Raw genomic sequence first — 72,089 nt, 5'->3', positions numbered from 1 at the left:
GTGGCCTACATAAACAGGCAAGGAGGAACTCGCAGTCGGGCGGCTCTTGTAGAGGTCTCTCGGATCCTGGTTTGGGCGGAGCGCAATCTTCCGGCCATATCAGCGGTCTTCATCCCGGGAGTGCTAAATTGGGAGGCGGACTTTCTAAGTCGCCAGGACATTCATCCAGGGGAATGGTCCCTGCACCCGGACGTTTTTCAACTACTGGTGGACAGGTGGGGTCTTCCAGAAATCGACCTCATGGCGTCCCGGCACAACAACAAGTTGCTGGTGTACGGGTCTCGCACAAGAGACGAAGGGGCGTCTCTGGTGGATGCTCTGTCCGTCCGGTGGACGTTCCGGTTCGCATACCTGTTCCCTCCGGTCTCCCTTCTTCCACGGGTAATCCGGAAATTCAAACAGGAAGGAGGGACGCTCCTGTTGATAGCTCCCGCGTGGCCCAGACGGCACTGGTTCTCAGACCTTCAGGGTCTGTCCGTGGACAGTCCTCTGCGGTTGCCGCTACGACCGGACCTTCTGTCTCAGGGTCCTTGCCTTCACCCGGACCTGACTCGGCTGTCTTTGACGGCGTGGCTGTTGAGACGGCCATGCTGAGGTCCCGGGGGTTTTCCAGCTCTGTGGTGCGTACCATGTTACGAGCTCGGAAACCGTCTTCCGCGAGGATATACCATCGCGTGTGGCATACGTTCTTCCAGTGGTGTCGACCGAGAGGTTATGCACCGCGGGAGTTTCGTCTGTCTCGGATTCTCGCCTTCCTGCAAGCAGGACTAGATCATGGGCTTCGCCTTGCTTCTTTGAAGGTACAGGTTTCGGCCCTATCTGTCTGGTTTCACCATAGGATTGCTACATTCCCGGATGTGCGCACCTTTATGCAAGGTGTTCTCCGTATTCAGCCGCCCTTTGTTCCACCTGTGGCGCCTTGGGATTTGGCTGTGGTCCTGAGGGCTCTCCAAGGACCGCCGTTTGAACCACTGGGCTCAGTGGATATTAAATGGCTAACAGCTAAGACTGTTTTCCTTCTGGCCATTGCTTCGGCCAGACGTGTTTCTGAGTTAGGGGCTCTTTCTTGTAGACCCCCTTTCTTGGTTTTTCATGGGAACAGGGCAGTGCTCCGCACTCGGCCCGAGTTTCTTCCCAAAGTTGTTTCCCAGTTTCATGTTAACGAGGAAATAGTTGTTCCGGCCTTTAACTCACCGGGTCTTTCCGTGGGTGAGGCCTCTTTGGATGTTGTGCGGGCCTTAAGGACTTATGTTGACCGCACTTCTTCGTTTAGGAAGTCGGACGCTTTGTTTGTCCTCTATGGCTTCCGTAAAAAGGGTTGGCCTGCTTCAAAGCAAACTTTGGCAGCCTGGATCCGTATGGCTATTTCTGAAGCTTATCTTCATGAAGGCCTACCGGTCCCTCCTTCTCTGAAGGCTCATTCCACTAGGTCTGTGGGTCCTTCGTGGGCAGCTCGACGTGGTGCCTCGGCAGTTCAGATCTGCAAGGCTGCTACGTGGTCTTCTGTCCATACCTTCGTGAGGTATTACAGGTTTGACACCTTCGCCTCTCAGGATGCTTCCTTCGGGCGGCGGATTCTCCTTTCTGCACAGGAGCGTCCCCACCCTTAAAGGATACTGCTTTGGGACATCCCCAAGGTATCCTGTGGATACCCTATGGACCCTGAAGTAGAAAATATGAGATATGGTAAGAACTTACCCTTGTTATCTCTATTTCTACGAAGTCCATAGGGTTCCACAGGACTCCCGCCCTGTCGCACCTGTGCTGCAGATGGGCTTTGCTCTGGTCACCGGTTTTCCGTCTCCCTCTGGTGAGAATGTGATTCTTGTATGTGTCCAGATCTTTGTTCTCTCTCTTCCTTCTCCTCCTCCGGCCTATGGCTTGGTAACTAACTGAGGTGCCTTGGCCCGGGGGCGGGGTATAGGAGGGGGACCTAGTGCATCCTGGGAGGCTGAAAGCTTAACTCTTTGGTGCCCTGCGACTGACGTCACACCTATACCCCAAGGTATCCTGTGGAACCCTATGGACTTCGTAGAAATAGAGATAACAAGGGTAAGTTCTTACCATATCTCATATTATGTAGTGTTATGATAGCTAATGCAGCAATGTTTGTAATCCATGCCCTTGTCCTGCATTGTATTGTACTGCTAATATCTGTTCTCTTGTGTGCTCATTTGTTCATGTACTGTGTAAGGCACTGCAGAACCCTTGTGGTGCCATATAAATAAAGGATAATAATAATACACAATCTACTTTTACTAACAATTACTTTTGATGAATTTGATCTCTCCTTTACTATAGAGGTGCACAGTATGATCTGTTGGTTGTCTTCAATTGATGCCTGGTGATTAAACTAAGCTTCTGTGTGTTTTGTTACAGGCCATTGCGGTGCGTTGTTCTTGTTGCTTTTAGAGACATACACTGTGGAGAAGAGCTATTCTCAAACTATTTTACACTTGTTCAGTAAGACAGTGCGTGATCAGAGGCCACGAGAGCAGGGTCTCAGTGGATTGTAAAATACGGCTCCTTGTTCCAACGACTAAAATATATGCGCGAAGTGCTCTGGTCACTGCTGGCGACACAATTCTACAGAGCGATCAAGAAGTCTTGCGGTGTCTTCATTTACATATTTCTGTACAGTTTGTGACTTATTTAAAGGGTTTATTATTTTTAAGGGACAAAAAATAAAATATTTACATTTTCATACGAAAAAAATAAATTGCCTGTTTTCATTGCAGCATTGTTAAAGAGTCCATGCAATTCCAGAATGTATTGCCAAGCAATCTATGGTGCATATTCAATAGGCTGTGAGAATAGCAAAAAACCCGCACCTGCGAGGTTTTTCCAGCAGGTGCAGATTTTTTGCCATTCTATTAGGTGCATGTTTTGTTTTTAAACACGCGCCGGGAGGTATTTTTTTACGCACTTCCTGAGCAAGCGTGATTTTTTCTCATATCGATGATTTTAGGGAAATCACCGGGACTTGCTGTGACACCCCCACGCCCCCCCCCCCTTCGACTAATGAAACAATTGGAAGTATCCAATTAGCGTAATTAGTCCTTAACTACTTACCTTCGGCAGCGCTGTCTTCTACATCCTGCGTCGGGAGCCGGCTCTTCTGCAGCAGGGGTATGTGAGTGTGTGGTGTTTGTAAGTGTATATGAGTGACTGTGTGTGCATGAATGTGTGTGTGTCTCGGTGTCAGTATGACCCCCCCCCCCCGTAATGAACTACATCTCCCACCAGCCCTGGAGCCTCCCATCAGCCCCCTCTCCGGTAACAAAAGAGAGGGGATACTACCAGTAGATAAGGAGACCTGGGCAGGTAAGTGACTTTTATTTTTTAATTTACGCGGCGCGTGGTTTTCAGTGATGAAAACCCCGCATCCACTGTTTTTTTTAATTGAATCCCGGGATTCCGAAATTGGGCACGAGGGGCGCAAGGATTTAGCCTTCCTAAACCTCGCGCTCAATTGAATATACCCCTATGTATATACTAGCTGATGTACCTGGTTTCAACCAGGTAGACCTTAGATATGTACTGTTTCCATTTCCATCTCACCACTCCAGTAACACATTAATCCTTCACCACTATAGTAATGCATCACTGCTATAGTAAGTAATTACCCTCCCTCACCTCTGTAGTAACACATTTCCCTCCCTCACCCGTGTTGTAGCACATTCGACATTCCTCTCCCTCACCTATGTAGAAATACAATCCCTCCTTCACACCTGTAGTAACACATTACCCTGACTCACCACTGTAATAACTTATTCCCTTCCCTCACCCCTGTAGTAACACATTCCCCTCTCTCGCCTCTGTTGTAACACATTTTTCTCTCTCACCTCTGTAGTAACGCATTCCTTCCCTCACACCTGTATTAACATATTACCCTCCCTCACCTGTGGCCTAAGATCTATTGAGGAATCCGTGAAAATACATTTTACCCCTTTGCAGTGCTGTCTGCCTCATAATGGTGCATATAATGGTGATATCGACCAGGTTAGCCTGTTTACTATAGGGAGTCGCAATCGTTGATCGCTGGCCGTTACGTCGTTTGGGGGTTGGTGCATGTTGCTGGATGTTCGATATCAAACATCCAGCACATGGAGGACGATCAGACAACGATATCTGATCGTCCCGTGTACGGGCCATAAGCCATGTCAGGATCCATACGGCTGGTGGTGGCTCCAGATGTGGTGCTGCAGCACAGTCCAATATTCAAATAGCGGAGCCACACCAACTGCCAGCGATGTTTATCAGCATGTGGGGTGACAGTTGGTGTAGCTCCTCTATTTGAGTATTGAACTGTGCTGCAGCCATGTCAGTCAGTCAGGACATTGCACAGGGGAAGGAAACATTTTAGCCCTTTTCACTCCCTTAAGAGTCGAATTTTGAAAAATCCCTTCTTAGTGGGCACCTATATCATGTAATATATACTCCACGATTTTCATGTTTCTAGGTCCAGAGGTTTGGCCTGGGCGTTGATGACTCAGGACCTGATTCGCTATGGATCGCGGCTGCGATTACGCACACAGTCTCACTGCGATGATATGGTAATCCTTTGCGATCGCTATGCCGTTGCAGCACTGCATAGGGACGCAGAAATGTTTCCATACACTGGACTGTTGTTTGGATTCCAGATCATAATGATGAATCCATGATTCATCATGTCACAATCAATATCAGGAAATCTGGTATCTTCTCCAACATTCGAACAGTTTTCTTGCACAAATCAACTCATCATCGCATCTGTTCTTCTGTGAGATTTCTGGGTACCCACCTGGCACACGCGATGCATTTTCATTTCCTTTGTCACAATATGCTGAACCCATTCGAAAGAAATGCCAAGTGAAGCCGACAGTTCACTTTGCCAAAGCTGCGAAGATGTTGCAAAATGACAATGTTGACATCTGTAAATGCGGTGGATGGTCTCCCAGAACGCGCTTAGTCAGTCACTCGCATATTACCCTCTTTGAAGTACTTCCACCACGAAATACTGCAGCATGGCTAAGTGTTTTTCCACCGTATGCTTGCCGTAACGTTTCATTTCTGCTTTTTCCAAGTTTAACACAAAATTCAATCACACATCTCTGACGTACTCAAACACGTCTTCCTCATGCGCTATGACGAAACAGACGAAGATCTTCCACTCGCTGTGACCAAACAAAGAAGTCTACCGCAGTCCAACCGCAGGTTCAGACACATCGATGTCTGAGCTTCACAATAACCAGCATAGCGTTGCCACGTCTACCTATGGGACAGAGAAACAGAGACAGTCTCATTACTTTTCAATCAGCCCTCGTAAAACTGCAAACACAGACTACTCTGTTTTCTCAGCTTCTTTTGCTTGGGTTACCCAGCCCGTCCACGGCTTGCAGCATAAGGTAGTGCATCCCCGAGACCGATGAGAAGTGCAGCAGTGGCCAACCTGTGGCTCTTCAGCCACATGCGGCTCTTTCATTGTTCTGATGCGGCTCGCCTGACTGATACTGACTGCCTCCTCTAATAGGCGCGCAGCTGTTTAGAGGACACTTGTCCTTTGTTGCAGCAATCTGCTCCGCTCTAGAGGCATATATGGGCGATGTAGTGATGTCACGCACAAACAGAAGGCGGAGCTCAACTTGTGACTCTACCTGCAGCCATGAGGATGCGGTTGCAGATGCCAGAGCCTACCTACGTGATACAGACAGTCGCAAGAGCTGTGGGGTTTGTTTTTTTCATTTTGTGACTTGGGGGGCTGGAGTGACCCGTGGAGTGGGAGGGAGTGTGGTGTAAGGTGGCTGGACTAGAGTGGCCCAGGGATAGAGGGGGGTGGGGGCTGGAGTGGCACTTGAGGGTATGCTGAAGTGACAAATGGGGGGTTGCTGGAGTGACACATGGAGGGGCTGCTGGAGTGACAAACGAGAGGTTGAAGTGACACATGAGAGGCTGCTGAAGTGAGATGAAGGGGACTAGAGTGACACATGGAGGGGCTGGAATGACACCAGGCAGGTTTGGATTGTATTATGTGAATCTGTTTTTTTTGTAATGTATTTTATGTGTATGTGGCTTTTTCAGTGTATTTTATGTGAATCTGGCTTGTTTTAGTGCATTTTATGTGGATTTTTTTTTTCAATGTTTTTTATATTGTTCTGGCTTTTTCTTTCCCTTTTAATAGTGTTGGGGTGACAAGGCTTCCTAACCCTGGATCACGGTATGCAAAACACTACTCCTGTGCTTTATCAATTTTCCTTACAGCCGGCTGGGAAAATAAGGAAACTCAACACAATCTGTGATGAATTGCACTTAGCTCTCAGAGGTACATCCCCTTTGAGCTGTCTTTTATAAGTTCAGAAAACTGCTGTCACAAACATTTGCCAAAAATTGTATGACAGAAAAGAATATATATGATTGGTTTAACAAGTACATAGTATGTGTCAATGCATCTTCAGTTTATCTTTTTTTTTTCACAGTGTCCAGACTTGGTATCCTATTCTGGGATCATTCAGCTGCTGCTGTCTTGTAACATGCTCGTTCAGTATAATGCTGGCTTAGTCTCATGATATTTGTGTAAAGGAAAATGGCTTTTTCTGATAAATCATACAGTATGTTTTAAATAAACACTATAAATTATTATAGACTCTCACAATCCCCTCTTTTTATTAAAACATACTATCTTTCCCTTACTGGAGTCATGGCTTTCATAGTAACTATATTACTTCCATAGGCACCCTATGCAAGTAAATGCAAGCATCATTCATCACCAGAATACCAAGAATCCCGGCGTATCTTTCCCTATAAAGAGGGGTTTCTTCCAACATCAGTACTACAGAAGACACATTTCTTCTCAGGTGTGATCAATGTAATTCTTTCACACGCTGAACACTTTTCCCACTCGGAGGCACTCTTCTTATGTGTGACAGAGAGAGTCCCTACCGGTGCAGATGCTTTATTTACCATTTTCCTAAAATTATAAGATAGATAGCAATTCCACAAAATTAGCAAAATTATTACAATGATTATAACGATTACTGGGTGAATGAGACCACTAAACATCCTTTTGACTGAAGGTGAGTTACCTGTGAACACATTCCACCAATGGTGCTGTAAATTATCTTTTAATTGTGTGGCTACTTCCACTAATTTCTCTGCTTCTACAACTGTCTGCATTTGTGCATGATGGGCAGAATAGTTTACTTTCTGGAAATGGTGAGCAAGTTTTTCTGTATTATTAATGGCATTAATGATACTTTGGAGATTAACTGTAAGGTTATGGGGAGGTATCTCAGTCACCTGAAATTCAAACTGTACATCTTCTTGTCTTGCATAGGTCACATAAGTAGTGTTCTTCAACCTGAGGTGTGTAACATTAAATAAGCATCCAGAAAAAGGATTTGGTAAATTATAGAGGAAAGTTGTATTCATACCATATGTGACTAGGCATACAACCTGAGGCTCTACCTCTATAAACATATCCACCTCTTTATCATGCAATTCCCAGTTGCATACAATGGTTGGGTGTTCTAACAAGGCTCATATAGCTGTGTCTGCTGAGGACATACTAATCCATCATTGGTATCAGTGAATAGGGATAAGTCATGTGTCCTATTACTGGTGTCTATGTGTGTACCTCTAATCTGGGGAGTCCACAACTGAGTGCCTCCAGTAGTTGTCCACAAGGGGACTGGTAAGATGAAGTACTTACACATCACCTGTCTCTGTGTGACATTATACACATGAACTTCACCCGTGCAAAAGTTATCAATACACAAAATCTTCTTTCCCTGAATTTGTATCCATAACAAAGAAGATATATTAAACATCCTTCTGTATACTTGTTCGTTACCTGTCATTAACTGTGTTTATATTTACCCTTTTGCATATTTTATTATTATTATTATCTTTTATTTTTATGGCACCACAAGGGTTCCGCAGCGCCTTACAAAGTACATAAACATTTGAACAAAACAAGAAAACACTGACATACAGTACAAGACATTGCAGGACAAGTACATGGTATATAAACATTTGGAGTATAGAGTAGATAACGATGTAAGTAAAGGATGAAAAATACATGAGGTAAGAGGGCCCTGCTCGTGAGAGCTTACATTCTAAAGGGGGGGGGGGGTAGACAGACAGGGGCAACACAGAAGGGGTAGATAGTGAGGAAGGAGCATGGAGCAGTGGGTTAGGATGTATGCCGCGGAATGTGTATAAGATGACCTTGTGTTATGTCAAAATGAAGTCCTTCATTCATCTATGTGACAGAAATAGATTTTATTTATGTGTTATTTGCATAAGAAATGTACAAGATAAAGTAGTTTGCCCTTTAATTTTTGTCTGTTAAATTTTAGCATCTAAATACATCCAGCTAAAATGTGGCTATTATGGGACTGTCCCGCCATCCTAATAGTGAGTACTATAGTCCCGGCTGCTGGATGCTATGCCATGCTCCTGGGAGTGGGTACTACTTACATGCTAGGCCCACCCACAGAGAGGTGCAGCCACGCCCAACATTCAGTGGCCATGCCCCAGGACCACCCCCGGGATGTTGCTATACTCTGGTCCATGATTTCTCATGGCAGCCCTAGAGGGGACCGGCAGAGACAGTAGGGAATAGGGCTTAGTGGTGGGGTAGCAAATCCATGGAGGGAGGGAGGTAGTTAAGAGTGGAGGAACAGGAAGGGTGGTTGAGAGAAGTAGAGGGTTGTAAGGGAGACTGGTGAGAGAAAAAAGGTGGAACAGCAAGTGGAGGAGACTAGAGGGGGAGGATAGTGCTGGAAGAAGTAGGTAAAGCAGAGGATTATGTAGACACTGAATAAGGGGGGTGATTGAAGTAAAGGTGTTCATGCTGTGGTAATGAGTGAGGTAAAAACTGGAGTGGAGGCTGTGTGATGTAGGGACGGTGTGGATAAATGTGGTTAGATGTTCAAAATACAGGTAAAAGAACAGTGCTGCTAATGTATGAGCGCAGCTCCAAAGGTAAAATATAAAGAGAAGTAGATGAGTAATGGGTGCAGGAATTAGTTACTAAAATAAGGAATGTTAAAGTAGATAGTAGTGAAGCAGTGGAGAGAGGCAATACAGTACAAACTGGATTTTCAGTAGCATGAATGCAAAATTTACAATGTACAGAGCCAATCTAGTCAAAGATGTTTTAAACAACAAGAGCAATCAGTAAGGGCAGCACTTGAAATGTTTAAGCAGGGAGTGCAGTAAAGAGTTTCCTGGATATACATACAGCAGCTGTTAATGATGGTGAACTGGCTTATTCCCACAAGTATGTTTGTTGTCCTTCAAAAAGTGTTCTGGATTTCAGGATGTTCTCTTTCAGTTTTCTTCCAGTTTAACTCCAGCATAACTCCGTCATAGTTATTAAATTGTAAGTACACTTATAATCTAAAACTTTGAAATTAACACCAACTTTAGCAGCCAAAGGCTTTAGCAGCCTAACAGATCACTAATAAGTAAAGCTACAAACATGTGTCTGTGTGTTCACTGATTGGGAACCCTCCCCCAGTACTCAACACACACTAGATTGGGATGCAATAAAGTCGAAGGTAAACAAAAATTGAGATGGGAGTAGACCATCACACATTCACCAGAAAAAAAAAAAACTTACTTCATTTATAGTAATGTCAACTAATACAAAAGAAGGAGTAAACAACCTAAAATAATTTTTAAAAACTGCGCAATGGCAATCAAGGTAACAGCATCTGAGGAGAACAGAAGTAGTAAATTACCCAAAATAATTTTGATGCATGGTTCTGAAAGAACATTCAGTTCAATTAAACAGTTCAGAAACATTTGTTGACAGGTAAAGTGTGTTAAACAATGTGCTATTGAATACCTATAAATATTCATTATCCCAAGATAAACTGGCCTGTAATGGGGTAAATACTGGAGGCATCCATGTAGCTTGCATTGTAACTAATCTTCTCATATCTTCTCCTGCATTACTCATTTTGCTGGCTAAAGTTTCTATATCTATACTATTAAGTAACCCTATACCTGTACCTGATGCTCCTAACAATGTATCATACCATTCTCTCTTTTGTCTGCTATAGCATTTTGGATCTGGGGGGAAAGAAATATTAAATCTTAATATAGTGGTTTGTCTTTGGGTACCCACATTTACACAAGTGGAGGGAACTTTAACTAGTGTCATTCCTTATATTGGGCTTGCTACTTAGGACGTACATCCTTGTCATTATTACTGAATTATTTGGTAATTGTGTGGTATTAGTGCAAACTAGCACTACACCTCTTTCTATAGTTGTTGGGCTTCCTATGGGTATACCAAGGTCCGTACTATTGACACACTGAATACCCTATGCCCACGTTTTCTTAAATTCTTTATACCCGTAAACTTATCAGTACAACACTTAATTTTTATTCCACTTATGATAGTAATATTATCATGCTCCCTTGGTGCCCAGTAGAGATGCCTTATATTATATTGTCCCAAACTTTTTACATATATCAAACCTCCTGACCAGGATACATTAAATCTGTGTAACTGGTAAGTCTGGTTACCATAGACTACCCTAGAGTACTCTGTTGTCCCCTGGTGTGTACGCAATACCCTTAGACTAAGTATAGCCAACATTATCACACAAAAAGGATTCATGATGGTGGTTCAATCTTGACCGTCAATTTCTTGCAATGTGAGGTGTGTATCCACGTGCTCTTTTCTCCAATTTTCACTGAAGTTGGTGTAGTCAACAGAACCTGATATGGACCATCAGATCTTGGCTCCAGAGACTTTCTGATGTGTCTCTTAGTGTATGCCCAATCGCCCGGTTCCAATGAATGTACACCAGGTACCGCTTCTGGGTCTGGAAGGGAGGAGAAAACTAAAAATAAAAATGGATGTTATTCACTTGATTACTAAGAGTAGCTACATAGTCTGTTAAATCTGCATGATTGTGCTGCAACTGTTGGGGGAACTTACACCCTGTCTTAGGAGGTCTTAAGAATAGTATCTCATAAGGTGACAACTTATATTTCTTACAGGGGGTGGTTCTAACTGAATATAAAGCTATGGACAGATAGTCCACCCATGTCTTAACTGCCTGTGCCATAATCTTTTGTATCTTTAGTTTGAGGGTACCATTTAGTATCTACATGCCCACTGGCCAGTTAGAGAAGAGGTCTGTACAAACGAGGGTGTACTCATATAACCCCACCATAGGCAACTGAATATAGTCTATCTGCAGTCTCTGAAACGGGTATAATGGCTTTGGTGTATGCCTTTGTGGTACTTTTACTGTCTGTCCTGGATTGTGTTTCCCACACACCTGGCAAGATGCTACGTATGCTGTAGCTGCTGCATCAAAGCCTGGTGCTATCCAGCGCTGGAGCACCGTGTTTACCAATGCCTCCCTTGAATTATGCACTGGACCGTGGGCCAGCTGGGTCATCAGGGGATATAAGGCCCTTGGGAGGCACCACCTGGTGGCTTTAGCCCAATGCATATTAACACAGGTGGCTCCCTCTTTCTCCCAGCCTCTCTTTTCGCCTTTTATGGCTTGTTCTTGATACTGGTGTAAAGCCTATATGTCCAAGGGGTCTTTCTTTGTGTCTGTTTCTATACCATAGAGGGCTGGGATAGGTAACAGGGCAGTTTACTTAGCCACAGCATCTGCTTTGGCATTCCCCTTGGCCTCAGCTGTTTTCTCCTTGGTGTGTGCTTGCACCTTTAGAATGGTTACTCTTACTTGGAAGCTGTAAGGCTGCAAACAACAATCTAATGAGCTCAGCATGCTTAATGGTTTTACCAGCCGAGCCCATAAAATCCCTACTCCTTCAAATAGGCCCGAAATCATGGGCCACACCCCAGGCATACCTGGAGTCAGTGTAAATGTTTGCTGTCTGATTTTCAGCCATTATACATGCCTCAGTGAGTGCCCTCAACTCTGCTTCCTGTGCTGAGCAGGAAGGTGGGAGTGGTTGCTGAATCAATACCTCATCTAAGGTGGTGACTGCATACCCTGTTCTTGGGGACCCTTCATGATAATATCTAAAGCCATCTACAAACAATTCCCAGTCTGAATTAGATAAGGGAACATCTGTTACATTTTCTAGTTCCTTCATTTCCATTTTCATAAGTTCAAGACAATCATGGTCAGAAAAATTTTGATTTGTATTTTTATGTTACTGTATTTTCAGTACATTATCCCCCTCATCATTCGCACTGTTGTGTTCCTTATTGCCATTACCTGGTATGTTATCAACAGGTGTATGTATGCCTCCCTCACTATTCCCCTCTTTTGAATCCTGCGTTGGAAGCAACGTAGCAGGATTCAATACTGTCCACCTCTTAATGGTCACATTGGTAGGGCTTAGTAGGGCTACCTCATACTTAGTTAACCTGGCTGCAGAAAGATGCTTAGTTCCAGCCTGGTTAAGTATTTCTGTTACTGAGTGGGGAACCTGTATTATCAATGAGTGGTCCAGCACTAAATCTGCTGCCATGTCTTTAAGCATAGCTGCAGCTGCTACTGCACTTATACAAGAGGGTGCTCCTTTGATTATACTATCAAGCTGCAATTAATAATATGCCAGGGGCCGTTGTTTACCACCATGTTCCTGCACTAATACCCCTTCAGCATGTCCTTGTGTTTCATGACAGAATAACATAAAAGGCCTGTCATATCTGGGTAATCCTAGTGCTGGTGCTTGGGTAACTGCAGTTTTTATCTACATAAAAGCTTTCTTCTGTTCTGATGTTAATATTACTGTTTTGTCTTTTGTATCTGTTAACGCATCATAGAGGGGCTGCATTATGAGGGATGCGTTGGCAATCCATTCCATCAATACTCTATTAGCACTAGAAATGCTCTGAGTTGCCTGGTGGTAGTGGGCTCTGGCACTTTCTGTATAGCTGATATCCTATCTTGTGTCAAATGTCTTGTACCTTGAAAAATAGAAATGTCCTAAAAAGGTAACTTGTGCTTGAGCTGTTTGCAATTTTTCTTTTGATACTCTGCAATTTTGTTCACACAGAAAAATAAGTAATGATTTGGTTTCACTTTGACACTGTCCCTCTATATCTGCACACAGGAGCAAATCCTCCACATACTACAACAACTGGGTGGTCTCAAACTGTGGTCTCCACCCTTGCAGCATGATGGACATTGCCTCTGTAAATGCAGATGGAGAGGTTGCCCCTCCTTAGGGTTATCTAGTCCAGCAATACTGTTTGCCCATACTTGTAAAAGCTAAATAGAGCTGACACTCTGATGTAAGAGGTGCAGAAAAAAATAAATAAATTAGCCAAGTCTAGTACTGTGAAATGAGTTGCTGTTGCTGGCATTTGGTTTAATAAGGTATGTGGATTAGGCACTATAGGTATGTCCACCACCAACCATTTGTTTACCTCTCTTAGATCATGCACCATCCGGTATTCCTGTTTACCATTGCCCCACCTTCCTTTTTACCAGAAATAAAGGGTGCTCCATGGGGACCTACATTCTCTTATAACCCCTGTTTTCTGATATGCGGCAATCTGCTGCTGTAGGGCCTTTCCCTGATCTCTGGTCAATGGGTATTATTTAATCTTTACTGGCACTACACCTGGTTTTAAGGTGAGTGTAACCGGTTGTACATCCAGTAATCCCACATCTGTTTTACCTTTAGACCATAATTTTTTTAGGGACTTCTGAATGCCAGTCAGGGATCATCACTTCTATCTGTATCTGGTGTTGCAGCAAATATATTGCTGCTGCTAGTTGACATTGAAGATCCTGCCCTGTACTTCCTTTCAGTATTGCATTACCATCCCTGTACTCAATGGTAGCTTGTAATTTATTAAGGATATCTGCTTCTAACAAATTAACTGGACAGGATGTGGAGGTCAGGTATTCTACAGGGACTTTATTTTATTTTTTATTTTTTTCTGACCCCACTGCAACTTTTATGGGCTTGCTAACATGTAAGGATACAGTATGTCCTGTTAGTCCTGTTCCAGGAATTGTCTGATTTGTTACATATTTCTTGGGAACATCTTCTGCCCTTAAAATGGTACGGCTTGCGCCAGTGTCTATTATACAGTCAATTTGTTCCCCCCCAGGTAGTGTCAATTGTATTATTCCCTTGGGACCTGAGGTATTAATAATGGATTGTGAGGGACCTGACACTGGACAGCCTATTTCCTATGGGCTATGTGCTGTTTGAACCCTTACTCCAAATTGTTCCCTTTTCTCTGCCCATTACTTATATTTCTGACAATCCCTTTTCATGTGCCCTGCTTTATGACAGACGAAACATAACCCTTTCCTTTTTGCTTCTTCTGGAGATACTTTCCTATTATCTCTAGTCTGTCTTAGAGTCTATACTGAATTTGGGTTCTTACTCTTATCATAACTGCTGCATTCTGGGGATTTGGTTCAAACACCTCCTGTGTAGTTACAGGATAAGCCTCTACAGATGTGTTTTGGTATGGGGTGGACCTGTCCCTTTCTGAAAATACATCTGTTCACCCCCACAAGGTTCATCATAATTGCCTGTGGCTTCTTGCACACCTGTCTGTTTTTATTAAACAGACAAGGCATTAAGGTACCTGCCCACCCTTGTATGGGAGTGGGGCTGAAATGTCCTCCTGCATTAGGCAGTGGAGGAGCTGGTGGTGTAACTGGTGATAAGTGTGGAGGTGATGGATAATAAGGTGATCTGGTTAAGCCTTGTTGATCACAGGGTTCCCCTGGCCAGGGCACTTGATTCCCACAAAATGGACAATTAGTGTTAGCATTAGGTACACATTTACCACCTTCTGGGCATTTCCTGCCATCCCTTGCTGGTGTGGTAAATGGAGCCAAACTTGGGTATTTTTGGCTTAAATCAGGGGCTGTTGGTGATGCCTGTTTATTTACAAAAGGGATCACTGGGACAGGCCTCACAGTATTTGGACCACAATCTTCCATAAACTCAGTGTCTTGTGTTACCTCGTTCTTTATGTATTTCTTTGGCTACCTTTAACCAAGCCTGTACTTGCTTGCCTACTTTCTTACACTCTATCCAAGCCTTGTTTTCTTTGGCAAAGGTTTCCCATCTTACAGGATCCAGGGAACCCACACTGGGCATCCCTGCTTTCTGTAGTGTCTTTTGAATATCTTCATGTGCACTTTTCCCCTCCCTGGATCCGACTAGATCCGCAGGAGCACATGGTAATTCTTTTACCATGCATGTACTGCCCTGAACCCCTTTTATGGGTTACCGCTCCTAGTCTTTCCTGAATCCCCTGGGGAATCTATTTTCAAAAGAACATTCACTTATTCCTGCGTTCCTACTGGGTATCTATACAACAAAACCTGTCTTATCAGCTTCAAATGCCTATCAGCTGGCAACCCCCTAATAACTGGACAAGCTACTACTGAACTATCCCTGCACACATTACTGGGTAGCTAATTTATTAGTCCAGCCCAGTCTTTATCTATCCTGGTAGCCAAATATGTTGACACCCTTTGAGGCAAGTATATACCACAGGGATCCTTTGATTTATTACAGCTATTTGATCAGGACTTATAAAGGATCTGGTTTACTCTAATATCACTACACAAGTACACCCCTCATACTTTAGTTATATATGGTTCATATATCAGACTCTGGAGACCTGTTATCCGTCCTTAAAAAGACAATACAGTATTCCCAATGTCACTATAACTCCCATAGATTATGACCCACTGACCCACTAATCCTTCTGGCATGCTACACAGATGAATAACATGTACATCCCTCCAGCCCCAGGCGCCCCTAGGGGTACCAACGAGGAAACGTGAAGGACCCAATCCCGAATGAATGGGCACTTTTCTCTGCACTCCTAAACCCTTTTGCCGTGTTTAGGTGCTAGGTGTCACTTTTTACAGCTACTATGAGAGCAAGGAGATCAGTGAATGTCTCAACCCTGGGATCACAAGTCTCAAAAGACAGGACAAGCCTCTAATAGCAGATGAGAGGTGCAGTCTTTGGTTGATCATTTAAAGATCTGGTTCCTTTATATACATCTCACAGTTAGCACACATACAATCACACTCCTTTCACTCACTTCAAGACAACTTATACTTTAAAAGAGCAGGTTTGGCATACAATATATTCATAGATCCCCAATTAGCCCATCCATACTGAACCCTACAATACTAATTAGGAAGCGCAGAAGAGAGCATTGAAAAGCGCAAATGCGCATTTGTTTTGCAATACTTGCCGATCGGAATTTGCTTCTGCAGTTCCAAATTTTCAAGTGGACATCTGTCAGTACAGACAGGCAGTTGGGGATCCCAGACGAGCCCCCAGAAATGTTGGGGTGATGAGGCTTCCTACCCCTGGAGCACGGTATGCAAAACACTACTCCTGTGCTTTATCAATTTTCCTTACAGCCAGCTTGAAAGATAAGGAAACTCAACACAATTTGTGAAGAATTGCACTTAGCTCTCAGAGGTACATCCCGTTTGAGCTGTCTTTTATAAGTTCAGAAAACTGCTGTCACAAACATTTGCCAAAAATAGTTTGACAGAAAAGAATATATATGATTGGTTTAACAAGTACATAGTATGTGTCAATGCATCTTCAGTTTGTCTTTTTTTTTTTTCACAGTGTCCAGACTTGGTATCCTATTCTGGGATCATTCAGCTGCTGCTGTCTTGTAACATGCTCGTTCAGTATAATGCTGGCTTAATTTCATGATATTTGTGTAAAGGGAAATGGCTTTTTCTGATAAATCATACAGTATGTTTTAAATAAATACTATAATTATAGACTCTCACAATAGTTACGGTGATTGTGTGTATGCGCTTTTACATGCTCCTACAAATATCACACTGGGGTTGGGGCCTAGCTGACCCACACCACTTTTTGCACGTGTCTTCAGTGTGCACATGATCTCGGCTCTTTGACATACCTACAGATAGTTTTGGGCTCTTTGCCTCTGACTGGTTGGCCACCCCTGGTATAGTGTGTAACCACAAGAGCCACAAAAGCAGTCCAGGTTATACTCCATACGTAAAAGACCAGACACACAACTACTCCGACGTGGAAAATTGCGTGCTGTTGGACAAAGTCTCAACACTTACTGTAAGCCCAAGAAGCACAGACGTTCCAGCAGCAGCTGCTGCCACCAAGGAAGACACAGAGGTCAACAGCAATGTTGGTTGAACTCCTGGCATCCAGTACTTGAATTGTTCCTGGGCAGAAACAAGTCACACAAGAAGTCTAAGCCAATGACAGAGTCTAGTGCTTTCAACGGGATACTACCTTTGTAGTCCACAGCGGTCACCTGTGAAAGTTGGAAACTGAAAGCTAAAGGGGGAGGAGTATTTAGCAAGTGTATAAAATAACACAACTACAGCAAACGAAGCCTTACAGAATTTACAAGGATTCATGCCATTGAAATCTCGGGGACCTGGAAGATCCAGGCAAGTTCTTCACTATTTTTAAAGGGAAGATAGACTCCTTCCAATTGTGCATTTGATGAGTAATGTCCTTTATTACAAAGATGATAAATTGATATAGACAAGAAAAAGTGAGGATGGCACAGACAACCATGCTCTTCAGGACAGGGAGTTTGAGACAAGATTTATGAGAGAACACTTTGGGTCTGGGGCCGTGTACTATGCCAGTTGGCTTGGTGTATAGGAGATCAGCCTGCACACACCTATACAGATTTGTTTCTAACATTCGGAGGGTGCATAGAAGAGTTCAGGTGGAGACCATAGGGGCAGATGCTTGATGCAAGAGGGCTTGAAAAGGAAGCACACACCAGTCTTTGACCTACAGTACTTACCTCTTAAAATGTAAAAACAGGAGGCAAGCATTAAAGCATGCAGGCAAAGGTTCCCAAATTGGAGAAGGATTTAAAGGTATTCTGTAGAATCCTACATCTACATTCCTATATTATATATGGGATGTAGTTAAAAAGCCAGCGGACGGGATCCAGGCCGCTGGAATCCCAACTGTTGGCAAAATGCAGATGCTGCTATCCCAAATAAGCTCAGGATAGCAACGTCGGCATCCCAACCGCCAGTCCAGAAGGTCCTGACCCCGGGTGAGTATTACTGTCATGTTGGAGGGGTATATAAACCCATTATATATCCATTACATATATGTATAGCTATCATTTTGTGAAATAAAAACAAAAAGAATGTATACTGTTAGTAAACTATGGGATTATGTCAGTAACTTAACTCAGTGAAAGCTTCAATACTGTCCAAGTGCTGCATTTGCATACGTTATTGTTTATTTGTTTGTTTTTTGCACTGTTCCCCAAGCTGAGGAAGCATAACTAAAACAAACTAGTGACATTATGTATACAGAGTGTTTTACTTCTGGGGCTCAACTACATGATCCCTTAAATACCATGAGCATAGTGTATTTAGATTTACAGCGATGGTGAAAAAGCACAAGAAGAAAAGATAAAACAGAGAAAATCTAATACACTCACATAAGGAGGTAAGATTTCCAGATTTTTATTTCTGGAACTGTACACCAGAGATATTTAAAGTACAACAAAAATACAAAATAATGTTTAAAAAAAAAAAAAAAAAAGTCAGCGTTTATGTACAAATGATTAAAACCAATGAATAGTGACCTCCTCGAACCTTTGATACTAAATGTTGTTCTGATTGTCACCCACTGTTCCCTAGGGTTATACCAGTAATTTTCTGTTGAAACTGGAAATAAACACTGGTGATAAAAACATGAATATTTATGCAGTTGAAAAAAAAAACTAAAAAACAGTTACCTTCCAATAACCTATAATTCATTTGTGTATGATTTTTCAGATCTTAAAAAAAAAACAACAACCATAGAATGCTTGTAGGAGGTGTAACATAGGCTGGCCAGGCCCGGTATAAATGCTCCCAATTTCTTAGTTATATAGTGAAACAACTGACATAAAATACCAGGATGTTACTTCATTTTAGGTTTGCCAATATACTGAGGAAAATAGGGAAATAACACTGCATAACTGTGGACCTAATTGTACACACTATAGTATTTACTTAGAACATTTTTGTACACCCTTCAAGTAAAATCAGCAATAAGAAATTATATATTATAATAATGAAAAACAAAAAACAAACAGTCGCATAACAAAAAATGTACAAGGGAAAATCATTTTTTAAAGTGAAATATAGAAGCATGCTAGTTATTAGGCTTCAAATAAAAAAATAAATAGGTACAGTCCAAGGAATAGCGCATCCCTCAATACAACAGAGGTAGCCATTTTGCAAGCTGAACCAATATTCACTAGAAACTAGTCACAGTGAACTAATGATGTGCGGTTTTTGTTTTTTTATTAGTTCAACCCACAAAATGGATGCCTACATATTGTGTTGGTACACTAAATATGTTGGTATGTCCAAATAGAAAGGAACCCGATACACTGCAGTTATATGCTCACAAATCCATTTGGTTTTCACAATATGTTCCAGAATGGCAACTTGTAGCATGACAGATAAACAATACTGTCTTCAAGTACATCACTCAAATGACCAAAAGTGGACACCTGACCTTCGTTGTCTAACTCAGTTTCCCAAACTTACCATTACATTCCAAGTTTTAAAGGATATCCAAATGTGTGCACAGGTGATTTAATCAGTACTTCTGTTAATTTGATTTAACTATGTGGAGTCAAACATGGATAACCATAAAACCTGGACTGTAATGGCGGAAACTCTGGTCTAACTGGTACCAGACGCATAGCTCCTAGTCGCCAACTTGCTGCTGTCATTTTAGTGTAGATTTGCACCCACGAGCAACATTCGCCATTTCACAGAAACCTTTTCTGGGTTTTGTTTTTAATTCATCTTCGTCATCAATTAGTAAATGACATTAAGCAGTCATACATTTGAGTCTCATTTTTAAATGATGGAATAGCACAAATGAGTTGTAACTTGTAGCAACAAGATAGTCATCGTAGCATATAGAGCTGTAGTGTTGTCGCTTTATAAATACTGACTACGAACAAGTGGCCTAAACTTAGTGAAAGTGGCTATCTGGTTACCATGGATGACAACTATTTGACCAGTGTTAATACAGAAAAGGTTAATGGCGAGACAAAAGCCATCTGGTATTTAGTTGATGGAGACTGCACCTCACCTTTATCTAGGTCCTCTGTTCGTTTTGTGGCTCTAGTACTCAAAATATAAAAAGGAAACAGTGAAAAATAATTTCTCAGTGTGCAGCACACACTTGTCTATTAGGGCAAAACAACTTCTATCAGCAGTGGGTGACTGCCATTATAATTGATGCGTTACCTGCTTGCTGTATTGCTAGAATACAGCCCGTTACACTGCCTCATGGAACAGAGATTCACAGACACTCTGTTAAAAAAATATATATATGGGTATTTTTGGTTTTGTCTGCATGAAATAAATTGCTGCAAAAACAAAGAATTAATCGGTTTCCTACAAAAATTGTGCTTTAACTTTGAAATTCAAAAAGGCAAGATAGATTCTTCACGTTTGCAGGTCTCTTCATGCCCATATTAATGCGTATGTGTGGCCTGCACAGAATGGTGCTGGAAATTAATGTTTGACAAACCAATGTTCTATCTCTCAATTTACTATGGCGGAGATGTATCAGGCCTTTTAAAAGAGTGGACAAGCTTGATACATCTCCCCCTATGTCACCAATTCCTAATGAATAGCCTGCATTAACATTTATATTGGTTTGTCCCAAAAATTGCTGCCTCCAGTCAGTTTAGGCCACAACTACACATTAAAACAATGCATTTCTAGGAAGCCATGAGCTTGCCACACAGGCTGACCATACTGTGCTTCTTCAGGGAAAGTACAGTCCGTAAACAAACCTCTTCATATATAATCTCTTTACAATACGCTACAGTACCCTGCGGCAGCTCAGGGCTTAATACCTAGTGACATCTTAACTGAAATCCCAGATTTAAGAGTAAAAACATAAAAGCAAAAAGGAACAATAAATAGCTATTTTACATGGGTAAAAGTTAATAGTGGTACACATTATGTCACATTATGCATGCACAGAAATGTTACTATACACTGCAGGAAATCTGAAAACAATATTACAGAAATAGATATCCAAGGTAAGAAAATTTACAGGTATTTACAAAATTCTTGCAATTATTGCCTCATCATGAGAATTAGAGGTAAATATTTAGTGCTAGCTCACAGTTTCCAAACACTCTTTTGCCCACACAATCAACAATGGGAAAAAAAAAAAATAATAATTTAAAAAAATAAAATTAAAAAACCAAAAAGTAAAAAGATTGCTCGGACAGAAATAATAGAATTATAGGCTACAGCAAAACAGCATTGCAAAAAGCACAAACTTGCTATCGTAACTCTTATTATTGAACCAGAAATAAGAAAAAAAAAAAAAAAATTTGGTCAAAAATAAAAAATTTTTTTTTTTTTTTTGTTAAATGACTAAAAGGGTCTTTATAACTTTTCTAACAACCAAAACATTGGGCAAGAAACGCGAGAGTGTCTCCTCATTTGTATATTGAGAGTCCAGCAATGCATAGATAAACTGAATATTACTGCATTTGCTATTTTGAATGATCATGTTCATTAAAAGTGCAACGGGCTGAAGCATTTGAGCCTGTTTATGTCATGTGTTGTATAGGGCACTGCAAAACCATTTCTGGGTGAGTGGGGGATTAATGATCTTTAGTACATAAGTAGATGGTGGTGTAAAAGAGAGACGTAATCCCAGCCCAGCTTCTAGTACCAAATCCATCTTGGATTTATAAAATAAAAAACAACCAAACAAAATAAAATAAATAAATAAATAAAAAAAAAATCAGGGACTGCTATGCAAAAAGTATCGATAATGACGGTTAAACTGCATACTGAATATGGTCACGGTATATGATCAACAGTTGAATTTATTTTAGTTAGAAAGTTTGCAGTGTAAAACGTTTTATCCTTCAAAAATGTTCTAAAGCGTGACAAGCGGCCACGTAAGTGGGTCAGAAAAGCAGTTCACAGTACGTTTAATAAATACCCCACCCTCTCCATTCTACCTACAATCATTGCTTTCCGCACAACTCTCTAACATATACAACACTTGGATTGAATGAAAGGTGAATGTGCAGGTCTCTGTATGGCAATATGGCGAGTGTCACGTGTGACAGTACCAGGAGAGCTTTTGTTAGCGCATGGGCTTATTCAGAGCAGCAGTGGAGAATGTAGTAGCGCTCAGTGGCAGGCAGAAGACAGGACTGAAAGGCAAAATGAACGGTGACGTGAAGGACTCTTTGGCAGAGGAAGCACACGCAGATATGTGCAATTCATTTTTTTTTTCTTTAAACGGTCACATCTGCAATAAGTTTGCAAAGCGAGAACACAAAAAGGAGAGCCTCTTAGCAGATGCAGAGGTGAGTGTTGGAAAGCTTTGGCCCATTTAGCAGCCTACACAGGGATTGAGTCATAAGTGATAACCCTGTGTAATAAAGACATTAGATCAGGGCACCTTGGACCACAGTTTCGTAAAGTTAGCATTGTATGGCTCTGTGCCTTATGTAACCGAAGAGGAAGGCTCCAGCCTTCGCCTCCTACAGTACATTCCCCCTCTACCCAGACTATGCTGAAACAAAAAAAAGTTTTTAGAACATGTTCACCGACTAAGCCCGGACAATATTCGCTTTTCCTAGGAACATTTAGATACACAGATTAATGTGTAAATTTATTTTACAATCTTCCAAAAAAAAAAACCAAAAAAAAAAAACCTGTAGACAAGTGTTAGCTTCCCTCCCCTAACCAAAAAGGCAATACCACAATAAGGAAACACATTCTGTTAAAGTACACAGATCCGCTCTGGCTGTATTAGATGTCATGGTGAATATGATAAAGCCTCCCGAGTACATGGTTTCTAGAAACAAAAAATATACTGTCCCTGTGAGCCAGATTTTTGGCGTGGTTTAAGCGCAAGTGCTCTTCTTTCGCATCTCTTGCGAGATGGTGTATATTAAAATAATAATAATGATAATGATGGGCATTTTGTGCAGTTCTAATTAGAGCATCCTAGCCCTGCTTGTAAAAAAAACAAAAATAGGTAAAAAATAAAATAATGCTACATTAAGCAGGGGGTCGGATGGGTACCTGTAAACATTGGATTCTACACTGCACTGCTTAGGCCAAGAGGTGCCAATTTAAGTGACTCAGAACCTGTGCTGGTTGAATTATTTTGGAGATGGAGACCCAGTTTATCTACAGAATTTAACAAAAATAGAAGTTTAGCCTGAAGCTGCTTCCCCAGAACGTAATCTGAGTTCCCAACTCTGCTGAACAATGTCTTTTTCCACATTAATGGACCAAAATGAAGTTAATTCTTGACAAAATCAAGAGATAGTTCTTTACATACAAAGACATCACTGATGTCATATCAAAAAAGTTCAAACTTCCAGTGAAAGACTAGGCAAACCCGAAGTTTATGATCAGATTTTCAGCATCTGTACCCCCAATGTTTGTTTGGGGGGAGGGGGGGGGGGGGGTTGGAGGTGGAATTATTCCGACTGCAGAGCTGTATGGTGTAGTGTGTGCGAACTTATAAAACTATTTGTTTCGTTTGCAGATAGGCTGCTAAAGTCTGCCAGAGATACAGCCATTTTGGCACTGGTAATGTGGTGCGTATGGTTTTCAAAGTCCACACCAAGGTTATTTACAGAAACATCACTGATAAAGGATTCCGGGACGGAGATTCCCATTTTTATCCTTTTCGCTGGCCGCTCGGGTTCCTCGTTGCATAAGCTCACTGGGTTGAGCTCGGAAGGATAAAATCCAGTCTCAAATAAGTTAAAACAATCGCTTTCCCCATTGCTAGGCAGGTTCAGCAAGTCTTCTGTTCCGACAGGCACGTGATTTCCTGGGCCCCGGGATAATGTGTCCAAAGCTGGGAAGCCATCGTTCAAACAGTTCACATCTGTATTATTGCATACGGTTGCTACACTGTTAGTCAGCGCTGAAATAAAAGAGGGCGATACTGGTTATAATTATGTTATCTCACAAGTGCTTTTGCTGCTGTAAACAAGTGTTCACAAGGTTGTAAGATGGTCTCACCTGTCAGGTCATTAGCAGTGATAGAGTTCAATAAATTAAGCTGGGAGTCAGGGATGGAATCTGTCCTGTTTTGGCAGGTTAAGGCTGATTGATTTTCGGCTCCTCCCATTACCTCTGCTTCATCTACCAAACGGTCCATGTAATCCCTAGAATGGGACAACCAAATTCTGATATAACATCCATAGAACAAATATTGAGATAACAATCCTATCAGTTTTAATGCTAAAGTAAAATTATTTTTAGATCTGACAGTGTGTATGTGTGGTAGAAAGAGCGAGCAAGCGGGAAAAGAGAGAAGGAGAGCGAGAGAATGAATCGGTGTACGCACAGTGGTGAGAGAGGAGACAGGGAGACAGAAGAAATGGAGTGAGTGTGTGTAGACTGTGGCAGAGCTGGGGGATAAAGGGTTTGTGAGGTAGAGAGTATGAGTGAGCGACTACTGTATGTGAGACAGGACCACATCTTTGTATCACTATACTATTTCTGCTTACTGTATACTGTAAATAAGAGTGTGGGGGCTCCCTACACAGTAACTGAGCATAGAAACCCTCATTCCATTTTTGTGGTTGGTCTTAGTAGATCCTATTACAAGACGGTACTCCGCTACAGGGCATGCCATAATGTTGTCGATAGCCGCTAGAATTATTAAGGTGCATTTTTAGATCAGTCAAGAGGACAAAAAACTCCAGTGCATAAGCGACATAACTTACTTGCTTTATAATTAACGAGCACTAAGGGCGGTATTCAATTGTTGCGCCCTTGTATGCGCCAGTCAGAAGCTAGTAAATAGTTTCTCCTGTCGGGCGCGATCAGCTGCTGGTGCTACATTTCAGCTCGCAGCCCCAGGGGGATGAGAGCTGAAATTGGCGAAAAGTGACATGTTTGGGCGCCCAAACATCAGTTTTCACGATCGCGCCCAGCACTTTGGTCAGGGGTAGCTGTTTTACACAGCTAAACCCGACCACTTTGGGCGCGATCATCTCGAAAAACAGCAACAACTGAATAGTGCCCCGCGATTTCCTGTCACTTTAGACGGGAGATTGAGCGCGCTATAACAATTGAATACCGCCCTTAATGATTTACACTTTGCATGCGATGACATTGTAAAAGGGAGCTTCGAAAAGACAAGAACAGACTAGGGATTTGCTATATGTAGTTCTCCATTAAAAAGCCGGGTCGGAAACAGAGGTGGACAAAGGGACTCACGTTACTCCGGGATGATGGTGATATCTTTTCTTTCCAAACCTCGTCTGTTGGGCAAAATCATCATATCGCTCAGATTTTTTCCAGATATAATAGAACGCTACACATTCTGCCACTGTCCGGCTTCTCACCTGTACAAAGTAAGAGACAAATTACATCTATAAAACAAAGTCAAATATGGAGTCGCATACGGGCAACATGGACTGGTGTGCTTAGCGCCCATGAGAAGCCATAGATCAAGCCTGTCAGTACATCAGTCCATTCAATGAAACAGCTTTAATGTAACCGTGGAGCTATGCAGGCAGACATACAGAGCTCCTCAGCACCAAGACTGGTCAGTCAAAGGCCCTCATTCAGAGCCGTTCGCTATTTGCGGTCGTTCGTTTAAAAACAAGGGGTGGCTATTCAAATGATCCGTACGCACATTGCAGTCTGTTCACACCTCTAAGTCTGAACGAACGAGCAAAACATACGCTCGTTTATTTGTTAAAAACGCCCCCTGGCCGCTCGCACCATACGTCATGTCCGCTATTTATTAGATTAATCGAGTACATCGACCAGCGTATGAACTGCTCGCTATTCTTGTGGTTGGTGTTTGCTACCACAAATTTGCGAGCAGTTCTGGCTATAAAATAACCCAGTGACGTGGTCAATGACGCTGCTGTTTTAAATATACACACCCATAAAACGCCCGTTTTGACCTTTAAGCACGCCTGCGTTCGGATCTACACTCCCCATTTTCAAGCACCTTCCCCTGTTACCACCCACATACGCCTCATTCTGTCACTCAAAATAGCAGGCACTCGCTATATAGCGTACAAACGATTTTCGGCCGCACTGACTGGTTCGCGCATGCGTACTAAAAAGCGTACGCATGCGCAGATGTGCAAACATCGCTCGGAACGAGCGTACTGCCGCTAACGAGCGGCTCTGAATGAGGGCCAAAGACTGTAGACAACCGAAGTGCCAAGGATAAAATCTCCTGGGGGTACATTTACTACAGTGTGTGCTTTTAGTAGCGCCCATGGCAACCAATCAGATTCTCCCTAACATATATCTAGCACCTTCTAAAAGATAACAACTAGAATCTGATTGGTTGCTATGAGCAACATTCTCCACTTCTAAAAACCCACATTTTAGTAAATATACCTCTCAATCACCTTACAGACTAAAGTCATAATGGAGCTGGACTGATCCATCTAACATGATTACAAAGGTTTCATTAAAATGTAGATTTTTATGAAATGTAAGACTTTGAAATATAGGTCATAAGTTTGGTTCTGATTTAAAGTGCATAAACAGGAAAAATGCGTGTCCATGATCCCACACGTGATTATGAACAGTTATATACAAGCAGACACTAACAAAATATCATCCCTCCCCAACAGAACCACAAAGGATATTATAAAACACACTGAATAAATTACCTTATTTTTCTGTATTAGGTGAAAATCCTTCCCATGTATTACAAGTGCGTGCTCAAAATTTCTACATTCCTCCTCCGTCCACGGCTTAATCTCATCTAAAAATGATTAACAAGAGTCAGACGTGCCTGGTGTTGGTGTGGTCTGATAAAGCAGTTACTTTTTTTTCCCCCTTGTCATTAAAGAGGAGGAGGTCCCCCTTTCAGGCAATATAAGCTTGTATGTGTCTTCCTGCAGCTGTCACCAATAGCCCTTGCCATCATGTAACCCGGCATTTCAACTCAGGTAGCGAGCAGGGTTGAACAAGAGTTCAACCCGGCTCGCGGTGCGGTGTGACAGAGTCCCATTCACTGCATAGGGAGAGACGGAGCTTGGTGATGATCTCAATGATGGCGGTGACGTCATCGACCCGACATTAGTGCCGGGTCGGGTCACCAGTCTGAAAGGGGTCTCAGGTGGGTCGCACCCGGGATTGAAGCATGCACAAATCCCAGGTGCGACCCGCCATTAGCGATGTGAAAGCGGTATAAGGGGACTGCCTTTACGTTCTAGCTCCCTTTGGTGGTTTTCTTCTATGACATTACTCTTACAGATGCAAAGTACATTACGTTCACACACTTAAAGTGACATACAAAGAAAGAGAAAGTTGCAGGAGAGCCTCCACATGCCAAAAATTCATAGCCCGTAGTATGAAACCTTTCTTTAAAAATACTTTTTGCCCCAAACAGAAGACATTTCAATCTACTGTAGACTAGAAAGTGTCCTACACTATGGCCCTCATTCAGAGCCGCTCGTTAGCAGCAGTACACTCGTTCCGAGCGATGTTCGCACATCTGCGCATGCGTACGGATTTTAGTACGCATGCGCGAACCAGTCAGTGCGGCCGAAAATAGTTTGTACGCTATATAGCGAGTGCCTGCTATTTTGAGTGACAGAATGAGGCGTATGTGGGTGGTAACAGGGGAAGGTGCTTGAAAACGGGGGTGTGGAATTAGATCGCAGGCGTGCTTAAAGGTCAAAACGGGCGTTTTAAGGGAGTGCATAATTAATCCAGCAGCGTCATTGACCACGTCACTTGGTTTTTTTAAACTCAGAACTGCTCGCAAAATAGCGGTTGAAAAAAACCAACCACAAGAATAGCGAGCAGTTCATACACTGTACGATGAACTCGATTAATCTAATAAATAGCGGACATGACGTATGGTGCGAGCGGCCAGGGGGAGTTTTTATCAAATAAACGAGCGTATGTTTTGCTCGCTCGTTCAGACTTAGAGGTGTGAACAGACTGCAATGTGCGAACGGATCATTTGAATAGCCACCCCTTGTTTTTGAACGAACGACTGCAAATAGCGAACAGCTCTGAATGAGGGCCTATATCTGCAACTTGTTTCTGAAGTCAATCAAATCTGTCTGCTTTTATAAGTAGTTTTATTCACATAGATAGAGAGAAAAAAACACATGTTATTGAGAGGTGCATCCTGTCACACATCACAAGGCTGCAATGTAGGACCCCTCCCTTCCACTATAACACTAAGGGCCTGATACAGCATCGACTGCAGCTGCTAAACGCAGACGGGCGATTGCTGCGTAGAATGATTGACAGGCAATGAGCATTTGGGGGTGGTGGGGGGCAAAACGCAGGTGCGCCTGTTACATGGGCGTGCAGAAATTATTCACTGCGACAGCATACGCGGCATGAGTACTCACTGCATACCATGAGGTTAGCAATTTCTGAGTATGGTCAGACCTGCTGTAATTCCTGCAAAGTATTATGGATGTGAGATAGCAGCAGTGGGCATCTCTATGCTGGCTGTACGACTGTATTGCGATACCATTCATTAGCATATTTTCGCAGTGGGGCTGCCTGCATAATCACTGCATCAACATAACATACCAGCACATTTACATATCCCTGACATATTACCGTGCAATATCCTTCTACTGCAGAACCTTTCTATCGCCTCTCTGACGTTGTACTGACTCTTGAAGAGTTCACGCAGAGCCTGGAAAAGGAAATAATTCAATCAGTGCACAAAGTCACCCATATAAAAGCCCCCCGCCCTCCCCCTCATTTAAAGAGCTGCTTGGTCAGTGCTGTCCCTGGAAAGGGGCGAGATAGAAATGTTATCAGTCCATAAAGGCAGCTCTCACTAGTCCCTGGTTATGCATCAATTATATTTTATTAATCCTTTGCCTGCCATGGTCGCATCAGATGCGACCACACCAGACTGGGCTTTCCCCGACATGGTCACATCTGATGTGACCAGTCAGAAAAGCCCACTAGGTGGTTGCGGGAAGCTATTTTTCCCACAGCCGCCTGTATCAGAGGGGCCTCCTGTATGTCCCGATCACTGCTGGCCACAGTGCTCGGGACCTGGTGGCACCACCCTCCCGGCGCGACTGCAAGAGCAGACGTGACTTCCTGTGAAGCAGCAGACGCGGCTCCTGTAGCAGCAGCTGCTGCTGTGTCCCAATCACGGTGGCCAGCAGTGATTGGGCAGCTGCCATCATCCCCTTCACTAGAAGTAGTATCTGCGGCTCCTGTGTCCCCAGGCAGCCACCGAGACACCCTCCTGCTGCGGCTGCTGGCCGACAGTGATCACACTAGAAGCAGTAGCCGCGCCTGCTATATATTGTACCTGGGCATCGCCCCTGCCCCGCCTCTATTCCCCGTGTGCACCAATCGCGCTGGCCACAGTGATCGGGCAGAGTGTTCCTAACTGCACTAACACACATACATACATATATTGGACAGCACTCCAAGGACTTTAGAAAATGACCCCAGCTGAACAGACCAACGTTTCAGAGACTACTACATCTTTTTTTCAAGATGTAGTAAAGCATCTGAAACGTTGGTCTGTTCAGCTGTGGTCATTTCTTTCTAGAGTCCCTGGAGTGCTGTCCATTTCATATATATGTATTTATGGGTCTATTTGTGGGCTACCAGGATGTGTACCTGGGCCATATGATTATTTCCGCAACACTGATTTTTTTATATATCTATATGCATTTAAAGTGACCGGAGCCAGAAGTGCTTTATCTGGCAAGGTTGCATATAATGCTACCAAGCCAGCCTGTTCTGTCCCCCGGCTTTAGCAGAGACCCCAGACCCCTGAAGTGATGATGATGATGATAGTAAAAGTGTTGTTTGTAGGGGAACTCTAGCACCAGTCTGCTGATCTCTGCATGTGCTGATGATCTGTCTCCCCTGCACTCTGCAAATGTGAGAGGGGGGGGTTGGGGTTAAGAGGGGAATTTATGCAGGCCAGTAAAAATGTAAAAAAAATTGGCTGGGGAGGGTGGGGTCATCAAAATGTTAGATAGATAGATCTATTATCTATCACATTGTGCACCCATTTTTCCTAGGGGTGAGGGTGGGGACTGTGCCACAATTATCTAATATACCTAGGCGGGTTGGATGCAAAACATCCCCTAGGTCAGTGGTTCCCAAACTTTTTTGAATTATGGCACCCTAGAGTATCAACACTGTTTACAGCACTCCTGAGCCAAAAGTTTGTAATTGAGAAAAAAATGATTAAGTAAATTGTGCTTACCTGTCATCCTTATGGAGCATACACACGGTCAGATTTGTCAGATGAACGATTGAACGATTTTTGACTGCATTAAAATGAATGGAATCGTCCAAGTCTAACTGCAAACACATCAGTTGTCAGATATCGTTATCTGACCATCGGGAACGTGCATCGTTCATCTGACAGATATGTCAGATTTTCCTTGAGATATGAACAATTTTTTAAATCGTTATCGTTCAGATCTGAAGAAATATCTGACCGTGTGTATGCACCATTAGGTTCAGTTATGTGGTGGGTGACAGGTTTGCACTTTAGTTTGTCAAAATATTTACATTACATTGACCATAAATAATTTGATTTGGTGCTGGACCACCAACCTGAGGCGCCCCAGCAAGTGTCCTGAGGCACCCCAGGGTGCCATGGCACACAGTTTGGGAACCACTGCCCTAGGTATATCTTTTTAAAATAAAATATTTAAATAGATTTAAATAAAAAAAAAAAATACTTTTTAAAACTTAAATAAAAAAAAAAAAAAAAGAATTTCTGTGCAGTTTTGACAAAACAATATGTCATTTAGGTGGTTAAATGCACTACACATGGGGGCGTGGCCTGGACAGGAATGGACTAAGGCCCTCATTCAGAGCTGTTCGCTATTTGCGTTCGTTCAAAAACAAGGGGTGGCTATGCAAATGATCCGTTCGCACATTGCAGTCTGTTCACACCTCTAAGTCTGAACGAGCGAGCAAAACATATGCTCTTTTATTTCTTAAAAACGCCCCCTGGCCGCTCGCACCATACGTCATGTCCGCTATTTATTAGATTAATCGAGTACATCGAACAGGATATGAACTGCTCGCTATTCTTGTGGTTGGTTTTTTCAACCGCTATTTTGCGAGCAGTTCTGAGTTTAAAAAAACCAAGTGACGTGGTCATTGACGCTGCTGTATTAATTAGGCACACCCATAAAACGCCCGTTTTGACCTTTAAGCACACCTGTGAACGGATCTCCACTCCCCGTTTTCAAGCACCTTCCCCTGTTACCACCCACATACGCCTCATTCTGTCCCTCAAAATAGCAGGCATTCGCTATATTGCGTACAAATGTTTTTCGGCCGCACTGACTGGTTCGCGCATGCGTACTAAAAACCGTACGCATGCGCAGATGTGCGAACATCGCTCGGAACGAGCGTACTGCCGCTAGCGAGTGGCTCTGAATGAGGGCCTAAGACAAGTGTTTCACTACTGAAGCCTGACTAGATGAGGAGATCACTACATCTGCCAGATATTGTGCATTATATTGTTATAACAGACTGAGAGTAGTCGTGTATCGTACAACACATTACTTTCTAGATATCTGTATCAGGACGCGGGCACAGCTAGACCAGCACACCATAGTTTACCTGGTCATCATCCTTGATAATCATCCCATCTGGAACTCGGTCAATAAACCTTTTGTCATCCACTCTCATAGTTTCCAAAAGAAAATCTTCCACTCTGCTCTCTGGAAGTACATCTGGGCTCCATATTAACTGATCCTGGTGTTCATATGCTGCAAATCATATCATACACATATTATCATTTATCTATTTGGCACCACAAACAGTTCTGCAGCGCCTTACAAAGTACATAAACAAATGAGCACACAAGAAAAAGAGATATTCATAGTACAAAACAATGCAGGGCAAGGACATGGTTTATAAACATTGCTGCATAACACTGAAATAAGCAGCAGGGCGTCTGCAACCAGGTGTTAGGTGCCGTTGTGGGTAGTATAGGACTAAATGATAGTATAACTAAAACTGCGTACACACGCAGCAATATTTTGGACGACGGAACGATAACATTATCGATCGTTCAGTTTCTGCCCCAAAACGATGAACGATAACGACCAACGCGTGCTCCTGCTGGTCGTTGGTCTTTGACGTTTATCACCCGAACCTGCTGTTCGACCTGACGATATTGTCAGAAAGTAGCATGTACGGGGGATGAGGGACGGAGCCCGGCACTGAACGATATCATTCCTGATATCGTTCAGTGTTTGTGCTCAGTGTCGTTAACGACACTGAGCACACCCCTGCCGGGGACACACTAGACGATGTCGCTCATGGAGCAAATCGTCCCGTTCATATGCAGCTTAAGGGAAGGAGAAGCATGTGAGGGAAGAGGGCCCTGCTCATGAGAGCTTACATTCTAAAGGGGAGTGGCAGACAGACAGGGGTGACACAGATGGGGTAGATGGTGAGAAATGAGCAGGGAGCACTATGTAAGCGACATGAACATTTCATATGTTTTAATACAGTAGAACAAGCTTCCACCAAGTTCCATTCCTCGTACAGCTACTACAAGAGGGGGGTTCCAGCTCCTTACCTGATAAATCTGCCATGTAGTGTCCCTGGAATAGTGGGATTTCCGCCTGATGCTGTGGGCCAATCATTATTTCCTAGATAAACAAAAAGGTAATTACTAGTCTAATCGCCAGCATTAAATGTTACATGATTATATCTAAATAAAGCACATGATGTTTACAGCAGTGTTTTTGGTAGAACACAAAATACTCATAAGAATCTCACCTTTCTTAAGTCTTCTGAAGAATTTCCAATTTCCATTTCCAAATCCTCACTCTCTGATTCCTTATCTCCTTCCCATGCCGTGTTCGCTATTTGCGATAAAAAGAAAAGTAATTCTTTTAATATACAATTTAGCCCTTTGCAAGCCTTTGAGTATATCATTAGATAATTAATCATTTCCCAGAGATGAAGAACATGCATAGTGCTAGCATTAGGGAGTGAAGAAATTCATGTGATCAGTCTGCACTGTGTGTTCAGGGGAATCGGTATGATTTACCGCCGGACCCATGCCCGGCGATTGGAATCCCGACAGCGGTATCCCGGCAGAAAGAGGAAATCCCAATTGTCCAAGGTAAGTATTGTCTAACCTAATTTTACCCCCTAACCCTCCCTTAGGGGTGCCTAACCCTAACCCTCCCCCCCAGTGCCTAACCCTAATCCCCTCTCTAAGTGCCTAAACTTAATCCCCCCTCTAAGTGCCTAAACCTAAGTCCCCCCTCGGGTGCCTAAACCTAACCTCCCCCTAGCCTAACCGTATCCTCCCGGGGGGGATTAAGCAGTCGGGAAGCCGGCTGTCGGGATTAGGTCCGCCGGCTTCCCAACTGCATACCGTGTTCAGGCCACTGGTACACAAAGTAAATATTGTAAGTGACCTGTAGAGAAGATGTACAGCATGGATACAATGCAAATATGGAGAGGGGACAGTGAACAAGAAAATACAGCTTATTTATCCTAACATGCACAGGTCCCTAATCTGCTATAATTGTCTGTATGTACTGCAGGACTGGGAAAATAGTCTTTACAAACTCACTATTACCCCAGCTGTACTGTGTACGGAGAATTGTGTTGCTAATTGTTACTTGTGCTCTGTTTATAATTTGGTTACTGTATTGTAATGTAATGTTCTGTGTACCCTTTTACTGTATATACGGCACTGCGGACCACTTGTGGCGACCTATAAATAAAATGTAATAATACATACAAGCCTCAGCCATCATAACGCTCTGCTCAGCACCTCTGACTACCCCCCACATACCCTCTCCCTCATGGGCTGTGCCCCCGTGCCTTGTGCTCTCCTCCCAGCCCTATGCCTGCCACCAGCACACAACGGTTCCCCTGTTTCCATTCTTCCCTCGGTGAATCTGATCCTGTCTGATTGCCCACTTTGTGGGGACAGGAACATTAATTACGGTTTGCTCCCTATTCCACCATGGGCTGTATTAGCAGGGCATAGTGCCCTGCCAGATTTTTAATAGAGCAAAATGTGCTCTGCCTCTTTAGTGGCACCCCGCTAAAACAGCCTGCCCTTAGCCTTCCCCCACCCACAGGCTGCAGTGTCCTGCAGGTGGGAAAAGTTGCGGTGATCGATTGTAAGTGCTGCCCCCCCCCCCCCCCCCCCCAAAGCATGACAAATTGGAGGCGTGTCACAAGGCCACACCCCAGGCCGGCCACATCCCCTTTTCGGGAGTATGCGCTTCTTCGACGCGCGCAGAAACTCCCTGCCGGCAGTCTAGAGAGAACACGAATATCCATCCTTCCCCTCTACCCCCCACTGTCGTTGCTTTATTTGTATCATGGTTAACCCTTTGCATTCTTGAAATTTTAATGTCATTTTGTTTTTGCTGTACATCAATGAACATCCTTGCAGCACCCAATAAATAAAAGGTAATAATAACCCACTCATCTATGTTTCACTTACATCTTAAGGGGCGTGGAAAAAAGTCAGATGTCTCGTGTGATGTGACAGATGGGGTCAAGTCGTCAGCGGAAGATTGCGTTTCTTCATCGTCACCGGACAAAAGGTCTTTAGCAATTTCCTCCTGAGAAAAGAAAGTACATTGTGATTTATCATTTTATCTCATTACAATTCAGCTATTCAATTACTTCATGCAATGGTCATGCAAACTGAAGCTGAAACTGACATTTCCCTAAATTGCTGGTGTACAAAATTATGTAGATTTAAGTAAAATCTTGAAGTCAGGGAAGCTGTTCATATATGGATAGATACAATCAATCAATAGAAATAGTTCTGAAACATTAGAGGCCACCAATAATCTTTAAAGTGCATTGGATACGTGGCATGTAGGGATTTCCCAACCACTGTAGGGATTTCCCCCAAACTTTATTTCTGGAGGAACAAACATCAGAAATATGAAAAAAATATATACAGGTCAATGTATAAAACTAACAAAAATGTAATATTCTTCATTTAATGACATCTAAAACACTACAGTTTGTGGAATGTTTATCTGCTCAACAATTTAACAAAAAAAAAAGAAACAATTCCGTCATCAGTGATGCATTATGCTATGTGGCTGATTCCCACAGACACCAGCAATGGTCACTTACTTTATCCAGTGTCATGTCTGGCAGCTCATCAGCGAGTTCACTGGGAGAACTGCCGGCACTGGACCCTGCCATCACTGGATCCGCAGGCTCATAGACATAAATTGCTAATAAGTCTTCCAAAGGCATGTTTCCTTCCTGGGAAAATACAAATCCAATCTTACACTGTGCATTCATGTGTGCCAGACCAAACATAACTCATTAAAAATGAACTATACAAAAGGGCCTTAAAGGCCACTGCACATATTACTGCAGTTTAACGAAAAATCAATGCTCAGAAGAACAGTAAATTACTACCAATTCCTCATCTACTTTGTGACATCCTGTAATTGCACAAACTGACAAGACAATCAGTGCACACTTACGACTTTGCAAGACATCACTAGTATTACATAGATGTACAGGTTGAGTCTCCCATATCCAAATATTCCGAAATACAGAATAATTTTGGCATGACTGAGATAATGAAACCTTTGATTTTTGATGGTTCAATGTACCAAACTGTGTCTAAAGGACAAATTATTAAAAATATTGTATACAATTACCTTCAGGCTGTGTGTATAAGGTGTATATGAAACAAATTAATTTCATGTATGTACACAAACTTTGCTTGAGCCACAAAATTATTGAAAATATTGTATAAAATTACCTGCAGGCTGTGTGTATAAGGTGTATATAACACAAATGCATTCTGTGTGTATATTTGGGTCTCATTCCCAAGATATTTCATTACGATATGCAAATATTCCAAAATACGGAATATTCCGTTATCCAAAATACCCCGTCCCAAGCATTTTGGATATGGGAGACTCAACCTGTATATACTCTCTATTCTAAAAAGTAGTCATTTGTTACTACAAGAGCCGACAGTTTAGACCACCGGTTCTCAAACTCGGTCCTCAGGACCCCCAACAGGGCATGTTTTCCAGGTCTCCTCACAGAATCAAATGAAATAATTAGCTGCACCTGGGGATCTTTTAAAATGTGTCAGTGAGTAATGACTACACCTGTAGGAGACCTGCAAAGTGTGACCTGTGTGGGGTCCTGAGGACCGAGTTTGAGAACCACTGGTTTAGACTTTTGTATTTCATTGGAACTTATAGTATATAACCCTTACTGCCCCATATCACATACAGATGTGTCCTCATACATCTAGTCTCAATACGCCACGCAGTGAGACTTGCCTGGCGTGAGTCTTCAGGTCCCGTGCTACTCTGCTAGAGTCAGGTGTCTTTTTTTTGCCGAAAATGTACCTAAGTCGCAATGTGATGCGACTAGGATGTACCGGTAGACTGGTGCACACAGATATACAAATGTTGTAGATCAAATTAATTTGCACAGAGTCTGTATATGAAGAACAACTCAGCTGTATACAGATTCAGAGACTCAGTCGCACACTGATATACAAGTGTCACATATCAATTAAACAGCACAGTCTGCTGGTGCATCCTAGACGCATTGCAAAAGACGCATTTTCTGCAAAAAAAAAAAAAAAAAAACGCCTGGCGCTAGCAGATTCTCACAGGCCCTAGCACGCCGAGAGGGGCTATTTAACACCACTGCAGCAAAGATGTACAAGGACACATCTCTGACCCTGCTTGCAATTATGTAGTAATTTTAACTATCGCATAACATAAAATATGATTGCCTTCTACAGAGCCACATTTACTATTATAAAATATGGTTCTAGTGAAGAAAAATAATCATCATAACTGCAAAGACAACCTAGGTAGGCGAAATGTTCATTTTTTTCAAAACACTCCAGACAGAGTTAAACCATTCATACAAAACCAGCACAGAATCTTTTGGAGCCTATACTTTAAGAGCATGTGATACTGTTTTAAGCTGCATCCTTACATACAGAATCACCTTTAATATAGGATTACCAGACCTCTTAACATAGCCTACTGCTACCTAAAGCTTTTAGGTCATCAATCTTGTTTTTTGTTCACCCAGTACATATAAAACAATGTGTTATTAAGTCCCAGATGTCACAGGTGGAGGCTGTATAGCTGTAGGCTGGTGGCAGAGATGCTTTGTGTGCCTGAACGTAACAGACTAGCAAACCCAGCAGAATAAGAGTATACTACAAGGTACATACCATGAGCAAGTGATCTATCAACCTGGATGCCATGCTGTGTATGCGGCCAGCAAAAGATATACAGCACAGAAGTGACATGACAAAGAGGAGCGGAAACCATACTCATTATTGGGGTGGAAAAATAAAATAAAAAATGGCCTCAAATTACCCCAAAATCAACTTTATGCTCCCAAATTAAGTAGTTATTTAATTGAAAAAAAAAGCTTTGTATTTTACAAACATTTTTAAGTGGCCTCAGATTACCTCAAAATCCATTTTTTTTCTACTTTTTAGTTTTATAAATAGTTATGGCCCGTACACACGGGACGATCAGATATCGTTGTCTGATCGTCCAGCATGTGCTAGATGTTCAATATCGAACATCCAGCAACATGCACCAACCCCCAAACGATGTAACGACCCGTGACCGATGAATGCGGGTCCTTATAGCAAACAGGCTAACCTGGTCGATATCTACCAGGTTGGCCTGCATGCACGGGCGATGGTCGATATCTATCATCCGTGCCCGCGCATCAACCATTGTTTGAGGGGTTAAAAAAAAAAAAAGGGGGATATAAACGATCAAACAATATAGTTATCGTTTATATCCTTCTGCTTATCTGACCGTGTGTATGCATCATTAGCTTTTTACAAGTTTTTTTACTTTTTGAAAGTAAATGCACAAATCAGCCATTTGCAGCATTTAAAGGAGCATATATTATATGTATTTTTTTAGCGCATATATATATATATATATATAATATTTTTTTTATTTATTTATTTATTTGGGACAGTAATACACATCTATACTGTTACCCAATATTTTATTTTTAGGGTACAGGCTGTTCCTCAATTTTCAAACACAGCTTCATGTGTACAGTGATTATATCAGCAGGAATAAAACTACTCACATAATTTACAGTTTCTATATATAACCGTTTCCTCTTGCACCCATTGGGGGAACACTGGAACCATGGTATAGAGCTGTAGGAACTTGAGGCCTGATTCAGACCCGGTCGATGTATGCCCCCTGCGCATACGCCGCCTCCGGCGTGCGCATGCCCGAGACCCGGCCAGCGACAGGCGCTCCGTGTCTCGCACCAAAACGGAACGGCTGTCGATTGTGATTGACAGCTCGCTCTGGAGGTGGCCGGGGGGGGGAGGGGGATGGCTACATAATCATAGGCGTTCCCGAAGGAACGCCTGATTGGCAGCCTATGATTGACAGCCTATGATTGTGATTGACCGCTCGCTCTGGAGGCGGGCGGGGGGGGGGGTGGCTACACAATCATAGGCGTTCCCGAAGGAACGCCTGTCGTTTGTGGGAGGCACCACTGACCTCACCTGTGATTTCAGTGATGAGCTTCCTGCTCTATTTAGAGCAGGAAGCTCACTGGGGCTTGCGGGAACGAGACCCTACCACAAGGGTCTCGTCGCAAGCCCCGATGGGCGCGACCATCACCAGGCCGCTCACAAAAGCTGTGGGTGGTCCATCCACAGCTTAGCGAGGGGCCAGCTCCATTAAAAAAAAAAAAAAAAAAAACACCTTGGGCCCTTGAAGAAAATCTCACTGTAGTCTGGCTCCTTTACCTGTATATCCACTAATCTGGAGTCGGTGCAGTTTTTAGAAGTGCCATAGGCGCACTCTGTATTGCGCTGCCTATAGCAGCCATAAATTATTGCTTATTTTTTATTCTTTTTGTTGCCACTGTTAACCTCTGCAGACAGGCAGCTAAGCACTGAATATGTATTAGGGATTGGTGCTGGAAAGCACCCCATACTGCCGCTCATCTTTCCATCAGATCTCTGGAGTGGGTTACTACTATCGTAGGTCGTGAATGTCTCTGTATAGAACAGCAGACTGGACTCTGGAGGTCCAGCAGTTATCACTCCTGTCTCCCCATGCTGGAGGAAGAGAACATTGGCGAGCTGCAGTGTACGGCCCATCGGTGCTTGCAAACATAACTGCACAGTCTCCAGTACTGAGTACGGGGTTAGACAAGGGGCACCTTCAGTCAGCTCCCTCACTAAGCACGAAGGAGGAAGACAGGCAGCCATTTATTAAACTGATGTAGCCGAGTCAGTGCTAGGCCTGAGACGGAGCATAATTCCTGACAGTTTTTAGTGTAGACAGTGCTGGGTATGAGGAGGAGCCGTGTACATGTGAAGGTAGGGAGGGGAAGGGAGAATATATGAAACCTAAATAAGAACCAGATTCTAGCCATCATTTTATATATACTAGATAAATGAAAGTTCGTATCTGATTGGTTGCTATGGTCAACTTCTCCACTTGTCCTCGTTAGAAGGTCTGATAACTCACCACCTAAATCCTGTTACAGTTTGTAGTTTAGTCATTGCTGCGCCTAAGGAGGAGAAGACCAATTCCTGTCAGTTTGTAAAATAGTCATGGCTGTGACTGAGGTTGGAGCCAGATTCCTATCAGCATATGTAGTCTAGTCACTGCTGGGTCGTCGGAGGAAGAGCCTAATTCCCGTGAGAATTTGTAGTCTAGTCACTGCTGGGCCAGAAAAATAGCTTAACTCCTGTCAAGAGTTTGTTGGGCCTTAGGTAGGGTTCTCCATCGACTGTTCCACCATCAGTGGTCCATGGTTTCTAATCATTGTTGGAGAACAATTGATGGATCAATGAGTAATAACACAATACACTATATTACTCCCATTATGGAAAATAACTAATTGGGGGGGGGGGGGGGGGGATGAATTGGTGGGCTCCGGGGGTTATGGAGAAGATTCAAACCGACAGAAATTAAACTCGTCTGCTGCAGGCTAGGGATGGCCATCAACCACTGATGGTTAGGTGATGTTTCCCATAGACAAGCTGTTATCTTTACTCTCCTCAGGGGTAGTCATTCCAGTCAGAGGACAGCAGAATAAGTTGGGTTTCTATTCATGTCTCTTCTTAGTCTAGAAATCAGATGGTACTTCCACCCCAATTTGAACCTGAATACCAGTTTTCATCTCGACAAATTCAATAATCAATATATAATAGGAAGAGAAACAAATTCCTGGTATCAATGGACAGTGCCTCTCTCTTTGGGCTCTTCTTGTCATCCTAAGAGTATCAAAAGGTTTTAACTAACCTCATGGCAATGGCATCTTTCAAGGTGTGATAGCCATTCATTACCTGGATGACCTGTCAATCAATGCAGGATCCTTGTCCCTGCCCAGGCATTAGTCTCTTAAACGTGACCCTTGAACTACCAAAAATCTAGCCTATATGCTGCTCATCAGATGAACTTTTAAGGACTTCCATTCAACACAAGCAAAGGGTATTCTTGCCAGAACACAAGATTCTCTCATTACAGACTCTAATAGGGTCTCCATTGGCTCTCAGACGTAGTCCTAGGGAAGCTGGTCTCAACCATCAAGGTTGTTCAATTCCAGATAGAACTGCTTTAGTAACAAAACAAATAACACCATCACCTATCTTGCCCGCTAACTCAGTTGTTACCAAAGAGAGATGGTGCCTTCACCATTTTAAACTTGACACTCTTAACCAATATTAGTCTTCAGGGCTGGCTGGCTGTAACTCTTTAGCACTTTCTATGGGTACTATAGTCCAGATTAAATATCAAGGCACTGGGATGAAGAGTGGTTCTAAAAGCACAATCTCTCATAAAAGTTTAATGCCAGATCATGAGAGGTTTAGTTTCATGAAAGTCTCAGTGCTGATGGTCTTCTTTCAGAGAAGAGAAGCTCTGGTTTCAGAAGTACAAACATTTTATCAAGGGGTGTTACATGTCCAGCCCTCATATGTCTCTCCATGGGTTCTTAACTTAGTACTGACACTTTGGATACTGTAGAAATGAAGCATCTATCCTGGAGACAGGTTTTCTGTTGGCAATTTCTACGTCAGAAGAGTCTGAGTTGGGTCTCTCTCTCTCGATATCATAAGGTTTTTATTTTTTCCATGTAGATGGAAACTTCCTTTCAAATCGGTATTGGTATAAAAATTCCTCTTAACTCCAGAGGTAGTAAATCCTACATTATGTAAAGAACGATGGTCTGATGTGGAAGATTCTTCCTCCTTTTATTTGTAGATAGGATGGCAAATTTTCAAAAGACAACCTAATAGGTCCTCTATGATACACAAGAGGTTGGCCTAGGACACATCAAGCAATATTTATATGGATTAGGTCTGTAATGCAACAAGCATGTAATGTAGCAGGTAAACAAATTCCTGCAAACTGGAGAACACATTACACCAAGTTGGGCCCCTGCATGAACCAACTATGCCAGGTAGCCACCTAGTCTTCTGTTCAAGATTTTGAAGTTCAATGTGTTTATATCTAAAAGACATCAGTACTAGACAAGAATTTATGCACAGCAATGTCAGAGTAACTGCTCACGTTTCCAGTATCTCCCAAAGGATGCAATAGAAAAAGGGATTTGTGTACTTCAGTGAAATTCTTTCTTGAAGTCCACTGGGTGACACTGGACGCCCCCATCCAATTTATGCTCTGGTTTGTCCTTTGTTTGACTTAAGTCTTTTTGTAGTTGGAGGACAATACCTAGCAACGGACTTACTATAAACTAGGGCACATAATGGAGAAGGAGCCAGGAGTTCAGTGAGAATTTCTTAAAAGCACCCAAACTCCTAAAGACAAAACTATACTGGGGTTCCAGTCTCCCACAAGCGGCTGAATTCAATGTGAATTGAATAGCGCTGTGAAGAAGCTTCCGGATCTATTCAATTCAGCGCACTGTTTTGCCCGACTGAAGGTTTTCTGCTTGCACCCCTCGCAGTGAAAACTGCTGGCAAGATGCCGTTTTCCGCCCTTAGCATTGCGGCAGGCACTTAAGTCGGAGAATGCTGGGTCTCGCGACTAAACACCATGTTTAAGGTGCGAGAAGGGGCAATCTCCGACATAACAGCGTGCTGAATTGAATAGCTCCGGGAGCTCCTTCTCTGCACTATTCAATTTGCGCTGAATTGAATTGAGCCCAATGGGCTTTGAAAACCAAAATTTAGTGTATGCACAAATGTTTCTTTATTTAACCCCCCCTCTAGCACAACAATCAAATTCTACAATGTGTCGTGTAAGTTGCATGGGACTGGTTTAACTTGCATTTGTGTTCTGTTTAAATGCTGACAGATACACACAAATAAGAAATTAAGAAAGAAAAAAGTTACATACCCGTTCTAAGTCTTCAATTTCAGAGCTAAAGTTTTTGCCGTCTTCCTTCATTTCTTCCTCTTCAAGAGTTCTCTCATCATCATAATCATGTACCAACATTTCAGCCGTAGGGTCAAAGTCATGATCTTCAGATGACAGAGAGCCGACTGCAAAAAAACAAGAGAAGACACACCAGAAAACAAAAATATTCATTACTTAAAACAAAAAGACATGATTGGTAAGGTTTGGTACAGTAACATATTATCAAATAAAATTGATATAACACGTTTCCTAAAAGTACATTGAAGACTAAAACTTGCAGCTTTATTGATTTATTTATTTTTTTCTTCATATCCTGACATTTTAAGTCACATTTATGTGAATGGAAGAAACAGAAAAAAAATCAATCAACATTTACTTAAAATGTGTCACAAGAAAATCTAAATTTACAATACCCAAGTGAGAACATTATGTATGCATCATCTGAGGTGCACAGGGCACACCTAACAATTACCTCGGCTCAGCCTGACATCTATTTTAAACCAATACAAAATTATATTATTCATAACGTGGTGCCCAAACATGTAATCATTACATCACTAAAAATAGAATATGGTATTTAAATACATTATTATACACAATACCATGTGCCCTCAATCTAATAAGAATTGCTCTGTTCCTTTCAGTGAGCATGACGCAAATACGGCTATTATTTATTTTACAGATGTACGCAGTGTGGATTGCTTTTGTCCAGGCATTCAGTGAACCTGTCACCCACGCAATGGGTGCTGCCATAGAGTCAGCTTAATCCATTTTCATACTATGACTGCATTCTCCTTCATATTGGGTCTGCCCACAAAATGCCTGAACCTGCATGTAGTAGTCACGGGTACATTAATAATACCCTCTCATGTACCCCCATCCCCCCCACAAAAACAAAACAAATAAACAACAGGTAGGTGTGCTACATAAAATGACTTAGAGTTGGGAATAGCTCATCAACTTCTGACCTGCTACCTGAATATAGGTTGAACTGTCAGCCATCACCTTTAATGAATCGTACAATAAAAGCTATACACATTGACAATAAAGCCTCCAATTTCTTAAAGCACCAGTCTCACTTAAGCAAAAAAATTTAATAAAAATACATAATGTTGTTTCACAAATTACCTTTACTTTCTCTTTGTCATTCTGATTGAATATTTCATTGTGAAATGCTTCAGTAGTTATCTATTTCAGAGAAAAATTGAAATAAAAACAGTATTTTCGAGACTCACATTGTGTTCCCAAGTTTTGATGCGACTGCACTAGGATGCGCTTGCTAGCTAATTACCAAGTACTAATCTCATGCACACACTCCCTCACTGCAAGATCTATGTGGGCATCTACTCTAGAAGTGTCACACATTTGAGTATTTGTAAATCTGATGTACTGCCTGTAGACCTCTTCCTCAGCCTGTTCTAGCATACCGATTATACTAATTATAATGATATTATCCCGTTAGCGTTTATAAGAAATCTTTCTGGCTATGCAACGTTAGGTTTGTTTTTATTTTATTTAATTGCTATATATATTAAAAAAAAAAAAGAAAAAAAAGAAGCTCTATAAACATTTCTAGTTCTAAATTAGTTATCAACCCAATTAAAACATTAAAAGAAAAGTAATAAATTATAGTTAGATACTTCGTTAAGAGACAAGGAGCGATGGTACTACTCTGCCAAGTGGGACTGGTGCTATTATGTCTTAAATTAAGTTTTATATTACTTATAAGTTGTTTTTAAGTATTGTACTTAAAAATATTTTGAGAATGTGTCAAACAATATGGAGGAAAAATATATTTATAAAAATTTCTAGCAATTTTTCGTCTCTTCACATTTCTCAGGCCGCAATAAACTAGGATAAAGGACCATTCGAGTTTGTTCAGAAATAAACATCAAAACACCCAGAAACAAAGGGGTCAATCCAATTGTCCACAATGATCTTGTGCCCACAGCCGCACTTTATGGCAACCCGAACGCGCACAAAAGCGCGGGGCTGCGAGCAAAAATGTGCGAATTCGGGCTCAGAGCAGCCCACGAGGGGTGCGAGTCAAAGTGCCATTGCGGCATTTTAACACCGTGGCAACGGCAACTCGCACCATTTGCGACAATTGGATTGACACCTTAGTGTCGTAGGACCATATTTAGAGGGACATTTATCAAACTCAAGCCTCCCAAAGAGGAGGTGTTCTCCCACAGCAACCAACCAGATTCTATAGGCCCCCATAGACTAGCGACTGATTTGCCGAACACATATGATTGCGTTTAGCAAATTGGGATCTTTTACATGTAGAATTTCACAGATTCCTCGACGGATCGATGGCGGTTCTGGTTTGATCAGGGGATAGGCGGATTGTCCAGTAGATATATAGGGCCCTTTACTATCATGTATCTAGCACAGTCTATAAAATGATAACTAGAATCCGCTTGGTTGCTATGATCAACACTTCCAGTTGTCCTCTTTAGAAAGTTTTGCAGTGGGCAGAAATGTGTGCTCCAGCGGGTATTCACACCAGAACAGAGTAACAATTGAATTGTTCTGCCGGGCACCCAAAAGCAATAGCCACAGGCACAAATATTTAAAACGTTCCTTTAGAGTTTAAATGGAACAAACCAAGATACAACTATACTAAATAGAGGAACATTTCAGAAACAGGCTGATAACTAGACCATTGTGCTCAATTGAACACAAGCCATTAAGAATAAGAGGCATTCGTACACTTGCTTTAAAAACAACAAAAATCACAAAGATGCCTGCTGCATATCAAAGTAAGTGACATATACACTAATCGTGTTCCCGCTAGGCTGCGGGACCGGCAGGTCGCTGGGGAAGCCAGCCTGGGAGTCTCTACGCGTGCCCAAGGAGCTGGGCTTCCCCCAAGCTTTTCCCCTAATGATGAATAGATGCCGTGCGCAAGGTGTCTGTTCACCTGGCAGTGATTAGTCACTGCAACTTTTCCCACCCATGCGACACTGCGGCCCACTGGTGGGGAAGGCTGAGGGTATGATGTTTTAACAGGGCGTCGCCAAGAGGGCAGGGCTCATTTCTCCCCTTTAAAATTGGGCAGGGGGGGGGGGGGGGCAGTTAAAACAAGCTAGCAGGAACAGAAGAATAACATGAATAAGATCAATAACTACATAAGGAATGGAAAGTTTTCACTAATTCATGACCAGAACAAGCTGCAGAGGCCGGGAAGGTGCTTGTTGCAGGTGAACGATATATCGGACGGTCGTGCACCAGATCGTGCAGCGTGTACCGACCGTCCAATATATCGTTCTGTCGTACCATCGGGCATCGCCTAGTGTGTACCCAGCCTAATCCTCACATGTAAAGAGGTACCAAATTTTATTTGTGTACACAAATACTCTTTGTACAAGGTCTGACAAAATGATAGGGCTGCCAGCCCAGTCCAATAACCTCAAAAGGAAATAAATATATATTTTTTTATAATCAGACTTGATGCATATGGAACATTATTTAACAGCGACCTCATTCCAGGGGACGAAATTAAACGGTCCCACACATGAACGATTTGTTGTTCGTCTGGTTTCAGCGCTAGGCAGAGGAGGGGCAAGGTTGGTGAGGCGAGGCCAGAAATGGCACAATATTTATTAGTCATTTACAAAAAGGGCACCTCAGGCTTTCTTAAAGTCTGACCTGCAGTTTTAAGCAGTTTGAGAAACACACTTACTGAAAAACACAAAAGCTAAACTAATATTTTTCTGCATACTTCCTTATATTCCTATTTTACTGTGATTGTGCAAGTTACTCCAAGTAGATTTAAACAGGGTTTTATTTAACATATTATAGAAAATAAACTGGTTTATACATTTGTTTATGTTGATTAAAAAGTTGTTATATTGACATACAAACACTAATCACAAGTTGGTGCTTGTTAAACATCCTTTTAAAAAGTTAACAGTTCCAAAAATCTGATGCGAATAATCAGACACTTTATTGTATAGTTATCAAGTAGATTCTAATTACATAAATTATTTAAGTGTAAGAAATATGAATCCAAGTATCAGGGGGCAATTCGATTGTTTAGCCGGCGGCTATCTTTTTAAGGCGACTGACGGAGCAATTCAATTGTTGCGCCATCTGAGCGCGATAGCCACCTGTCACGGTATTTGTGCTAAAAATGTGCGAGAAACCCGTGGTTAGGGCGCCCTAACCAGGACTTTAGACTAATTTAGCCGTTTTATGGGGTTAAACCCGGTCTAATAGGGCAACGGCGATAATTAATGAGCACAAGAACAATTGAATAGCAACACTGGGCGCCCATTAATTATCACCGCCCATATAACAATCAAATTGCCCCCTGAGATTTTTAACGTGTTCTATTTCTTAACCCATTAATCATATTACATTTTAAGATGCGATTAGTGCATTATTGAAATTTCAATATTGATTTTGTTTTTTTTATTACTTTTACAAGCTTTTCTAGACAGTGTGAGGTTTTTAAAAATAGAGACATGTAGAGTAATGCAGAATGTATCATAAGTGATGTGTGAAACAATCGTGAGAATATATAGGTTTATAAATAAAAGAAATAAAAAAAAAATAAAAACTATTGAAAGTATCATAGAAAAATTAGTGCTCATATTACAAGGACATTTAGAATTAAAACAAACAGAAAGCTCATCATAAAAACGGCTACTTCCTCATTGAGCGAGACACAATGAGACACAGTCTGCAGAGAGCTCTAAGTTGCCCTCTTTCATGTCTATGGGGCTTATTTAATAGGTTGCAAGCTGCAGCAACTCCTGAGAGTCTTCCCGTATTTTTAAAGCGGCAATCATTTGAAAAGGCAAAACCAATCTGGTTCTGCCTATAAAATAATTGCAGTTTTAAAAATACGGAAAGACTCGCAGGAGTTCCCACAGCGGCTGCAGCTCGCAACCTATTACATAAACACCTATATCTAAACTCTCAACAAGCCCAAATGTAGCAACACATGGGAGGTTAAAAAAAATAAAAAATAAAAATAAAAACAGGACAAACCTGGGCTCGAACTGTCAAATGAAGCCTGTGTAGAAAGAGAGAAGAGAAAAAAAAAAAAAGGACACAAATTAACAGTGTGAATTAAAGCCAGTTAAGTTTTGATAAATTTGCTAAATGTGTTTGAGACAGATGTGTGTGTAGTGATGGGGCAAGGCGGAATGTACGCATACAGTACAAGATAGACCTGTGTATAGTTATGGGACAGGAGGGGTAATGATGGGTTTAAACGTGCAGTACGCGATAGATCTGTGTGTAATTATGGGCCAGACCATTGTGTAGTGATGAAACTGATGGGGTAATCGTAAGTACACATACAGTACAAGATAGACTTGTGTGTATTGCTTTACAGGTGGGGTATTTCTGTATGCAGGGTCAGGACTGATGGGATAATAGCTGGGGTACACAAAGTACTAGGGAGACCAATGGGTAGTGCCAGGACTGGTGAGGTGATGGCTGGGGTACACACACAGCATTGCCTATCCCTGTGTGTAGTGACAGGGCTGCTGAAACAATGACTGGAGCACTCACACACACAGTAGTTGATAGACCTGCATATTGATGGGCAGATGGAACAAATCTGGATGTACACATACAGTACTAGATAGGCCTGCATGCGGTGGGGTAAAGGTCAGGGTACACACACATATACAATAGATAGCACTGTGTGCAGAGATGTGACAATGACCCTGTGTGAGTAGTACAGGTGCTGGTGAGGCAGAAGCCAGGGGACATATACAGTAGATAGCCATGTGTACAGTGAAGGGGCGGTGGGGCAGTGGTCCGGGCAAACATACAGTAGATAGCCCTGTGTACAGTGAAGGGGCGGTGGGGCAGTGGTCTGGGCAAACATACAGTAGATAGCCCTGTGTACAGTGAAGGTGAAGCCATGGGACATATACAGTAGATAGTCCTGTGTACAGTGAAGGTGAAGCCATGGGACATATACAGTAGCTAGTCCTGTGTACAGTGAAGGTGAAGCCATGGGACATATACAGTAGATAGTCCTGTGTACAGTGAAGGTGAAGCCATGGGACATATACAGTAGATAGTCCTGTGTACAGTGAAGGTGAAGCCATGGGACATATACAGTAGATAGTCCTGTGTACAGTGAAAGGGCCAGTGGGGCAGTGATTAGGGCACACATACAGTAGATAGCCCTGTGTACAGTGAAGGGGCGGTGGGGCAGTGATCAGGGCACACATACAGTAGATAGTCCTGTGTACAGTGAAGGTGCTGGTATGGCTGAAGCCATGGGACATATACAGTAGATAGCCCTGTGTACAGTGAAAGGGCCAGTGGGGCAGTGATCGGGGCACACATACAGTATAGTCATGTGTACAGTGAAGGGGGCGGTGGGGCAGTAGTCAGGGTACACATACAGTAGATAGCTCTGTGTACAGTGAAGGGGGCGGTGGGGCAGTGATCAGGGCACAAATACAGTAGATAGCTCTGTGTACAGTGAAGGGGGCGGTGGGGCAGTAGTCAGAGCACACATACAGTAGATAGCCCTGTGTACAGTGAAGGGGGCGGTAGGGTAATGGCCGTGTGTATGTGTAGTGCCGGGGCTCGTGGGGCAGTGATCGGGGCACACATACAGTAGATAGCTCTGTGTATAGTGAAGGGGGCGTTGGGGCAGTGATCAGAGCACACATACAGTAGATAGCCCTGTGAACAGTGAAGGGGCCGGTAGGTTAATGGTCGTGTGTATACTGGTGGGGCAGTGGCCGGGGCACACACACACGGCCGGCCAGGACTATGACATAGGTTTGCTTCCCATTATATAACATACTTCGGATTATAAGTACGATGAGTGGGACGATAGGAAAGATGGCTGTAACCAGTTACACCAAGATCTCCCATCGGACTCGGACACCGGAAACCACCGACCCAGCCGCCGCCTATCAGTTCTCAGTCCCACCCCCACCCCGGACAGTCCGTTCCCTCCCGCGGCCTACGGGTTATTTGCACTGTGTGTGGCGGCTCCACCGTCCCCTGACTCCCCCTGCTGGTAGATACGACAGTGAGTGCCAGGATTTGAGGGCATTTGGCCGGTTTCGGAGGCTCCCGGACACGGGATTTACGTGTGAACGGTCCCTCCCCCCGCTCCGGCCCGGTTTTCTTGCTTACCTCCGCCATATTGGTACCTCTAGGCGAACGAGCTGCAACTGCGCAAAGTACCCGGATGGAACGAGCCAGCCAATTACAAAGCGCCTAGCCAGAGGTGTCCGGAGGCCTGGAGGATGGGGCGGGGCCTGAGTCTGAGGACCAGGAGGGGGAGGAGTCACCTGGCCATATAGAGCCTAGCAATGGGCATCTCTTATATCATATTATATATAGTTTTGTGTTTCATGTTATATGTATATATGTATAATCACTGCACATATCTTACATTATATCATGTTATATATACAGCATTCTGCTTCATGTTATATGTATATATGTGTAATAACTGCACATCTTACACTAAATCATGTTATATACAGCATTCTGCTTCATGTTATATGTATATATGTGTAATAACTGCACATCTTACACTAAATCATGTTATATATACAGCATTCTGCTTCATGTTATATGTATATATGTGTACTGCACATCTCACACTATATCATGCTATATATACAGCATTCTGCTTCATGTTATATGAATATATTATTTGTAAAAGTGCTCTTCTCAAACTATCATGTTATATATACAAAATTCTGCTTCATGTTATAAACTTATATGTATATACTGTATTATTATTATTTTATTTATAGGGCGCCACAAGTGGTCCACAGCGCCGTACATGCAGAAAATGGTACACAGAACATTACATTACAATACAGTAACCAAAATATAAACAGAACACAAGTAACAATTAGCAACACAATTCTCCCTACACAGTACAGCTCTGAAGGTGAAGGCTGTCATAGAAGTGCTAGAGAAGAAGGCTGTGAGACAGTGGGGAGGAGGACCCTGCTCCTAGGATCTTACAATCTAGGGGATTGTATGTGTAATCCCTGCACATCTCACACTATATATCATGTTATATATACAGCATTCTGCTTCATGTTATATGCATATACTGTATGTGTAATTACTGCACATCTCTTGCAGTATATCATGTTATATATACAGCATTCCACTTCATGTTATATGTATATATGTGTAATTACTGCACATCTCACACTATATCATGTTATATATACAGCATTCTGCTTCATGCTATATGTATATACTGCATACCTCCCAACATTTGTCCCAGATGAATCGGGACTTCCGCATGCCGAAAAGGAGGCATGTCCCGATAGTAAAGTGGGTGTGGTCTGATGGCACGCCCTAGTTTGCATCACTAAGGGGCGTGCGCCCGGGCTTCCACCCGCACTGTGGGGTCAATCCTATTAGGTGTGAATTGCGAGGTGCGAGTTGCTATTTTCACTTCGGATTCGCATAGCGAATTCATCTTGCAATCCAATCAGCAACTCGCACTGAATTAGTCAGACTGAATTCTCAACTTTCCACTCGCTCCTCCCTGGGGCTGAGAGATGGAAAGGAAAATCTTTATTTTAAGGTTAAGATGTTGGGACACTGGGCCTGATTCAGAGCCGGACGCTCTGACAGAGCGCTCACTCTGAATCAGGGCCGGCCCTCTGGTTTTGCAGAACGGCCTCCTGGCCGCTCGCATAGCTGTGGGTGACAACCCACAGCTATATCGAGCGACCATCGGGCTTGCGACGAGACTCTTGTGGTAGGGTCGTTGCCGCAAGCCCAAGAGTGCTTTCGGCTCAAACAGAGCCGAAAGCACTCTCACTGACATCACTTGTGATAACAGTGGGGCCAGCCCCAAACGGTAGGCGTTCACATGGGAACGCCTCCGTCTGGGCAGCCACGCCCCCGGCATGCCCACCAAAGGGGGCGTGCTGTCACTCAACATTGACAGCACGCCCCCTTTGGTACGAGACCCGGAGCAATGGAAAAAGTTTGTTTTTTATAAATTTCTTGCATTTATAAAAAAAAAAAGCACAAATCAGCTATTTGACACCATTTCAAAACCTACAGTAACTTCCTAATGACCACAAACAGCCTTCTATACAGTCCCGCTAACTAAATTATCCATTTTGGGGGGTCCAGGATTTTCTCCCCACATTTTCATGCATTGCTCGCAAATCTCATTTGCCAGTCAATTCGCACTCCTCCTCCCCCAACTTCACCCCCACCGCTGGACACTGCTGCCCGCTGGTGGGACAGCAGGACAGTCCCAGATAAACGTGACAGTTGGGAGGTATGATACTATATGTGTAATTACTGCACATCTCTTGCAGTATATCATGTTATACTGTATATACAGCATTCTGCTTCATGTTATATATATGTGTGTAATAAGTGCACATCTCTTACAGTATATCATGTTATATATACAGCATTCTGCTTCATGTTATATGCATATATGTGTAATTACTGCACAACTCACACTGCATCATGTTATATATATAACATTCTGCTTAATGTTATATGTATATATTTGTAATAAGTGCACTTCTCGCTCTATATCATGTTATATATACAGCATTCTGCTTCATGTTATATGTATATACTGTATGTGTAATTACTAGAGATGAGCGGGTTCGGATCTCAGAGATCCGAACCCACCCGAATTTCAGGGATCCGGGGCGATCCGAGCGCAGCTCAGATCTCCCTGCCTGCCCCGGATCCCTGACCCGAGGCAAAATCTCGCGACCCCTCTGTCGAGTCGCAAGGTTTTGTTTTGAGCGGGCTTAACGCTGATTGGCTGAGAGAGCACACAAGAGGAATAGAAGATGGCGTCCGCCATTCCCCGCCGCCTGACACCGCTGGCACCCCCCGCTGCCGACACCCCCACTGGCAGCATCCCCCGCTGCCTACACCACCGCTGCCGACACTCCTGCATTGCTGCCCTACGTCCTGAGGAAATCGTTAGCGACCCCCACACTGCCGACATTCCCACACTGAGGATACCACCAGCACCCCTGCATTGCCGACACAGTCAGCAAACCTTCACTGAGGACACCACTGGCACCCCCGCTCTGCCGACACTGCTGGCACCCTGCATTGAGAATACCCCTACAGTGCCGACACAGTCAGCAAACCTGCAATGAGGACACCGCTGGCACCCCCGATTTTCCGACACCGCCGGTACCCTTCACTGAGAACATTGCCAGCACTGCCATTCCATGTACTGGGGACACCGCCAGCAACCCCCGCACTGCCGACACAGTCAGCAAACCTGCAATGAGGACACCGCTGGCACCCCCGCACAGCAAGCAAACCTGCACTAAAGACACCGCTGGTACCCCAGCATTGCCGACACAGCCAGCTACCTGCACTAAGACACCGCTGGCACCCCCGCACTGCCGACACAGCCAGCAAACCTGCACTAAAGACACCGCTGGCACCCCTGCACTGCCGACATCACCGGTACCCTTCACTGGGGACACTGCCAACACTGCCATTCCATGTACTGAGGACACCGTCAGCAACCCCGCTCTGCTGACACTGCTGTCACAGTAAGTGCACTATTGGTGTATCCAACCCACACTGTATAACACACTGTATCCATGTTGGAAATTAGAAACTGAACTGCCACATGTTAGTGCCACCCACTGTGTCACTTAGCGTAGTCAGCCAGATAGCTGGATGCAACTTTTTGGCCTTAACTAGATGAAACAAATAATATTGTGAGGTGGTCAAAATTGATTGGAAATTACTGGAAATAAATGTTATTGAGGTTAATTATACTGTAGGAACAAAAACAGGCCCATTTTATGTGCTTTTAGCCATTTTTATGATTTTTTTAAGAAAAAATCCAGATCCAAAACCAAAACATGGAGGTGAGGTTTTGGCAAAACCAATCCAGATCCTAAACCAAAACACGGCGGTCGGCGCACATCTCTAGTAATTACTGCACATCTCACACTATGGGCTCTATTTACTACAATCCGCATTGGTAATGCAGATTGTAGTGTGAAATTACCGAGTGAATTCGCATTGCGAATTCAGGCAATATCACAGGGATTTACTACAAATCCCTTGCAGTGACAGAGCTTGCGATAAAGCTCTGTCCCTGCTAATCCCCTTCGGAGCCTTATCACGGTATTTTCGCAAAAAATACCATGATTAAGTGCCCGCGCATGCGCCGACCGTTCGCCGCAGCTACCCCCCTCCAGCGCTAAGCCCCGCCCCCGGGGGTAAGCCCCACACAATCGCGGACCCCCCACGACCCCCCCTCCCCCCGCGCGATCCCCCCTCCCTTACTTACACTTACCTGCATGCTCCAGACCTCCGGTGATGTCTTCCATTCATCCGGTCAGGTGATCTCCCATACTGCACTGGGGCCCGATCACCTGATGACCGGGCAGCAGTGCACTGTGGGAGACCAGCTGACCGGAGGGGAGTCATCACCGGAGGCCCGATCACCGGTCCCTGGAGTCAGGTAAGTACATTTTTTTTTTACTATTTTTTTTTTACAGTAATCAGCTTGCGGTCTGTTTAGACCACACAGCTGATTACTGGGACCGACTCCCGGCTCTGCTTTCCCCGTTAGAGCAGGGCAGGAGGCCGGTAACCGGGGGAGACCCTGGATAACGCCACCTCCAGGTGGCGTTATTATCACAGGGCTTTCCCCGGTATTTTTTTCACATTTATTTTTAGTAACTATGGTCAGATCACATTTCCCATTACAGTTATGGGAAATGCGATCTGCTTACTAAAAATAAGTGATAATTAGGGGTTGGAGTAGAATTTTACGAATTCTACTCCAATTGCCCTGTAATAACTATAGGTGATACTAAAATAATGTGAAAAGGGTGTGAAAACACCCTTTTTCACATTATTTTAGTAAAAATAATGTTGATAAATAGAGCCCCATATATGTTATAAATACAGCATTCTGCTTCATGTTATATGTATATACTGTATGTGTAATTACTGCACTTCTCTTGCAGTATATCATGTTATATATACAGCATTCTGTTTCATGTTATATGTATATACTGTATGTGTCATTACTGCACATCTCTTGCAGTATGTCATGTTATATATACAGCATTCTGCTTCATGTTATACATATATACTGTATGTGTAATTACTGCACATATCTTGCAGTATATCATGTTATATATACAGCATTCTGCTTCATGTTATATGTATAAACTGTATGTGTCATTACTGCACATCTCTTGCAGTATATCATGTTATAAACATACAGCATTCTGCTTCATGTTATATGTACAGTATATACTGTGTGTCATTACTGCACATCTTTTGCAGTATATCATGTTATATATACAGCATTCTGCTTCGTGTTATATGTATATGTGTAATTACTGCACATCTCTTGCAGTATATCATGTTATATATACAGCATTCTGCTTCATGTTATATGTATATACTGTATGCAGTGGCGGTTCTAGGGGCGGGCTAACAGGGCCCTCGCCCGGAGTGCCGGGCCCTAGAGGGCGCCACTGAGCCTCCAGAAGGGAAAAAAAAAATCCCACAAGAAAAAAAAAAAACAGCCCCGGTCGCCCCACGGCTAGCCGCCGCAGGGAGGCTCCATTTGGCGGGTGCCCGCTGGGATTGTTACTAGCGGGCACCTAGTTCCCTCCCTACAGCAGCAGCCGAAAGCCGGATTTCACTCCTGAGCTCCGGCTTCCGGCTCCCACAGAGAGCACTATGGGAGGGATGTCATGACGCCTCTCCTATAGATCCGAGGAGCCGGAGCTCACTCCTGATCTCCGGCTCCCGCAGAGAGCACTATCGGAGGGACATCATGACCACTGGCCTAACTACACCGCCTGCAGACCCCATGGTGGCTTGGGGCACGGAGGCTTGTGGGGCGAGGTGGCTTGGGGGCTGCAGATTCCATGCGGACAAGCCGTCCGTATTGGAATCTGCTGAAAACGGCCCTCCAAAAATGTCCGTCGCCTAGGAGGAGACAGATGTTAGATGTCCTACTGGACCTCTAGCGTCTGTTAGGCAAGAGCATAGCGCCGGGAATGCTGGCACTGCCGGGAGAAGATGCGGAAAGCTTCTCCCGTAAAACCCCTGGCAATGAGCATAGAACCCCTGGCAACGAGCGTGAAACCCCTGGCAACGAGCATAGAACACCTGACAACAAGCATGAAACCTCTGGCAACGTGCGTGAAACCCCTGGCAACGAGTATGGAACCCAGAGCATGAGACCCATGGCAACAAGCATGAAACCCCTGACAAAAAGCATGAGACCCCTGGCAACGGGCAGGTAATTTAAAAGTATTTAGAAGCCTTACTGTGGAGCATAAAATGGTGTCAGGGGCAAATATGTAAGTGGCACTTTGGTAAAAGGCATTACAGTGTGTGGCATAATGTGTAAGGGGCATTACTATAACCATCAAAAATGACAACTACTGTAAACTGTCTATGGGGGCACATTTTTTACTTTTGCACTGGGAGCCAAAATTGCGTATCAACAGCCCTGTATTCTTTTTACCAAAATGCCATGGGGGGTGTCAGAAACTTTTTGGCACGGGGGAGCAATATTTATAGTTACGCCACTGGTCATGACGTCCCTCCCATAGATCCGAGGAGCCGGAGCTCACTCCTGAGCTCCAGCTCCCGCAGAGAGCACTATCATACCTCCCAACATGACCCTCTCCAGGAGGGACACAATGCTCTGCTCCTGGACTTCCCTGGTAATATATGATTGGTGGCGGCTCCAGAGGTGGGGCTGCAGTACAGTCCATAATTCAAATAGGGGAGTCACACCAACTGCCAGTGAGTCCCAGCCAGTGATATATGGCAGCATGTGAAGTGACAGTTGGTGTGACTCCCCTATTTGAATTTTGAACTGCGCTGCAGCCCCACCTCTTACCAGGGAAGTCCAGGACCAGAGCATTGTGTTCCTCCTGGAGAGGGTCATGTTGGGAGGTATGCACTATGGCAGGGGCTTCCTGACGTCTCTCCCATAGATCTGTGGAGCCACGGTCAGACCGGACGGCTGTGGAAGCAGGAGCGGGGCTTAAGGTAAGTATTGTGTTTGTATTTTAATTGTATTTTTTTTCAGAATCACCAGCACTGGGGGCATGACTATAGGGGGGCATTACTACTGGGGGCACTACTAATGGGGGCACTATTAATCGGGGCATTACTATAGGGGACATTACTACTGGGGAGATTACTATAGGGTGCATTACTAGTGGGGGCACAACTATAGGGGGGCATTACTACTGGGGGCACTACTTATGGGGGTATTCCAACTGTGGGCACTACTAATGGGGGCATTGCTAATGGGGGCACTACTATAGAGGGAATTACTACTGGAGGCACTACTATAGGGGGCATTACTACTGGGGGCACTACTAATGTGGGCATTATAACTGCGGGCACTACTATAGGGGGCATTACTACTGTGGGCACTACTAATGGGGGCACTACTATTGGGGGCATTACCAATGGGGGCACTACTATAGGGGACATTACCAATGGGGGCACTACTACTGGGGGCATTACTACTGTGGGCATTACCAATGGGGGCATTACCACTGCGGACACTACTAATGAGGACACTGCATGGGGGGGCACCACTACCGGGGCCATTGTGTAAGGGGCACCACTGCAGTGGGCTTTGTATAAGGGACACTACTACTGTGGGCTTTGTGTATAAGGGGCACACACAGTAATGGCCTTTATAATTTGAGCATTGTGTAAAAGGGGCACCACTGTGTGTCATAACATGAATAAGGGACTACTGTGTGTCGTAATTTGAATTAGGATAATGTATTATAAAGGGAATTACTGTGTGTGGCACAATGTATTATACAGGGTATTACTGCATGTGGCATAATGTATTATACAGGGTATTACTGCATGTGTCTTAATGTGTTATACAGGTTATTACTGCATATAGCATATAGTGTTATACAGGGCATTACTGCATGTGGCATAATGTGTTATAAAGGCCATTACTGTGTGTGGCATAATGTGTTCTAAAGGCCATTACTGTGTGTGGCATAATGTGTTATAAAGGGCATTACTGCGTGTGGCATAATGTGTTATACAGGGCATTACTGCATGTGTCTTAATATGTTATAAAGGGCATTACTGTGTAAGACATACTGTGTAAGGCGCATTACTGCACATGGCAATTATTCGCCATGAGGGGAGAGTTTGAGGGAAGACAGCACCTTCATAAGTGCTGGGCACGCCTCACAGTGTGATGAATTGGAGGTGTTCCACAAGGACACGCCCCCTTTCCAGAAGCACGCGCGCAGAGGGACGCCATCTAAAAAAAAAAAATTTTTCTTTATTTTTTTTTTTTTGGGGGGGGGGGGGCACAACTGGGAACCTTCGCCCTGAGCGCCACAATTTTGTGAGTGACAGCAATCTCACTCTGTGAGAGTGCTGAATCTGCAGTTAACCACAGGGTGTGATGGCATACCATATCTGTATTGCGCAAGGAACAAGTCCATTAAGGCGTCAGCCTTAATGATTGGAATTTCATTGCTTTATTTAGTTTGAGTGGCACAAATTCAGTAGGTTTTGTGAAATTTCAGATCATGTCTGAGAAGCCTTAATGGGACATGTGAAACCGTAAGGTTTTTTGTCTATGGAATTTCATTGCTTTTTTTATAATTTATTATCCATCAGGATTTTGACGAGCAAACCAGGCCACCTGCAAGGCAGAAGGACAACAAATAGGTACAAGCACGGGTGGAAGAGCAGACAGACAGGAGGTATTTTGGGGGTGCAGAGGGAGAGACGGCTGCGGGGACAGGTTACAGGTGTGTGGGGCAGTGGCAGCAACAGGGCCATGCACAGACGCATCAGCGGGTGACAGAGGGACTCACTGGTGCTGGGTATGCACCTAAGAAAGTCAAATTAATAAGACACAGATTTGCTGCACATTCTAAGTATGAATCCAAGGAAGCTTGAGGGTGACATTTATAATACCCTTTTCACACATAAGCCAAAAATCCGGATGTTTGCACATGAACGTGCAACGACCCGGGTCTGGCATATATATGAAAGGTCTGGATTGAGTTGACAGTCCCGGGTCCGCGACCCTGTTTACTATCAGCGTTTTTCATGGGACTTGCAACTCAGGTCGACAACCCGGGTCAAGTCCGTAAGGTGCAACCTGGATCTTGATGACCCAGGTCACGCCTAAAGGAAATTGATTGGCCGGGGACATATTTGGAGATGACATCTCCAAGTGCCCACTAAATGCCGGAAAACCCGGGTCACTGTAACATTGTAATATTGCAGCTGTTATTCAAACGCAATAGTGTGCCAGTCTACAGCGAATCTCCTACAATACTGGAGTACAAAAACCGTATCATTAATATTAGAAATCCGTGTGGATTAAAACATCTGCAATAAAAAGGTTGACAGTGTCTAGGTAGATACCAACTGGTAGACAGGCAATAGGTTCACCGGTATAAAAGGTCGACATGGTCAAAAGGTTGACATTGATGAAGATCGACAGGTACAAAAGGTCGACATTAGAATGGTTGATACATGTTTTTTTTTTTTTCTAAACCTAATCTTCACCCTAACCCTAACCTCCCTGTTGGTTCTTAACCATCAGGGTAAGTGCCTAACCGTCCGTCCTAGTGCCTAACCCTCTTGTAAGTGCGTAACCCTAATCGTCTCTCCTAGTGCCTAACCGTCCCTTCTACAGCATAACCCTTACAATAATCATAATAAAAGTGTTGACCATTTTTGTGTCGACCATTTCAAAGTCGGCATTTTGACCATGTCAACCTTTTGAACCTGTGAATCTTCATCCATGTCGACCTTTTGTGTGTTGGTCTTTTGACCATGTCGACCTTTTGCACCTATCTACTTATTGTTTGTCTACCAGTTTGTGTTTCCTAAACACTGTTAACCTTTTCAATGTAGATCTTATGATTGGAACCCCTTAGAAACGCCATAGTACACAGGTTCTCAAACTCGGTCCTCAGGACCCCAAACAGTGCATGTTTTCCAGGTCTCACAGAATCACAAGTGAAATAATTAGTTCCACCTGTGGATCTTTTAAAATATGTCAGTGAGGTTAAACTCATTTCTTCCATTCACACTACCCAAGGCACGCTCTCTACCAATCCAGAACAAATCAGCGAGACAGAGATGTACTCATTTCTCCGATTACTGAAATAGAAATAAATACAGTTATCAAGTCCTTACATAATGGGAAAACACCGGGACCTGATGGTCTTTCGGCCGCTTACTATAAACTTCTCTTCCAGCAGGTGCAACCATATCTTTGTAGATTATATAATTCTATTCTTACTGGTAACCAGCTCCAAAATGGTAACACCGCCCGAGTGATAGTACTTCCTAAACCAAATAAAGACCCTACCCTTGTTTCTTCATCCAGACCAAATTCCCTGCTAAATCAAGATTTCCAGATCTACAAAAATTATGGCCTCTCGGCTCCAATTGATTTTGCCCAAATTATTGCATCTGGCGCAAACGGGATACCTCAAAAATAGGCACTCAGGGCCTGATTCAGAGTTGGGAATAGAGAGAGAGATAGCACTTAACTGTGAACCTGGACAAACCATGTTGCAATGCAAGGGGTGTAAATACATAAAAAAAAAATTGCATGTAGGGTAAATACTGGCTGCTTTTACATGTAGCCCACAAATACTGCACAGCTTTATTATTACTCTACAATTTAGATGTCAGTTTGGACACCTCCTTCCAAATCTAAATCTCTCTGCACATTTTAAATCTGCCTCACCTGCAGTGCAGCATGGTTTCACCAAGATGATCAGTTGAGAGAGATATCTCTCTCTATTCCCAACTCTGAATCAGGGCCTCAGTGCACAGTGGCGCTGATACAGAGCCGGACGCTCTGACCAGAGCGCTCGCTCTGAATCAGGGCCGTCCTAGTTAAATTTGGAGCGGCCTTTTGGAAGCTCGCGTAGCTGTGGGTTACCACCCACAGCTTATGCGAGCGTCCGTGATGATGGTCGCAATGGTCAAGACCATCGCGACCATCGGGCTTGCGACGAGACCCTGCGGTAGGGTCTCGCTGCCGCAAGCCCTGGAGTGATTTTGGCTCTATCAGAGCCAAAATCACTCCCACTGACATCACTAGTGATGTCAGTGGGGCCGGCCCCAGACGGTAGGCGTTCCCATGGGAACGCGTCTGTCTGGCAGCCACGCCCCAGGACGCCCACCAAAGGGGCGTGCTGTCACTCACCATCGACAGCACACCCCCTTTGGTGCGAGACCCGGAGCGACAGCTTGGCTGTCGCTATCCGGGTCTCGCTCATGCGCACAACGGAGCTCCCTCCGTCGTGCGCATGCGCATTTGGGTACCATCGACCCGCTTGCGAGCGTCCTGCGCTCGCGAGCAGGTCTGAATCAGACCCTGTGTTCGTACATTATTAGCGGCTATGCAAAAAACACATAATTCCTAGGAGAATCGGAATATTGTTATTAGCTGTGACGCTGATAAAGCGTTTGACAGAGTCTCATGGACTCATTTGACTAGAATTCTTCAATTTCAGGAGTTTGGTCTGGAATTCATACATGTATTTCAGGCTTTATATCAGACGCCACTACCATTTTTGACTATTAATGCACATAACACTCGTTATTTTAATTTATTTTGCGGAACCTGACAGTGATGCCCTCTTTCCCCACTTTTGTTTAATTTGGCACTTGACCCTCTCTTTAAACATTTTCTTAAAGAAAATAGGTGGCAGGGTATTAAAATAGGTCATCTAGAATTTAAATTCTCAGCATTCGCAGACGACATACTGCTTTACTTTAAGAATCCACATGTCGCAATTCCACACCTGTTACCCTTGTTAGAAACTTTTGAACTGATTTCTGGGTTCAAAGTCAATTATTTTAAAACAGAAGCCTTAGCTTTCTATCCAGCAGCAAAATTGGGTTGGGGTGGTCTATTCCCATTTCAATGGGCCACTAATGATTGCTTTACTTATCTAGGAATGAGAATCCCTAATCATCCTTCCAAAATGTACACATCAAATTATCTCCCTTTATTTACTAAAACCTATTCAGATTTCTACATATGGGATCATCTCCCTTTAACTTATACTGGTCGTTGTTATTTATATAAAATTATATGCTTTCCACTGTTCCTATACGTATTCCAAATGCTCACTATAATCCCGCCTAAAACTGCACTCATGCAACTTAATATAGCCTTAAGTAAATTTATTTGGGCAGATAAACTCCCCAGAGTTTCTTTATTTAAATTGCAACAGTCGCTGGAATTGGGAGGTCTTAACGTACCCTTTATTCGCTGTTTAGCACTGGCAGTCAACTATAGAATCGCCTTGGATTGGATTGGAGGGCTTAATGTTTGTACAACAAGGATATTGGATCAATTTTTCTCGCTAAATTGGGATTTAGTCTCTCTTTTACACACGCAGCCACAGTCTATTCCAGAATCGGTTAAAAATAATGAATTATTGTCAACCACTTGTATGGCATGGCATTGGCGATCTATCCGCTCAAAATAAAAAATTTCTAGATACAGTACCACTCTATTTTTTAGCCTTTATTGGGTAATCCACACTTTACGCAGCAAAAATCCTACCCAATTTTTCGTACCTGGTATACTGGGGGTCTTCATTATATTTATCAATTTCCCCAAATGGAGACTTTGGGCCAAATGTAATAGGTAGTCTGTTTTGGTAAATTGCGAGTTTGGTGCTAAACTCGCAATTTTTCACAACTCTCCAATGTAATAGGCTGTCTGTTCACTAAAACTCGCATTTTTCAGAGTTACTAAAACTCTCCATTCTCAAACTCGCATCCAGATGTTTTCACATTGAAAACAATCAACTAGCCCAATGTAATAGGGTGTCTGTTTCAGACTCGCAAAAAAAAGATTACCAAAAGTCCCCAAATAATAGACCTGCTTCAGGCTAGCGAGTACATCCTGAGCAGGTCAGATTAACACAGAAACATGCACATATCCATGAGATATGTACATGTTTCTGTGTGTACTTATGTTAAATGTTATAAAATAAAAAAAATGACGTGCACCCCCTCCCCAAAGGCATAACCAGCCCCGGGCTTTATAAAGCCTGTTCTGGTTCTAAAAATACAGTGGCCAAAATGCGTAGGGAGCCCCTGTATATTAAGAACCAGCACAGGGCTTTGTTGAGCTGGTCCTGGTTCTGGAAAATCAGGGGACAAAATGAGTAGGGGTCCCCTGAAAATTCCTGAACCAGCACCGAACTCTTTCTAGCAGGGGGATAATGCCACAGCCAGGGAAAACCTTTCACCGGTTTCCCCGGCCAAAGCATTATCCCTGACTGCTAGTCAGTCCAGGCCAGGGATCCCTGGGGAGTTGGGTACCCCCCCAATAAAGGGGTACCCCTCTCCAGGGCACCCCAGGCCTAGACTGATAGCCCGGGGCTATCCCCGGCACCCTAGGGCAGTGGGTGCCGGGTTGATAGTGTAAAGTGAAAGTGTAAAATTAAATTTACCATATTGTCTTTATTTGTAGAACCACAAGTACCAGCAAGCCTCCCCTGCATGCTGGTATTTGGAGAACCACAAATACCAGCATGCGGGGCATTACGGGCCCGCTGGCACTTGTAGTTCCACAACTAAAGAAATACGTAAATAAACAAACTTACACCATGAAAGTATAATTTTAATAAAACATACATGCACACTCACACTCACACTCACACATACTCACCTAGTATCCGAAGTAATCCATAGGGGTGTACCTGAAAAAAAAATCCATACTCACCTCTCCTATGCGTAGATCACATCCTCTTCTCCAAGTAGGAAATCCAGGGGTTAAAATAAAAAAACGAAAAAAAAAACGATCCATGCGGACTGAGCAAAGGTATGTGTGTACACATACCTTTGCTCCGCGTAAATGACCGGGGCACACGTGTGCCCCGTCAGTGCAGGGGCCGCCAGCCAATCAGAGAGCATCTCCGTCTGAGCAGCTCCCTGATTAGCTGAATGCGGCCAGCCTCTGTCTCCCATAGCCGTCTATGGTGAGAAATCCCCATAGCCCGTCTATGGTGAGAGCCGCTACATAGTAACCGCAAGATTAATTGATGTTAATCTTGTGGTTACATCAATGATACAATGTCAATGTAAACTGACACCTTTTAATGCGAGTAGCATTAAAAGGTGCGAGTTTTAGAGAAGCCATCACAGATCAGTGAGATCCGTGATGGCTTCTGTGTGTGTGTAAAAAAAAAAAACGTGCACCCCCTCCCCAAAAGCATAACCAGCCCCGGGCTTTATAAAGCCTGTTCTGGTTCTAAAAATACAGGGGCCAAAATGCGTAGGGGGCCCCTGTATATTAAGAACCAGCACAGGGCTTTGTTGACCTGGTCCTGGTTCTGGAAAATCAGGGGACAAAACGAGTAGGGGTCCCCTGAAAATTCCAGAACCAGCACCGAACTCTTTCTAGCGGGGGGATAATGCCACAGCCAGGGAAAACCTTTCACCGGTTTCCCCGGCCAAAGCATAATCCCTGACCGCTAGTCAGTCCAGGCCGGGGATCCCTGGGGAGTTGGGTACCCCCCAATAAAGGGGTACCCCTCTCCAGGGCACCCCAGGCCTAGACTGATAGCCCGGGGCTGTCCCCGGCACCCAAGGGCGGTGGGTGCCGGGTTGATAGTATAAAGTGTAAAAATAAAGTTTGCATATTAGGCCTGATTCAGAGCCACTCGTAAGCGGCAGCTCGTTCGCTCCAAGCGATGTTTGGCCAACTGCGCATGCGTACGGATCGTTATACGCATGCGCGAACCAGTCAGTGCGGTCGAAATTCATGTGCTCGCAAAATAGCGAATGCCTGACCATTTGAGTGACAGAATGAGGCGTATGTGGGTGGTAACAGGGGAAGGTGCTTGAAAACGGGGAGTGGAAATCAGAACGCAGGCGTGCTTAAAGGTCAAAACGGGCGTTTTATGGGTGTGCATAATTAAAACAGCAGCATCATTGACCACGTCACTGGGTTATTTTGTAGCCAGAACTGCTCGCAAAGTTGTCGTAGCAAAAACCGACCACAAGAATAGCGAGCAGTTCATACCCTGTTCGATGTACTCGATTAATCTAATAAATAGCGGACATGACGTAGGATGCGAGCGGCCAGGGGGCGTATTTTCCCAAAAAAACGACCGCAAGTTTTGTATGCTCGTTCAGACCTAGAGGCGTGAACAGACCGCAAACAGCGAACGGTTCATTTGAATAGCCACCCCTATTTTCAGGACAAGCGAGCGCTAATTGCGTCCGGCTCTGAATCAGGCCCATTGTCTTTAGTTGTAGAACCACAAGTACCAGCAAGCCTTCCCTGCATGCTGGTATTTGGAGAACCACAAATACCAGCATGCGGGGCATTACGGGCCCGCTGGCACTTGTAGTTCCACAACTAAAGAAATACGTAAATTTGCTGGTACTTGTGGTTCTACAACTAAAGACAATATGGAAACTTAATTTTTACACTTTACACTAACACTATCAACCCGGCACCCACGGCCATTAGGGTGCCGGGGATAGCCCCGGGCTATCAGTCTAGGCCTGGGGTGCCCTGGAGAGAGGTACCCCTTTATTGGGGGGGGTACCCAACTCCCCAGGGATCCCCGGCCTGGACTGACTAGCGGTCAGGGGTAATGCTTTGGCCGGGGAAACCGGTGAAAGGTTTTCCCTGGCTGTGGCATTATCCCCCCGCTAGAAACTACTCTCCTATGCTGAAATGCATCACAAAATTTTACATTGATCTTATTTTACGCCCAAATTGAAATTTCTTATTGGGGATGCTCCTAACTCTAATTGTGACAAATGTGGATCGCCTGAAGCGGACATTGGCCCTGATTCAGACCCACTCGCAAGCGGCTGTCCGCTCGCAAGTGGGTCGATGGTCTGCACTGAGCATGCGCACGACGGAGGGAGCTCCGTCGTGCGCATGCGCCAGACGCGACGAGCGAAGGAAAGTCTTTCGCTCGTTGTGTCTGATCAAAGGGGGCGTGCTGTCGATGTTGATTGACAGCACGCCCCCTTTGGTGGGCGTGCCGGGGGCGTGCCTCCCTGACGGGGGCGTTCCCAAGGGAACGCCTCCCGTCAGAAGCTGGCCCACAGACATCACTAGTGATGTCAGTGGGAGTGATTTTGGCTCTGATAGAGCCAAAATCACTCCGGGCCTTGCGGTTGAAAACCTCAACCGCAGGCTCCGGCTCGCAGTTTCGATGGTCGCGATGGTCACGACCATCGCGGCCATCAAACTGCACGCTCGTATAGGCTGTGGGTGGTGACCCACAGCTATACGAGCGTCCAGGAGGACGCTCCATTTTTATGGAGGGCGGCCCTCATTCAGAGCGTGCGCTCTGCTCAGAGCGTACGGCTCTGAATGAGGGCCATTGAGCATTGTTTATGGTCTTGCTCAAAAGTACAAGCAATATGGAGGTCACTTCAAGATTATATTAACACTGACTTGAAGATTAAATTTACTATTGACAAGACCTGGGCTTTCTGGGGTATTTACTCTAAGACATCCTCACACGAATTATCCAAGGGAAAGCATATACTACATGTTAAGCTAGCCGTGGCCACTAAGAAGACTATACTTTCCCAATGGATATATCCCAATCCTGTCCCTATGTCTTTATTACTGTATATCCTCGGGTTTTATTCTTGTTCTCAGTGGACTGGACTGACACTCACTAATGAAAGAGAAACACACAAAATCCTTTTTTGACATATGGCTTCCATATATCAATACTTTATCAATCACAGTAACAGAGGCACTAAGAAAGTGTTTCCATCTCACTACATGGCACAATATGGAAGTACTTACTTTAGGAGTCCCATGTTAAGAGGATTGATAGACACTTTTCTTCCCTTTCCTTATGTTAATGAATCTATTTATATGTGTTCTGAAATGTATTTTATTGATTTCTGGATATCAAAGTTTATTCCTGTCTGATAAGTTATGATATACAAATTTTTACATAAAAGCAATGGTTTTGAAACTGTATCTTGGTTGTATACAGTGAAATGTTGACTTTGTAAATTCTACCTGTCAATAAAAATATAAAAAAAAAAAAAAAAATGTGTCAGTGAGTAATGACTGCACCTGTTCACCTGTGAGGTGATCTGGAAAACGTGACCTGTGTGGGGTCCTGAGGACCAAGTTTGAGAACCATTGCCACAGTAGATAATGGGACTGATTCTGACGGACGGATTTCTGCGCTTGGGAGCAAGTGGTGAGATTTTGCATTCAGGACACACGCAGATGGAAATGTACATATGTCATTCCGAACATAACCGGGCCAAAATTGTTTCTCTGTGAAGTTGGCCGTTTCGGGTAGGTAACTGGGTGGTATCATGTTGCCTACATGATAATGCGATGACATGTAGCCACCCTGACTTGTGGGAATGTGGTAGGCATGTATCTAAAGCTCTGTGCCTGTTTCTGATGGGTCTCCTGCACCTATCATGAGGCAACTGCAAATACTAATGATGAATGCTCGGTAGCTGGTGTAAAATCAATGGGTGGCTTTCCGCTCGCAGATGCACACAGCCCCACTTTAGCTGAATGGAATCTCGCAATAGCATGAGGTAAGACTTAACTGTCCGCAGCTACAGCCACTTTACGTGCGGCTCAGAATCAGCCCCAATAAGAGCAGTAGGGAGACAGTCTACAGCAAGTGCTAAAAACATTTCAGCTTGGAGACAGTGGGGCTAATTCAGCTTGCACGCAGGCAGCTTTGCAATTCTGTTCATACTAATATGCAAATGCAGAAGGAGGTGTATGACACCCCCTGTCGCATTTGCGATCCCAGCACTGCGACCAATGTCACAAGCTGGGATCATCATCGCGAACATCGGCCGCGATGGTGTATGGCGCTGGCCAGCTGAGTAAACTTTAGCTTACTCAGGCTGGCTGCCTTGTGAAGCCAGGAAACTGCATCCTCCCGGAAAACGAGGACTATACGCCCCCCTTTCCGGGAACTGTGCCATTCCAAAGCGAGTGTCACATAAATCCGCAGTGCAGGGACACTGTCCATGGTAAACACGTAACAGCAGATAAAGGATCTATGAGAGAGACCTTTGGTCAAGAGGAACTACTCACTAAAGAGTTTGATTATAGTTCTGTATATTCAAATTCCTTAAACACCCTGGTACAATGGTTCCTGTAAGCAGGGCTGCTATCAGAAATGATGGGACCTAGGGCCTGATTCAGCAAGGAAAGCAGTTGGTAATATGCATGCAATTGGCCGATTGTTGCGTAACGTGCATGCATATGCAACGCAGTGTGCGAACGAGCCGCTGCGATCGGGACTGCAATCGCAGTCACTACGCAGACCCATCACAGAGTGATAGACAGGAAGTGCCATTTGTGGGTGTGATAGGGGGTTGGTCGGCAAAACGCAGGTGTGCCAGTGCGTTTGAATACTGTTGCATGGACGTGCATAAATTATCCACTGCAATGCCCTATGCAGCCTGAGGACTCATTCGCGTGCGTGGAAGTTAGCAATTACTGAGTAAGGTGAGAGCTTGTGCAAGTGTGCGTGAGGCTGCGATTGTACTCGATGTTACCGATGGATTCACAGTCTTGCTAAACATTACAGATGTGTATAAGGTAAGGTGGGCGTCCTTATGTAGTGCAGTGGCGGCATTGCGGTCGCAATGGATTAGCAAACTATCGCAGTTGAACTGGGTGCGTAATCGCTATTGCATTCGCAGTTGTGGTCCTTGCTGAATCAGGCCCCTAGTACAAAAATGATGCAGACAGGAACCCCCACCACCATCTTGTCCCATGCCACCGATCTTGTGGATCCAGATGTAACAAAACTAGGATCTTTGGTGCCCCAGGCAAGTGAAATATGGCGCCTCACCCCCACTGTGTGCGTGCAGAATGAGTGGGTGTAACCACATGCCACAAGGGGCGTGGTCACTGAAAAATGGGGCCATGTCTACAAGACTCGCCACCATTTCTTGTCACTCTGGGAACATTGCTTTCCATTCCATATGCACCTTAATGCCCCCCCAGGGCTGGCTCCAGGGGTCGGAGCACCCTGTGCCAGCTCTTAAGAGGGCGCCCTTACAGGGCAAAGCTGCGCGCAACTGAAAATGGGGGCGTGGCCTTATTACCATAGGTCACGTCCCCTATGTGACATTATTTGGAGGCATGCCCACATGGCACACCTCCAAATAACGTTAGGCTGGGGGGAGCCTCACTAGCTGGGCTTCCCCCAGCCCTCTCCCATCACTGAATGGATGCCGCGCGCATGCACACAGCATCCATTCAGACTCCGGGGTCCGGCACCTCTGCACAGCTGCGGCAGTGGGGGTCCCCAACCTCCCGATTTGACCACCCGCGGGCCACTTCGGCCCACTGGTTGGAACAGCGGGACAGTACTATCCCGCTGAAATCGGGATGTTGGGAAGGGGTATACAATGCCCCTAGTAATAGTGCCCTTTATGCAATGCTCACTGTAGTAGTGCCCCTTATGCAATGTCCCCAGTAGTAGTGCCTCTTATGCAATGCCCCAGTAGTAGTGACCCTTATACAATGCCCATAGTAATAGTGCCCATTATACAATGCCCATAGTAATAGTGCCCATTATGCAATGCTCACTGTAGCAGTGCCCCTTATGCAATGTTCCCATTAGTAGTGCCCCTTATGCACTTCTCCCAGTAGCAGTGCCCCCTGTAGTAGTACTTCTCATGCAATGCCCCAAGTAGCTGTGCCCCTTATGCAGTGCCCCCTGTAGTAGTGCCTCTTATGCAATGCCCCCAGTAGCAGTGCCCCTTATGCAATGACCTCAGTAATAGTGCCCCTTATGCAATGCCCCCTGTATTAGTGTCCCCTATGCAGTGCTCCCAGTAGTGCCCGTTATGCAGTATGCAGTACCCTTTATTCAGTGCCCCCCGGTAGTGCCCCTTATGCAGTTCCCCCAAGTAGTGCCCCTTATGCAGTGCCCCAGTAATGCCCCTTATGCAGTGCCCCAGTAATGCCCCTTATACAGTGCCCTTAGTGGTGCCCCTTATGCAGTGCCTCTTATACAGTGCCCCCAGTAGTGCTCCTTATGCAGTTTCCCCAATAGTGCCCCTTATGCAGGTCCCCCTGTAGTTCCCCTTATACAGTGCCCCCAGTAGTGCCCCTTATGCAGTGCTCCCAATTGTGCACCTTATACAGTGCCCCCAGTAGTGCTCCTTATGAAGTTCCCCAAGTAGTGGCCATTATGCTGTGCCCCCAGTAGTGCCCCCTTATGCAGTGCCCCCAGTAATGCTCCTTATGAAGTGCCCTAAGTAGCAGTACCCTTTATGTAATGTCCCCAATAATAGTGCTCCTTATGCAATGCCCCCTGTATTAGTGCCCCCTATGCAGTGCCCCCAGTAGTACCCATTATGCAGTTCCCCCAGTAGTGCCCCTTATGCAGTGCCTCCAGTAGTGTCCCTTATGCAGTTCCCCAAGTAATGCCCATTTTGCAGTGCCCCAAGTCGTACCCCTTTATGCAGTTCCCCAGTATTAAACCTGATGCAGTGCCCTCAGTGGTGCCCCTTATACAGTGGCCCCAGTAGTGCTTCTTATGTAATTCCCCATTTAGAGCCCCATATGCAGTTCTTCCAATAGTGTCCCCAGTTATGCCCCTTATGCAGAGCCCCCAGTGGTGCCCCTTATGTAGTTCCCCTAGTAGTGCCCCTATACAGTGCCCCTTGTAGTAGTACCCCTTATGCAATGACCCCAGTAGCTGTGCCCCTTATGCAGTTCCCCCTGTAGTAGTGACCCTTATGCAATGCCCCCAGTAGCAATGCCCCATATGCAGTGTCCCCAGTAGTGCCCCTTATGCAGTTCCCCCTGTAGTAGTACTCTTTATGCAGTGCCCCCAGTAGTGCTCCTTATGCAGTGCCCCCAGTAGTGCCCCTTATGCAGTGCCCCCAGTAATGCCCCTTATGCAGTGCCCCCAGTGGTGCCTCTAATGCAGTGCCCCCAGTAGTGCCCCTTATGCAGTTCCCCCAGTAGTGCTCCTTATGCAGTGCCCCCTGTAGTGTCCCTTATACAGTTCCCTCCCCAAGTTGTACCCCTTATGCAGTGCCCCTTATGCAGTGCCCCCAGTAGTGCACCTTATACAGTGCCCCAAGTAGTGCCCTTTATGCAGTTCCCCCAGTAGTGCCCCTTATACAGTACCCCCAGTAGTGCCCCTTACCCATAAAAAGCACAGACACACAGAACACAAAACTATACTTACCTGAATCCCCGCTCCTGTGCCCGCCACCATCCAGGGCCGTCTCTTCCATTGGGCTTGATGGCCATCTGCCCAAGGGCCCGATGCTTCTGGGGGCCTGCCAACCCGACCCCCTGCAGCCGTTTTTAAAACAGCGCGGGTTCTTGTTTGTGTTCTGTGCAGGGCCGCACCTGCCATCTGCCGGGACTGGAGTCCCGGGCCTGGACACAGGCAGAATGAGAGGGGGCCTGCTCCTACCACTGCTGCCTGCCGGCCCGCAGCCCCACACTAATAGGAATGTGCCTGCTCCAACCGGGAACCCTCCCCCACGATTCTACTTTTCAATCCCTGATGCATTGAAAATGAGGGCGGAGCCAACGCGACAAGCCCCACCCCCATACACCCGCGAATCGCGGCATTATGGAGGGGGCAGAGCCTAATCATGCGAGGTGCATCTTGCTGTTGTGTTGTGTAAGTAATATGTATGTGTGTTAGCATGTGTATGTATGTGTCTTGTGTTAGTGTGTATGTATGTGTTACAGTGTAATGTGTATGAATGTTAGTGTGTATAACTATATATATATATATACATATATATATAATGTGTTAGTATGGATGTATGTGTACGTTAGTGTGTATATACTGTATGTATGTGTTAGTGTGTATGTGTTAGTATGTATGTTTATGTATGTTAGTGTCTATATATGTGTATGTATGTATGTTAGTGTGTATATATGTGTATGTGGTATACGTTTAATATGCCGGTGGACAGGATCCCAGATGTCGATAGACCGACGCCGGATTACTGATGCCCGGTATAATTCTGACGACGATATCCCGAAGACATTATACTGGCGACGGCATCCCTACCCCCGCCATCCTGATACTTAGCCCGGGATGGGGGGTTAGGTTTAGATACCCCTGGAGGGGGATTAGGGTTAAGCACCCCCCGGGGAGGTTTAGGCTATGGAGAGGGGGGGTTAGGCACCCCCCCTGGGGAGGTTTAGGGTGCGGGAAGGGGGGGTTAGGGTTAGGAACCACGAAGGGAGGGTTAGGGGGGAGAGGGCGAGGGTTAGGGTACTTACCGCCACTGTCGGGATTGTAGACGATTTGGCTTCTGGCGTTGGTATTTGAACCGGAGGCTATTCAGCCGCTGGCTATTCTTACCGAACCTGTATATGTATGTTAGTGTGTGTATACTGCATATGTGTTAGCGTGTATATATGTGTATGTATGTATGGGTTAATGTGTATATATGTGTGTTATATATATTATATACATGTTATATGTATATATATATATATATATATATATGTGTGTGTGTATGTATGTATGTATGTATATATATATTATATATATATATATATATATATATATATATATATATATATTAGAACCCCTTCCCCCCAATGCTGTGTTTGCCCCTGTTCAATAATCCTTTTTTTTCTCTTTGCTGTCGGCGCACGTGACTTCATGACATCACACAAAGCTGCTGGAAGGAAGAGGACCCGTGATGCTTGGGGAGCACACCAACTTCTGATTGGCAGCCACCAGCC

The 72,089-nt window shown here is 44.1% G+C and overlaps 2 protein-coding genes across 4 annotated transcripts in view; one reads left to right on the top strand and one right to left on the bottom strand.

Moving 5' to 3' along the window:
* SETD9 (SET domain containing 9) overlaps positions 1–2,698 on the top strand; it is a 15,921-nt gene extending 13,223 nt beyond the window's left edge. For both annotated transcript variants that reach the window (XM_088469462.1, XM_088469461.1), the window contains exon 6: positions 2,380–2,698. In XM_088469462.1, the coding sequence (XP_088325588.1) occupies positions 2,380–2,467 (88 nt within the window). In that variant the 3' untranslated portion in view covers positions 2,468–2,698. The remainder of the gene's footprint in view (positions 1–2,379) is intronic.
* A 15,726-nt stretch (positions 2,699–18,424) lies between these two features.
* On the bottom strand, positions 18,425–49,523 carry MIER3 (MIER family member 3). Of its 2 annotated transcripts, none has more exons than XM_088469394.1 (14): positions 49,475–49,523; positions 47,348–47,372; positions 43,475–43,534; positions 42,326–42,471; positions 35,091–35,225; positions 34,441–34,561; positions 32,745–32,830; positions 32,542–32,614; positions 31,575–31,723; positions 28,566–28,644; positions 26,645–26,739; positions 25,221–25,348; positions 24,015–24,160; positions 18,425–23,916 (listed from the first exon to the last, which is right to left on the bottom strand). In XM_088469394.1, exons 4-14 carry the CDS (start codon positions 42,422–42,424, stop codon positions 23,462–23,464), a joined length of 1,566 nt encoding a protein of 521 aa, XP_088325520.1. In that variant the 5' UTR covers positions 42,425–42,471; positions 43,475–43,534; positions 47,348–47,372; positions 49,475–49,523; the 3' UTR covers positions 18,425–23,461. The 2 variants fall into 2 exon arrangements, with proteins under 2 accessions (XP_088325520.1, XP_088325521.1); XM_088469395.1 differs by lacking the exon at positions 49,475–49,523 and adding an exon at positions 49,137–49,205.
* Between the last annotated feature and the right edge of the window lie 22,566 nt (positions 49,524–72,089).

The sequence above is a fragment of the Taudactylus pleione genome, unplaced genomic scaffold (assembly GCF_031769625.1).
Source record: "Taudactylus pleione unplaced genomic scaffold, aTauple2 ptg000092l, whole genome shotgun sequence".
NCBI classification, from domain to species: Eukaryota; Metazoa; Chordata; class Amphibia; order Anura; family Myobatrachidae; genus Taudactylus; species Taudactylus pleione.
This window is presented reverse-complemented; position numbering and strand designations above follow the sequence as displayed.

Bases quoted from the DNA above. Each gene is read 5' to 3' on its own strand.
- MIER3 (XM_088469394.1), bottom strand. From the start codon at position 42,424: ATGTTGGTACATGATTATGATGATGAGAGAACTCTTGAAGAGGAAGAA. The intron at 32,615-32,744 runs GTGAGATTCTTA...TTGTTTATCTAG, and splicing joins CTTCAGAAGACTTAAGAAAG to GAAATAATGATTGGCCCACA. The intron at 31,724-32,541 runs GTAAGGAGCTGG...TATGATTTGCAG, and splicing joins CTACATGGCAGATTTATCAG to CATATGAACACCAGGATCAG.